Source organism: Nicotiana sylvestris, chromosome 8 (genome assembly GCF_000393655.2).
Source record: "Nicotiana sylvestris chromosome 8, ASM39365v2, whole genome shotgun sequence".
In the NCBI taxonomy this organism is placed as follows: Eukaryota; Viridiplantae; Streptophyta; class Magnoliopsida; order Solanales; family Solanaceae; genus Nicotiana; species Nicotiana sylvestris.
In genome coordinates, this window is record NC_091064.1 from 224363446 (window position 1) to 224435534 (window position 72089).

Below are 72089 nucleotides of genomic sequence, written 5' to 3' on the forward strand. Positions count from 1 at the left end.
ACGGTTCCTTTTGATGCTAAACGTGGAGTCAGACAAGGAGACCCTTTGTCCCCGTATCTCTTTGTCTGGCTATGGAATATTTGACAAGGTTACTGAAGGATTTGAAAATTAAACCAGACTTCAATTTTCACCCTAGATGTGAGTAGCTAAACATAGTACAAGTGAGTTTTGCCGATGATCTGCTTTTATTTTGTAGGGGTGACATAGTGTCTACACAGATGTTATATGAGTGTTTTCAACAATTTTCTAACTCAGCTGGGCTGACTGCAAATCAAGAGAAAAGCTGTATATATTTTGGAGGGGTGCCAATGGACATATAACATCAAATTTCGCATAGGTTGGGCTCTCAATGGGGTCTCTCCCTTTCAAATACCTTGGAGTACCACTGGGTACAAAAAGATTATCAGTGGCTCAATGTTAACCCCAGCTAGATAAGATATTGGCAAAGGTTCAGCATTGGACATCAAAATTTATGTCTTATGCAGGAAGATTACAATTGATCAAGAGTGTTATGATTGCTATCCAATCCTTTTGGTCGCAGATCTTTCCACTGCCAAAAAGGATCCTGCTGAAGATTGAAACTATTTGCAAGAGATTCCTATGGAAAGGGGAAGTTGGAAGTAGTAGGAAGGCACTGGTGGCTTGGAAGCAACTTTGTTGGCTTAAGATTGCAGGTGGATTGAATATCACTGATATTATTACATGGAATAGAGCAGCAATCCTTAAACACCTCTGGAACTTGTGCAAAAAGAAGGATCGATTATGGATACAATGGATGCACACGTGCTATATAAAGCAAGGAGAAGCATGGACTGTCAAAGCTAAGCAAGTATCATGGTTTACTCAAAAGATTTTAGGTGCTGCCAGGTACCTAACTGAAGCAAATATTAGAGTGGAAGAGGTGATGACTGCAGATTGTTACTCCATCAGAGACATATACAACAAACTTAGGGGAGAGTTTCCAAAGGTTGCATGGAGGAAACTGTTGTATAATTGTATTGGGAAAAATTGTATTTATATATATAGGTGACATGTTGATACATGTGGACTGGTCAAATAGTTAAAGATTTATAATTAGGTGCGAGCAGCAATAGAAACGAGTAAAGGCAAAGGAAGAGGCACAGGTGGACATTCAAAGGATTCAGTGCTCGTACCTATTTAAGTCATTTATCTCAAGGAATAGATCTGACCACATTAGAGAGCGCAGATACAGAATTTGACAGGCATTAAGTACTGGATACGTTAGAGAATTTGTATTGATTATAATGATTATGTAACGTAGCATTTAATGTCTTTAATTATTCATTATAGCCTCATTATGATTTAGGGAAAACGCATATCTTCAAGATACCTATAAAAGGAAGGAATCTGATCACTTATAGACACAGAAGACTATTGGAATACACTTTGCTTTACTGATTTTTATCCTGATTATATTTTGGCTATCTTAAATTACTTTCTTTTATATATTCTTTTGATTATCAGTAACCCGCATTCTTCTAAATTCTAGCTTTGACTAAAATTCTATTTTGTGGTTAAACAATAATAATGATAGCTGCCCTAAATGGATCTTTATTGTATGCATAGCCATACAAGGCAGGCTATACACCAGGGATAGGCTTATCAAATGGGGTATTTTAACCAATCCAGTTTGTACCCTGTGTGAAGGAGCTGACGAGGATCATGAGCACCTGTTTTTTGAATGTAACTACTCAGCGGCTATATGGAGGAAACTATTGCAATGGGCTGGAATAAATAGAGACGTCAAAGGATGGGCTGAAGAGATCAGTTGGGCTACACAGTTTGTATCAGGTTGGAGACCATCAGCAGCCATTACCGAATGCTACTAACGTGTGTTGTTTACCACATATGGAAAGAGAGGAATTGGAGAATTTTTCATAACCAAAAGAGGAGAAGTGAGGACATGCTCAGATTAATAATCCAAGAGGTCCATTGCTAGGGGAGTTTAAAATCCAACTTAGTGAAGATTCTGCATATTCTAAACTTTTATCCTTAGATAGTCCTTGTATTTCCTTAGATTTGGTGTTGGTTAGTTACTAGACCTTCTATAGTTGGGGCTGCATGTCCAACTGTAGAATGATAGTGAAGGGTTTTTGTTATACTTGTACATATTTTCCCTGGTAATAAAAATTTAAATTACCAAAAAATATTGATTTACTTGGATTTGTATCTAAACAAACCTATCCTCTAATTGAGTTCAAATTAAAATCATGCTGCTATACTCATTCTTTATAAATTCTTGTATTTTTGTTTGATACATACAGTGAGCGTCGATTATGTACATAAATATCATGAAAAGCAAAAAGACTCAAACAAATATAACGAACGAGCCAATGAATATAACAAAACCGGAATTCTTCACGCTCCTTTGTATCTGCTGTGTTTTTAAACTAACATTTTTATATGATAAATTATACTCCTATAATATTCTCCGCGCAATGAGCGAGTACGGATACTAATAACAATAATAAGATAGGAAACAGCATAACCAATTAAGCATGAATAACGTACTCCCAAACCACTTGGAATAGTACTCACATGCATGCCTTAAAAATCCTTTATAAATAGCGGAAGATGATCGATCATCCACCACACCAGCTTATCATCATTCACCACAAATCAACCAATCCTTTCATACATACTTGCTACAGTAGTGTTTAGTTTTGGAGTTGACAGTAATTTTTTTGCTAATAATGGTTCTTGGCACCCTCGAGTTACTACCGGTCAGAACCAATACCAAGTTAGGATAGTTGTACTCCAATGGCCTCCCACCTTTTCTACCATGAATACCTGCTACACCGGTACTACATCCATGGCCTTTGGGCAGCGACTGCTAAAGGAGTAAGCTTAACCTGTCAATGTCGTTTGCCTCCAATTTTCTAGTCTTTAAGGTCATGAGCTAGCCTAACTTTCTAGTTTTTTTTTGTCTTCAGTTGGAGGTGAACGACATTGACAGGTTAAGCTTACTCCTCTAACAGTCGCATGCCAAACGCCGTAGATGTGGAACAGTTCCTCAGTACGTTGTAGCAGGTGTTCACGGCACAAAAAGTGGGTGTTGAAAATGGCAAACTCCCATATCGGTGGGAGACTTAATTTGGGAAAAATTTCTCCCTATAAAAGAAGGCCTAATGTTTAGGATTTAAACACACCTCTCATTTGCCTTCTTATCTTCTTAAGGCATTTGTATCTTCTCTCTTTAGTATTATTTCACTTGTATTTTTTGAGTGGAATAAAATATTGGTTGTGTCCGAGGAAGTAGACAAAATTGGCCGAACCTCGTAAATTTTGGTGTTCTTTTTATTGTTACTTTATTGTCTTATTTATTATTTGGTGGCTCTCATAATTTTTGGTATAGTAGTTGTGACTCATTTACACTATATACATTTGGCTTCCGCAACAATTGGTATCAGAGTCAAGGTACTATCTAAGTATGCTCTGTGGTTGCAGCATAGTATGTTCCAGGTACCACGATGAATGAACATATCACCAGTTTCAATAAGTTGGTCACAGATTTGCAAAATATGGATGCAACTTTTGATGATGGTGACTTGGCCTTGATGTTGTTGGGGTCACTTCCTAATGTGTACGAGCACCTTGAAAAGAGTCTACTCCATGGAAATGATGAAATTTCTCTCAGAGAAGTTTGTTCGTCTTTGTACAACTATGAACAAAGAAAAGGAGAAAAACAGAAAGGCGGAGAAGGAGAAGCACTGGTTGTGAGGGCTCGTTCTCAAAATCAAACGAGGACAAAGAAAGGAGATCCAAGTCAAGAATTAGACCCAGCAAATATGAATGTTCCTTTTGTCGAGAAAAGGGGCACTGGAAGAAAGACTGTCCGAAGTTGAAGAATAAGGCCAAACATAATAATGGAAAAGTCATTATGGATTCAAATGTAGGTGATGGTGATGATTCAGACTTCTCATTAGTTACAATAGAGCCATCAACATTATCAGACATATGGTTGATGGACTCGGTTTGTAGCTATCATATGTGTCCCAACAGGGACTGGTTCGTGGATTTTCAAGAAGGAGAATATGGAGTCGTTCACACAGCGGATAACAGACTTCTTACCTCATATGGCATTTGTTCAATACGATTAAGGAACCATGATGGAATGATCAGAACATTAATAGATGTTCGATATGTACCGGGTTTGAAGAAAAATCTCATCTTTGTGGGAGCCCTAGAATCAAAAGGGTTCAAAATCATTGCAGAAAATGGAGTGATGAGAGTATGCTTTGGTGCACTAGTGGTAATGAAGGCCAATCGAAAGAACAATAACATGTACCGTTATCGCGGTAGTACAGTTATTGGGACAACGACAGTAACATCCAGTGACGAAAAAAAGGCAGAAGCAACCATGCTATGGCACATGCGCTTGGGACATGCTGGAGGAAAATCCTTGAAAACTTAATCAGATCAAGGATTGTTAAAAGGAGTAAAGGCTTGCAACTTGGAGTTTTGCGAGCATTGTATCAAAGGGAAACAGACAAGGGTTAAATTTGGTACAGCGATCCATAATGCTAAAGGCATTTTGGATTATGTACACTCTGATGTTTGGGGTCCTTCCAAAACACCTTCATTGGGTGGGAAGCACTATTTTGTAACCTTTGTTGATGATTTTTTCCGAAGAGTATGGGTGTATACAATGAAGAGCAAAGATGAAGTGTTGGGAATTTTTCTCAAATGGAAGACGATGGTGGAGAATCAAACAGGCAGGAGGATCAAATGTATTCGCACGGACAATGGAGGTGAATACAAAAATGATCATTTCAATAAGGTCTGTGAAAATGATGGCATCGTCCGACACTTCACTGTCAGACATATACCACAACATAATGGAGTGGTAGAACGTATGAACCGGACCTTGCTGGAGAAGGTATGGTGTATGTTGTCCAATGCTGGCTTGGGCAAACAATTTTGGGCTGAGGCAGTTACATATGCATACCACCTCATTAATCGTCTACCATCTGCTGCTATTGATGGCAAGACACCATTTGAAAAATGGTATGGAAAGCCTGCTGTAGATTATGACTCTTTGCACGTATTTGGCTCAACTGTATATTATCATGTGACAAAGTCAAAATTGGATCCAAGGGCAAAGAAGGCTATTTTTATGGGGATTACTTCTGGAGTCAAAGGATATCGTTTATGGTGTCCTATGACAAAGAAAGTAATATACAACTGGGATGTTACCTTTGATGAATCTGTTATGGTAAATAAGGTAACAGAAGATACCAAACAAAATGAGGGTGCTTCTAAGCAGGTGGAGTTTGAGGGAAAATTTATTTTTCCTACACAAGAATTAGAGGAGGAAACAAATGAAGATTATCCTCTGGAAGAAGAGCCAGTAGAGAGGGAGATTCCAACTCAGGAACCTCAACAACAACTTGAATCAATTGCAACTAGCAGGCCAAAAAGGACAATAACAAAACCTGTTCGTCTTATAGAGACGGTTGCTTGTGCCGCCTCAATTGTAGCTGATGATATTCCTACCACTTATAAAGACGCAGTCCAAAGTTCAGAAGAAGATAAGTGGAGGATTGACATGAATGATGAAATACAATCCCTTCATCAGAATCATACGTGGATATTGGCCAATCTCCCGATGGGAAAGAAAGCAATTGGGTGCAAATGAGTATTTGCAAAGAAAGAAGGATTTCCTAACCAAGAAGATGTTCGCTACAAAGCAAGATTGGTGGCCAAAGGATATGCTCAAAAGGAGGGAATTGATTACAATGAAGTGTTTTCTCCAATTGTAAAACATTCCTCAATTAGAATAATGTTGGCTTTGGTAGCACAGTTGGATTTGGAACTAGTTCAGATGGATGTAAAAACTGCGTTTTTACATGGAAACTTGGAGGAGAAAATCTACATGACTTAGCCAGAAGGATTCAAAGTTGCTGGAAAAGAAAATATGGTGTGCAAACTTGAAAAATTATTGTACGGATTGAAACAATCTTCTAGACAATGGTACAAGCGATTTGACGAGTTTATGTTGCGTCAAGGGTACAAGAGAAGCAAATACGATCATTGTGTGTATTTGCGCAAGCTTAAAGATGGTTCCTTTGTATATCTTCTCCTATATGTTGATGATATCTTGATAGCTTCCAAGAATTCGGAAGAAATTGATAAGTTGAAGATTCAACTGAAGAAGGAGTTCGAGATGAAGGATTTGGGTGAGGCAAAGGAAATTCTTGGCATGGAGATAATTAGAGATAGACGTTCAAAGAAACTCTGTTTATCTCAAAAGGAATATTTGAAGAGAGTACTTCAACGTTTTGGCATAGATGACAAGACTAAGCCAGTTAGTACTCCACTTGCATCCCATTTTAAGCTAAGTACTATTATGTCGCCAATGGATGAAGCTGAACGAGAGTATATGTCAAAGGTACCATATGCAAATGTTGTTGGTAGCTTGATGTATGCAATGGTTTGCACAAGGCCTGACATTTCACAAGCTGTTGGAGTTATTAGCAGATATATGCACAATCCAGGGAAGGAGCATTGGCAAGCTGTGAAGTGGATTCTACGGTATATTCATAATACTGTAGATGTCGGGTTAGTTTTTGAGCAGGAAGACAATCAGTCTGTAGTTGGATATTGTGACTCAGATTTTGCGGGTGATCTGGACAAACGAAGATCAACTACTGGTTATGTGTTTACTTTTGCAAAGGCACCAGTTAGTTGGAAGTCTACTTTGCAGTCAACAGTTGCTTTGTCTACAACAGAGGCAGAGTACATGGCTATTACAGAGGCTGTGAAAGAGGCAATTTGGCTTCAAGGATTGCTAAAGGAGCTTGGTGTTGAACAAAAAGGTATCACAATTTTTTGTGATAGTCAAAGTGCTATTCAATTAGCGAAGAACCAAGTTTATCATGCAAGGACGAAGCACATTGATGTTCGGTATCATTTCGTACGAGAAATCATAGAAGAAGGTGGAGTCACGGTGAAGAAAATTCATACTACAGAGAATCCTGCTGATATGCTGACAAAGGTGGTGACTGCGGTCAAGTTTCAACATTGTTTGGATTTGATCAACATTGTTGAACACTGAAGATTGAAGATGAAGACACAACCAAAATTTGTTATTGAGAGAGAATTGAAGATGTGAAAATTTGCCAAGGTGGAGATTTGTTGAAAATGGCAAACTCCCACATCGGTGGGAGACTTAATTTGGGAAGAATTTCTCCCTATAAAAGAAGGTCTAATGTTTAGGATTTAAACACGCCTCTCATTTGCCTTCTTATCTTCTTAAGGCATTTGTATCTTCTCTCTTTAGTATTATTTCACTTGTATTTTTGGAGTGGAATAAAATATTGGTTGTGTCCGAGGAAGTAGGCAAAATTGGCCGAACCTCGTAAATTCTGGTGTTCCTTTTATTGTTGCTTTATTGTCTTATTTATTATTTGGTGGCTGTCATAATTTTTGATATAGTAGTTGTGACTCATTCACACTATATACATTTGGCTTCACCAACAGTGGGAGGTCACTGGAGTATAACCATCATAACTTGATATTGAGTTTGATCAGTGTAACTCGGGGGTGCAAAGAATAGTCATTAGCAAGAGAATTACTATCAACTCCATAATAAACAGTACTACTATAGAAAATGTGTATGTAAGGAATGAGTTATTTGTGGTGAATGATCGCAACAAGACCTTCGTAAGGCATCTCTCTGTTTTTATAATTAGCTTTAGGAAGATTAATCTAATCAATTAATTAACTAATTATCAACCCCAAACTACTTAGCCATATATGAGCACAATTCATCTTCTCTTAGTTGTCTTTAGTCGACTTAATATTCAAAGAACCATTCCAATGAAGCTGAGGCTTTCTTGTTTTATTTGATATCGCACCGAAAATTCTGCTGCATTCATGTTAAAGAATTTGACAAGTTCATCAGCACACCACCTAAGCCAAAGGGAGGCACAATGCTGATCTTGTGTCATAATAAGGCCATGGAGAAGATAAGAGCCCGTTTGGACATATAAAAAAAATTTCCTTTTTTTCAAAAGAAATTACTTTTTTCCGAAATCAGCGTTTGTTCATAAAATTTTCAATTTTCACTTGAAGATGCATTGGAAATTTTCGAAAATTTGAAAAACTGCAAAAAGCTATTTTTTAAAATTTTCACTCACATCACTCACAAACAGAAGCGGACCCAGTAATTTAATGTGACGGGGGCACAATATTCTGTTCAATCAATGCCCCCCTAAAGGATTTTAGCGTTAAGGGTGTCAAGTGATTTAAATTAACCATTTTCAAGTTATACATATATATATATACAAGATTTCTGCCAAAATTTACGGGGTTTGATGACCCTCAACATAAGCCATAGGTCTGTCTCTGCTCACAAAACTTCAAAAACAACCCAAACTGAAATTTATGTCCAAGCACGACTCTAAATTTAAATATCATTTTCACTTGAAAAAAAAATTTCACCATTTTTTCGAATTTTACAATTCTTATGTCCAAACGCCTACTAAGTTTTAATTGGTGGGTGAAGTGACCTTATGCTTCTTGTCCAGCGGCCAAAGGGATTGCTAAACAGGGTGGGGCAATTGTTTATCAAGTTATGATGTGAAGAAGAACCAAATATTAGCATGTAGTAGTAATTCTTTATGCACATTTGTGTGAATGATGCAACTTTCTTTCATTTCAAAGATTTCTCTATTCAAGTTGCAAACTAAAATTCAGATAAAAAGAGCTCATCAGAATGGTTATATTCATTATTCAGTTGCTCAATTTTTTTCTCCTTTCTCCGTGAATCTACTAACAATTGTTTTCAGACACGACCGTCAAGAATTATATTAAGAAGTTATATGGAACTGTGGCTCAAAACATTTCTTGCCTCTCTATCCTGCTAGACACCAATAACAACAATAACATAGGAAACAAGTGATTTCAAACCAGAAGATAATAATTTTGATTACAATTGAAACAACGTGATACACTAATAACAATAATAAGATAGGAAATCAACATAACCCTGAGTAGTAGTACTCCTCATGGTTAAAAATCAAACTTAATCAAGGAGTCAAATACGTCAGTAAGCTTTAGTGGTTCGGCTCTGCATTCTCTCGTTTAATTGTTACTAAGCTCTCCTTATAAAAATGAACGGAACAGCCATCTGTGGTTTTCCAAATGGCTCTCCTCAGGCCTGGATAACGAAATCCGAGATTCCTATCATAGGAGAATAGGCGGGAACGTTTATTTATAAAAATGAGAGCGCTAGAATACCAAGACCTTATATTTGAAGTGCATTGAAAGGTAAATTGTTTGTTCCAAACATCTGGTTGGATCATTACCCATATATCATAAACATAACCTTCAAAAATGGTCATGAGGGCAATGAAGTTATCAAGTAATACCACTCTCACATTGAAATGATTGAAAGCGCGCCCAACTTGGCGCTCCGATCTCTACAAACACCTCATGACCAAAGTTAAATGAAAGACGCTACAATCATCAGAAGTACAACCCCAGAAGTACAACCCCTGCCGCATAACAGCCAATAATAAGTTCCATTTAAATAAGCAGTACCAAAGGCTTCAACACATAATTCATGTATGAGATTTGTAGGTTCAAGGATTCTCCATGAACACTAAAGGTTTATAATTTACAAGGGGTTCCTAAGTAACGCTTCTAGATAAGCAAAGTACGAATTACAATGAAGAACAATTACAAAGTTACAACTCAATTAAGGACATACAAGATACTTGCTATAGGAACTGGTTCGTAGTAGTGTTGTTCTTTGTTCTTGATGCACTTGAGAATTGAATACTTGACAAATGAATGGTTGGAGTGCATGAATGAATTCCCAAGTATTCAAGTGATGTTTTGTTGTAATAAACTTGTTAATACAATTTGGATGACATCACTTCAATGATGTAATCACTTGGTTGGTCAAAGGGGAGTGTCTGCAATAATGTGCTGCACTGCTTGCGTGTACAGTGCAGGCAGTCACTTTCCAGCTGTAGACAATTGACTTCGTACTGCTGTCAGCAAAACACAAGGAGAGCAGGTCCCTGTGTTGATTCTTTATCTTCTGAAGTCATAGTAACTCACAGTAGCTGGAGTTTGTTGATTTGAGTTGTGTACCAAGTGTGTCAGGTTCCTTATCTGGTTCTTTGACAGTAAGTTTGTTAGATCATCAAAACATAAAGCTAAGGTACTGTAACCCTCCAAGGTGGATTTTCAAGTACACCAGCATCTAAAACTGAAATAAAAGTGATAGGAGGGGAATCATCCAGGGCACTATGATCATAAATCAGGATTTAAGGGGATTTGCTCTTGCTGTTCCAATTCATGTGTTCTCTGATGAAGCTATGGCTCTTCATTATCTCGTACCAGTTCTTGTAGACGCACTTGAATCGCAACAAGGACTCCACTGGCAACCTGAGTAGAATATCCACTGCTAAATCCTCAGGGAAAGGCCGGCCACCATTACCGCTAGTACTTAAATTCCAATCTTTGTTTTTAGAGTTGGGTTGGGCCCGTGGGGGCTAACCACTACTTCTTCTATAGAACAGAAAGGCAAAACATTAGTTCCACAAACAGTAAAGGTCCAGAAGCTATTATTTAAAGCTGCAGTTTGAATAGGTAGAACCGTAGAAGTAGAATCATAAACTTTGAGCCATATATATAACAATATATTTGATTTCTATCATATAAGAGTGCAAGGGAAACACAAAATGATTTGCTACATTTATCTCCCGTTAGTTCCTTGGTAATATTTAGCGGATAGAAACATTGCTAGAAAATTTTTCAGGTACATTCATAGGTGCAATCGCGCTAAAATTTTAAAGTATGTCTTTGAGTTCATCAGTAAAATAAATGAAGCATCCCCTGCTAGTACACGTAGTTCAATATTTTTCCATCTCAATGGCTCTCTCTTTCTCTCTCTGTATTAGTAAAAAAAATAAACTCATTGTTGCGGAAGCCAAATGTATATAGTGTGAATAAGTCAAAACTACTATACCAAAAATTATAACAACCACCAAATAATAAATAAGACAATAAAGAAACAATAAAGGGAACACCAGAATTTACGAGGTTCGGCTAATTTTGCCTACTCCTCGGACACAACCAATATTTTATTCCACTCCAAAAATACAAGTGAAATAATACTAAAGAGAGAAGATACAAATGCCTTAAACAGATGAGAAGGCAAATGAGAGGTGTGTTTCAATCCTAAACATTAGGCCTTCTTTTATAGGGGAAAAATCCCCCCCAAACTTAACTCCCAACCAATGTGGGACTTTGGCATTTTGCCAAACTTCAACAAATCTCCACCTTGGCAAAATTCCACATTTTCAATTCTCTCTCAATAACAAATTTTGGTTGTGTCTTCATCTTCAATCTTCAGTGTTCAACAATGTTGATCAAATCCAAACAATGTTGAAACTTGACCGCAGTCACCACCTTTGTCAGCATATCAGCAGGATTCTCTGTAGTATGAATTTTCTTCACCGTGACTCCACCTTCTTCTATGATTTCTCGTACGAAATGATACCGAACATCAATGTGCTTCGTCCTTGCATGATAAACTTGGTTCTTCGCTAATTGAATAGCACTTTGACTATCACAAAAAATTGTGATACCTTTTTGTTCAACACCAAGCTCCTTTAGCAATCCTTGAAGCCAAATTGCCTCCTTCACAGCCTCTGTAATAGCCATGTACTCTGCCTCTGTTGTAGACAAAGCAACTGTTGACTGCAAAGTAGACTTCCAACTAACTGGTGCCTTTGCAAAAGTAAACACATAACCAGTAGTTGATCTTCGTTTGTCCAGATCACCCGCAAAATCTGAGTCACAATATCCAACTACAGACTGATTGTCTTCCTGCTCAAAAACTAACCCGACATCTACAGTATTATGAATATACCGTAGAATCCACTTCACAGCTTGCCAATGCTCCTTCCCTGGATTGTGCATATATCTGCTAATAACTCCAACAACTTGTGAAATGTCAGGCCTTGTGCAAACCATTGCATACATCAAGCTACCAACAGCATTTGCGTATGGTACCTTTGACATATACTCTCGTTCAGCTTCATCCTTTAACGACATAGTAGTACTCAACTTAAAATGGGGAGCAAGTGGAGTACTAACTGGCTTAGTCTTGTCATCTATGCCAAAACGTTGAAGTACTCTCTTCAAATATTCCTTTTGAGATAAACAGAGTTTCTTTGAACGTCTATCTCTAATTATCTCCATGCCAAGAATTTTCTTTGCCTCACCCAAATCCTTCATCTCGAACTCCTTCTTCAGTTGAATCTTCAACTTATCAATTTCTTCCGAATTCTTGGAAGCTATCAACATATCATCAACATATAGGAGAAGATATACAAAGGAACCATCTTTAAGCTTGTGCAAATACACACAATGATCGTATTTGCTTCTCTTGTACCCTTGCCGCAACATAAACTCGTCAAATCGCTTGTACCATTGTCTAGAAGATTGCTTCAATCCGTACAACGATTTTTCAAGTTTGCACACCATATTTTCTTTTCCAACAACTTTGAATCCTTCTGGCTGAGTCATGTAGATTTCCTCCTCCAAGTTTCCATGTAAAAACGCAGTTTTTACATCCATCTGAACTAGTTCCAAATCCAATTGTGCTACCAAAGCCAACATAATTCTAATGGAGGAATGTTTTACAACTGGAGAAAATACTTCATTGTAATCAATTCCCTCCTTTTGAGCATATCCTTTGGCCACCAATCTTGCTTTGTAGCGAACATCTACTTGGTTAGGAAATCCTTCCTTCTTTGCAAATACCCATTTGCACCCAATTGCTTTCTTTCCCTTCGGGAGATTGGCCAATCTCCATGTATGATTCTGATGAAGGGACTGTATTTCATCATTCATGGCAATCCTCCACTTATATTCTTCTGAACTTTGGACAGCGTCTTTATAAGTGGTAGGAACATCATCAGCTACAATTGAGGTTGCACAAGCAACCGTCTCTATGAGACGAACAGGTTTCGTTATTGTTCTTTTTGGCCTGCTGGTTGCTATTGATTCAAGTTGTTGTTGAGGTTCCTGAGTTGGAATCTCCTCTACTGGCTCTCCTTCCAGAGGGTAATCTTCATTTGTTTCCTCCTCTGCTTCTTGTGTAGGAAAAATAAATTTTCCCTCAAACTCCACCTGCTTAGAAGCACCTTTATTTTGTTTGGTATCTTCTGTTACCTTATTTACCATAGCAGATTCATCAAAGGTAACATCCCTGCTGAATATTACTTTCTTTGTCATAGGACACCATAAGCGATATCCTTTGACTCCAGAAGTAATTCCCATAAAAATAGCCTTCTTTGCCCTTGGATCCAATTTTGACTCTGTCACATGATAATATGCAGTTGAGCCAAACACGTGCAAAGAGTTATAATCTACAGCAGGTTTTCCGTACCATTTTTCAAATGGTGTCTTGTCATCAATATCAGCAGATGGTAAGCAATTAATGAGGTGGCATGCATATGTAACTGCCTCAGCCCAAAATTCTTTGCCCAAGCCAGCATTGGACAACATACACCGTACCTTCTCCAGCAAGGTCCGGTTCATACGTTCTGCCACTCCATTCTGTTGTGGTGTATGTCTAACAGTGAAGTGTCGGACGATGCCATCATTTTCACAGACCTTATTGAAATGATCATTTTTGTATTCACCTCCATTGTCTGTGCGAATACACTTGATCCTCTTGCCTGTTTGATTCTCCACCATCGTCTTCCATTTGAGAAAAATTCCCAACACTTCATCTTTGCTCTTCATTGTATACACCCATACTCTTCGGGAAAAATCATCAACAAAGGTTACAAAATAGTGCTTCCCACCCAATGAAGGTGTTTTGGAAGGACCCCAAACATCAGAGTGTACATAATCCAAAATGCCTTTAGTATTATGGATCGCTGTACCAAATTTAACCCTTGTCTGTTTCCCTTTAACACAATGCTCACAAAACTCCAAGTTGCAAGCCTTGACTCCTTTTAACAATCCTTGATCTGATAGAGTTTTCAAGGATTTTCCTCCAGCATGTCCCAAGCGCATGTGTCATAGCTTGGTTGCTTCTGCCTCTTTGTCGTCACTGGATGTCACTGTCGCTGTCCCAATAACTGTACTGCCACGATAGCGGTACATATTATTATTCTTCCGATTAGCCTTCATTACCACTAGTGCACCGGAGCATACTCTCATCACTCCATTTTCTGCAATGATTTTGAACCCTTTTGATTCAAGGGCTCCCACAGAGATGAGATTCTTCTTCAAATCTGGTACATATCGAACATCTGTTAATGTTCTGATCATTCCATCGTGGTTCCTTAATCGTATTGAACCAATCCCATATGAGGTAAGAGGGCTGTTATCCGCTGTGTGAATAATTCCATATTCTCCTTCTTGAAAATCCACGAACCAGTCCCTGTTGGGACACATATGATAGCTACAAGCCGAGTCCATCAACCATATGTCTGATGATGTTGATGACTCTGTTGTAACTAATGAGAAGTCTGAATCATCACAATCAGCTACATTTGAATCCATAATGGCCTTTCCATTATTATATTTGGCCTTATTCTTCAACTTCGGACAGTCTTTCTTCCAGTGCCCTTTTTCTCGACAAAAGGCACATTCATCTTTGCTGGGTCTGGATCTTGACTTGGATCTTCCCTTCTTTGTCCTCGTTTGATTTTGAGGACGACCCCTCACAAACAGTGCTTCTCCTTCTCCGCCCTTCTGTTTTTCTCGCTTTCTTTGTTCATAGCTGTACAAAGCCGAACAAACTTCTCTGAGAGAAACTTCGTCATTTCCATGGAGTAGAGTAGTTTCAAGGTGCTCGTACTCATCAGGAAGTGACGCCAACAACATCAAGGCCAAGTCACCATCATCATAAGTTGTATCCATATTTTGCAAATCTGTGACCAACTTATTGAAACTGGTGATATGTTCATTCATCGTGGTACCAGGAACATAGGTGAAGTGAAACAGTCTCTTCTTCATGTACAATTTATTTTGACTATTTTTCTTCAAAAATTTATCCTCCAGTGCTTTCCATAATTTACTTGCAGAAGTTTCCTTTGTGTATGGATATTTCTGCTCTCTAGCAAGGTAGGATCGAATGGTACCGCAAGCAACACGGTTGATAATTCTCCAATCTTCTTCTCCAATAACATCTGGTTTCTTTTCTTCAATGGCCAGATCTAGCCCTTGTTGAAAAAGGACATCTAGAACCTCGCCTTGCCACATCCCAAAATGTCCGGACCCGTCAAATATTTCTACCGCAAATTTCGCATTTGACACAATTCTTGTCATAAGCGAAGATGCCAATGATGACGTATTGTTGACACTTGATGTAGATTCTTCTTGTTTATTGTCTCCCATATTTGACACAAATATTATTTAATAGCTGACGACACAAATCAAGATTATTTCCTTTCTGATGTAGAAGATCAGACTAAGCTGCAACCACAGAGCATACTCAGACAGAACCTTGACTCAGTTACCAAGATAAATCTTTTCTGATGTGGAAGATCAGACTATGCTGCAACCACAGAGCATACTTAGACAGTACCTTGGCTCTGATACCAATTGTTGCGGAAGCCAAATGTATATAGTGTGAATAAGTCACAACTACTATACCAAAAATTATGACAGCCACCAAATAATAAATAAGACAATAAAGCAACAATAAAGGGAACACCAGAATTTACGAGGTTCGGCTAATTTTGCCTACTCCTCGGACACAACCAATATTTTATTCCACTCCAAAAATACAAGTGAAATAATACTAAAGAGAGAAGATACAAATGTCTTAAACATATGAGAAGGCAAATGAGAGGTGTGTTTACATCCTAAACATTAGGCCTTCTTTTATAGGGGGAAAATCCCCCCCAAACTCAACTCCCAACCGATGTGGGACTTTGGCATTTTGCCAAACTTCAACACTCATGAATTAAACTGCAACAGGTGTCAGCAAAGAAAGTGAATAAAAGTGTGTAAAATATATTCGAAGCTAAGCAAATTAGTACTGTAACCATTAGTTCCGGAACTGCCCATAAGAGAATAGCTCGGGTCTGGTACAGAGGATCGCTCATAGTTACAAATGAAAAAAGTATCAACTAATCCCGGATTAGACAGAATTCAAATCTATATTATATCAAAAGTAGGAAGCCCCTAACTTAAAAGTCAAATTACCAAAATATCTTTTTCATTAACCAAATATATCCTATTTTAAAAAAAGAAAAAAAGAAAAACTGCCTACTACTAACAAAAGCCAACACACGGCTGTTTTGAAGAGTTGCCATCGTTTCTGATAAGAATGGTGTTTCAGATATTTTATTGAAGGCATATTTACGTATAGTTGCTAGCACTTGGCTTCTTCTAGCAAGTACTAAACACAGTATGTATTACATATATCAGTAGACTGTGGTTTGCCCCCTTTTCTTGGTTGAGTGCTTGTTTCCACAAGATCCAACAGATCATATGTTTGATTGCTCCATATTAAGACTTAAATTTAGGTTTTTGGCTTTTGAAATACCTTTCTTATCATGTTTAATTTAAAAGTGCATTAATTGTATAATTCTCATGAATATATAGATAAACGTATGTGTATATGTGTGTAAATGTAAGTATGTAGTGAACTATATCACTTTAATTGATCATTGAGCCTTTAATGCAAAATAGACTTTTGAGTGGCAAACGACATGGATGTCAAACGTAAAATGCGCAGTATTTTTGAAAGAATTGTCCTTCTGTTGGACTGTATTACACATGACAAAATTCTTTTAATTTGTTTGATTTTCTTAGGTGCGACAAAGGGTTGAAAGAATGTTGAACGAGAGGTTATAATTTATAAAAAGTCCCTGATTTACCCCTGGTTAGTGTTCAATCAAGTACCTTTAATATCTAAATAATTTGAACAATGTCTTAACGTATTCGTCTGCTTATTTGTGTTGATTGACTTTTTGCTAAAAGCAGATATGTGCTAACAGGTTGAGGGGAGACAGAATTGTTATTTTTTGGTTAGTTGAATCAAAACATTAATTTCACACATAGAGTTTCCTTTATTAAATAAATTTTGTGCGACAGAGCTAATTACATTGTTCTAGAGATTTAGTTATGAGATCTCATTTAGTGATTGCTTGTTTCATGCTTTGCATTTGATGAGTTTAAATTTCTGAGTTATTTTGATGATCGTAGAATACACATGCTAGCCTAGAAGCTAACATATATAGGGTTCATTTTCCGCTCAACCTTTATTCGTTCCACTATTTTTCTGAGGATTTGGTATTTTCATTTTCTCTTAGTCAGCATCAAAATTTTTGTACTGCACCAAGTTAATATCTGTTTGAGTACTACTATGTCCTTATTAATATTTTTTTTTTACTTTGTTTTGTTTCAATACATGTCACTCGATTCTTTTGAAAAGATTGCCCCTAGCGAAATGGTCTGTTCATTAGAAAATTAAAAAAGAGTATGAGCTTGTTTGTGGTAAATGGTTCATACTTTTAAAATAGTTTAAAAGGCATAATCTAACTCTGATAAGAATGGACTTTTGGCCTAACTCAACCCCAAAAGCTAGCTTATGAGGTGTGGACTGCCCAAGACCATATAAAGAGACCAAGATACCTATAACAACCGATGTATGACATAACTCAACAAACTCTATTGATCCATGCTCCTTTCAAAATATGACTAAGTACTCCCTACACTTTGATAATTAGCTCCTTTCGATGTATGTGATGCTACTTAGTACTTCTGATTTGTCAGAAATTAGTTCTTGACTTATTTTTCATAAAATTAAAATATTCTCAACTTTGAAGTGTCCAATCTTGCTAATTTGGGTGAGTTTCATACGGGAAAGAATCATAAGATTTTTGTGAGAAATATTTTATCGCAATAAATCAAACTGCCACAGTGTTGATAAAGGTGACGGTCACAAACAAGGTTTAATTTTAAAATACTCACTGATAATAAATTTTAATATATTCTCTAAGCTTTCTTATTTTATGAAATTTTGCACTTTCATTCATAAAAACTTGTTTAATCTTTTATGTATAATTATTTACTCATAGATTTATTTTTATAATATTGATATTATCTTACATAACCGTATACTACATGACTGTGGAGAAACTAGTATATTATTAAATATATATTCATGTTAGTATTTAATATTTAATCATGATATTGGAACACATATAACACACATACAATGAAACTAATACTCATTCAGAAGGAAAAGGTAGAACAAATATAATTGAACAGTATGACCTCTCCTAAACCCAGAAGAATACTAAATGAGGAGTTTAATGATTAAAAAAAATCGAATAATAAGGCACTCCATCTGATGGTAGTAATTAAATCATATAATTAGTGATGTCTAAAAGAATGAAAAATATAGGTAACTCACTCCATCTAAACATCTGCCTATTAGCAGAAAACGAAAAAAAAAAACAGATCGATCTGACCTTCTTTCCCTCTTTCTCTGTCTCTCTCAGTACCCAAAGGCCGAAACTATTATGGCTACTAGCGGTAATGGTGGTCGGCCTTTCCCTGAGGATTTAACGGTGGATATTCTACTCAGGTTGCCAGTGGAGTCCTTGTTGCGATTCAAATGTGTCTGCAAGAACTGGTACGAGATAATGAAGAGCCATAGCTTCATCAGAGAACACATGCATTGGAACAGCAAGAGCAAATCCCCTCAAATCTTGATTTATGATCATAGTGCCCCACATGATTCCCCTCCGATCACTTTTGTTTCGGTTTCAGATGATGGTGTACTTGAAAATCCACCTGATTATCTCCAGGGCTTTAGAGGTATGACGTACCTTTTAGGTTCTGTGGATGGCTTATTTTTGTTGGAGCGAGAAATTGATGGCAGCATATTCGACATCTCCTTGTCATTGTGGAATCCTGCCACCAGGGAAGTGAGGCCCCTTCCTGCAGCCAACTTCGAGCTTCAACCATCTTTCAAACAAATGGACCGTCAGTTTGGGTTCGGATTAGACCCCATGACTAATGACTACAAGGTTGTTTGGTTTCGGTCTTTCTGGGATGACATCGGAAATCATACTATCCCTCGACAATATGCAGCAGTCTATTCTTGTTCTAAGGATTCGTGGAGAATCCTTGAACCTACAAATCTCATACATGAATTCTGTGTAGAAGCCTTTGGTACTGCTTATTTAAATGGAACTTATTATTGGCTGCTAGGCGGCGGGAGTTGTGCTTCTAATGATTGTAGCGTTCTTTCATTTGACTTTGGCAATGAGGTGTTTGCAGAGATCGGAGGTCCAGATGTTGGGCGCGCTTTCAATCATCGCAATGTGAGACTGGTATTGCTTGATGACTTCATTGCCCTCATGACCGTTGTTGAAGGATTTGTTTATGATATATGGGTAATGATCCAACCAGGTGTTTGGAACAAACAGTTTACCTTTCAATGCACTTCGTACATAAAGTCTTGGTATTCTAGCGCTCTCATTTTCGTAAATAAACGTTCCCACCTATTCTCCTATGATGTTAGGACTCAGACGACGAGGAATCTCGGATTTCGTCATCCAGGCCTGAGGAGAACCATCTGGAAAACCACAGATGGTTGTTCTGTTCATTTTTATAAGGAGAGCTTAGTAACAATTAAACGAGAGAATAGAGAGTCGAACCATTGAAGCATACTGACATATTTGACTCCTTGATTAAAGTTTAAACAAGAGTGGATAATATGTTACCACTCAGCCTCAAGTTTCCCTAGCTAAGTGTGTCTGGTGTCAATAAATTTTTCTGGTTTAAAGATCACAATCATGTTATTATTATTGTTGCTTTGTTTCAGATATAACTTTACAGTTACTAATTTCTTTCTTGGAGATCACAATCTTCACTTGCTATATATATATATATATATATATATATATATATATATATATATATATCAGGCTGTGTTAATAAATTTTGTATTATCTTACTCCGTAATGAGAACAAATCTTCACCAATTGTTTCCACATTGTTGTAGTCAGAAAGGTCGTTCCCTTAATTAAATTTATCTGGGGAATGCTCCGAAGGATTTGTATATATTTTATTCCGGGGTATGCCCCGAAGTATTTGTACTTGGAGATCGATAGTAGAACTCGTAGCACTTCTATTTTTATTTTTATTTTTATTTTTTCTTTTATTAGGTGGGGACGACCTCGAGCCTCATGTGTGTTTATTTTGCTTTTTTCGTGATTTTACCTCAACTTGAATATTTTAGAAGCCGATTAGATCAAGTATGCAACCGTACTAGTTACGGGACTTGGGGAGTGCCTAACACCTTCTCCCCGAGTCAAATGAACCTTCTTACCCAAATCTCTGGTGCGGACTTAGTTTTGGAGTCCAAAGTGTTTTAAAGGAAAAATCATTTTTAAAAAACGTTGATCTGCCACACCGAAACAAATGTCAGGTGGCGACTCTGAGTTAATCCTTTTGAATACATAATTTTGTCACTTTCAAAATTGAAAAACCCTTCTTATCTTCACAAAAACCTTTTTATTAATTTAAGAGGGTTAGTGGAGTTCGGTTAAAAAAAAGGGGTGTGACAATATGATATGAGATAATTAAATACAACATTATTACCTCTAAACACCAACTTAAAAACTAACTAAGGCATTAATATTTATTCCAAATGATCAGTAGCTAGCTGACCAATACTAAAAAGTTGGTAGGAACCACAACCACAACGGCAGTATTATCCGTTATGGCATGCAATGAGTAAAAGGTATGACCATCAGGGTTAATTCCAGCAGCAACAAAGTCGTCAATTAGATTTTTGGTATGACCATCAGGGTTTTTCTTGATAGCAATTGCATCTCGCAGAATGTTGGTGGCCATTGTAGTACGTATTCCATAAAGTCGTATTGACAACTAGTTCTTGGGATAAAAGCCGTCAAAATCAATACAATTAGTAGCAAGTAGCTCTCCATATTAACTTGTTAGCAATATTATTAATGTATGTACTCAATGTATGCAAGGATGAGTGATATATGAGAATTTGTCTCTTCTTATAGGGATCTGAACATAATACAAACAAGTGATTCACAATATAATGGAGAAAGCTTTGCAAAGGTTAATTAGTTAAGTTATTGTGGATACATAAATCTTGGATGAAGGAGATCAATTATCCATTATAATTTTTTCACACTATATTTATTTATTAATATCTAATCAACATTATGATTAAGTGTCCTAACTACTCCATATCTGTATTCATTGTGGCTTGGCTTAGCTAACTAGCAAACATGTTTTTAATGGGTTGTCCATTAATGAGTTTCATATACTAAATCCAACTATCCAAGCATTGATGAGTTATTCTCCACAAATCAAACGTAAAATCAATTTCACAAAATCAAATGCTAAATGTCCCCTAAGATTTATCATATTCTTTTTGTATAAATATTTAATCTTATATATTATTGTTCAAATTTATATATGGAGTTTTTTATGTTTATGTTCTGACACTCGAAAAATTAGAGTAAGAAAATAAAATAACAAAAGAATTATTTTTTTGTGTTCACTAACGTAAAGGTATACTGAAAATCGTATATTGTTGCGACAGAATTTATTTCTTGCTAATACTAAAAGGTAAGAGAAAAAGAAAAGAAAAACAATTCACTCGATAATAGCAGCTTAAAAAATAAATAGTCATGAATATTAATGGTTTGGTTTTGATGTATTAATTGATAAAATTTAAGGTGCTAATCAGATATAGAAATTGAAGGTAAAAACTTAAACTCGGATGCTTACAAAAAATCATATTAGTTTATCACAATTAAATCATAAATAAAAGGTGATATGAGTATATGTATTAATTAACTATGATTTATAAGAGTTTATGTGAAGGCAATATGTCAGGTACAATTTACTATAAGAATATGTAAATGATTAATTGTGCTTAGTAACAATGGTGCTTTATGCTGGAATACGAATTAAAAACATGATTAATTGTCAAGGATAAAGCAAAAATATGTTCTCATTGTGACCAGATCAGCTATTGTGGGGAATCCTTTGTAATTCAAGAGGAACTAATACGTGTTCTTTCTTTGATATTTATTTCGATAAAATATTAGCTAAAAGAAGATTATACTAATTAACCTTTTGCTTTTGTGTTAACCAACAAAATCTTACCAATGTATTATGCTAATATTTTTCAATTATTGATACTTAACCATTGTTAAATACCATATGGTTTGCACATCATCATAGTTAATAATTAAAAACTAGTCTTAAGGTGCGTGCGTACAAAGCGTGTACCTCGTCTCAAAGAGTACATTTTTTAATTAAAAATAAGTCACATATAAATATTTTAAAATTTGTGTTTGAGTTTATAATAAATGATAAGAAAAAGTGTAAAATCATGAAAATGATGATTGTTGATCCTAAAGCTAACTCAATAAAGAAAGAAGTTCTATCTCAGAAGTTCAAAATATTCTAATTATACTTATTTCTATTAAAATATATTATTAATTGTAATTATGATTTTATCCAACATAGCAATACTTATGAAGGGTAAAAGTTAGTCAACATCGCAGTTTACAATTTTTTAAATAATAGTATATGTATAGTAGATAAACTAGACTTGTATATCTAAAAAAGGTTTAGTACGGACATTGATCTTTAAATTATATCCCATAAAAATTACGGTGAATTCAAAATTTTAAATACTAAATAAAATCTTAAATGTTTATACAGTTTTTAACATAGATTTATTTGTTGAAGGAATAGTTTATTATATAAAGCTATAAAACTAAAACTAAATATGTCGATCAACATTAATTCTGTGGCAATTAACTTCATATAAAGTGTTTCATATTTTTGTGTTCTTAAGCAGAGGCGGAGCTAGGATTTCAAACTTATGAGTTCAAAATTTTAAACATTTTAAGTTAGTGGATTGTAAACATTAAATTATAAATAATCAATACATTATTCAAGGCAAATACAAAGTTTAACCAAAGTTATTGATTCGCCGAATCAGTAGTCGCCCCTGTTCTTAGGTACCTTAAATATTTTTATTTTCTTGTTAGGTTTACTTTTATAACATCAGTAGTTATTTTCAAATATTGAGTGTAATTTTCTCAAAATTCCATAATAAATATTGATAAAAAAATATATTTGAGTCATTCAATGAAAATTAAATTAAAAAATTTAAATTCTCAAATGATGTCAATTATAAACACCCATACTCAGAATGGACCATAGATAAATATGGGGAAAATGACAAAAAAGGAGAGAAAAAAATAAGAGGGTTTCTTGACCTATATATATATATATATATATATATATAGGTCAAACAACGTCCCTTCGTAGATATTCCATAAAATTAGAACGATACAGACAAGATTAGCATGGCCCTAGCAAGGATGCCATGCACAAATCAAGAAATGATCCAAATTTTTTTATGAAAAAAAAAATTGAAAAACAAAAAGAAAAAGGAAAGAAAAAAAAAAAGGCCAACAATTGTTTTCAAGACGATAAGGTAAAAAAGCTCTGCCACGCTATTTATCGACGGCCAATTCCGCCGGAGAGTGCATTATGAAGACCACCGTAGCCACCTCAATTTCCTCATTACTTCCACACCCAAAAATCCTCTTTAGAAAAAGAGTGTTTAATCCATTGAAATTCTCAGACACATCTTCATTTTCACGGGTAAAATTTCTAACTATAAATTGCAGCAATAGTAATAATATTAATAATAATAATAGCTCAGGAAATGGTGAAACGGGGAGTTTGAAGGATGCACTGGCTGGTATTGTGGACGAAAGAGTAGAGGAACTTTTGAACAGAGAAGAAAACCGGGTTTTGCTTGATGGGTTGGAGAAAGCAACTCAAAGAGTAGAAATGGCGAAGAAAGAACTTGCTGATATTGAAAGACAAGAATTGGAGGTTAAATTGTTGAAGGATTATATAACTCAGCTTGAAACTAGAACTTCTGAGGTCAGTTTTTTTTTTTTTTTCAATTTAACTTTTGTATTCTACGGTGAAACCTCTCTATAGCAGTCTCGTTCATTTCAGATATTTTTGGATGTTATAGGGAACTGCTGTTATAGAGAACGTATATTATAATAAAACATGGCATTTGGTTCCGAAAAAATTTGGCTTTTATAGCTAACTGTTGTTATATAAGTACGTAGTTATAGAGGGGTCTGACTGTACTATTACTATATAAGACACGAATTTTCTTAGACCTTATATTTGTATTAGGAAATCTGTTAATTATGTATATATATTTAATTGAAATTGGTAACTAAGACGAGCTATGGGTTCGGTGGCAAATTCAGAACCCATAAATTTCAATACGTTGGTGCTGCAAAAAATCTCTACATTGTCATGACATGTATCATAAGTTAAAATCCTTTTTCTCCCTTCTTTCTCACTCTTAAATTGTTTATGCTTTTGTACATCTTGCTATTATTGCATAATAATTCGATTGAATAACATGTGTCCGATACGACTAGCTAACTCTATGCACAAAGGAGCAAGTGAATCACTGCTTTTGGGCACAAGCAGCCCTCTGCTGTCCAATTGTATCTCACTGTCTCATATCATATCGTATCGTTTAGTCTAGATAGATTTATTGAGAGAAAGGTAGAGCTTTATTTTAGATATTCTTTATCTTTTGACAGGGATTACTATTTGTTCCTAGATTTTTGTCATTATGCATATAGATTGTTCGTACCTAACTACATTGTAGTCGTCTTGACCTGCAATTGCTAAACCACAGGAAAATAAAGAGCAATGATCTGAATTCATGCCTTTAAAGTTTAAATAAGTGTGGTTCTTTAGTTGGCACCAGTGTTGTCAAAGGCGAAAAGCGTTAAAAAGCGCTCCATGTCTATCGGGGCTTTAAACACAAAGCGGAATTGAAGTGTGGGCTTTAGTTTAAAAAGGCGCAATGAAGGAAAAAATAAAAATATATATATAATGCAAGAACAAATGAAGAATTTCATTCATAATGATTTCCTTAACAATTAATATATCTTCTTGTCAATTATATTTATTGTTTTGTACCACTCTATTTAAGATAGAACTTATGGGCAATGCGGCGCACACCTCAGTGCCTTGCCTACACAGAAGCGCAGCCTAAGTGAGGCGAAGCGCATGCATTGAGCTTTTTGAGCTTCAGGGTTTAAGCGCGCCTCAAATGAGCATTTGACAACATTGGTTGGCACTTCAACTCGGAAGCTTTAGAATAGAATGTAGATATAAATTCTACACTTTTCGAGATCATAATAGATTTAATTGATTATGTGCGCGAAATAACTAGTGCATCATCATAAGGGACTGCAAACAAACTGCTTACTAAGTTAAACTGGGTAAAGGGGACTCTCAAGCGACCTCAGTCCAATTTACGGAAATCTTGTTTTAGCACCTTGTATGCCCATATGGGATATAAGATTGAGAGCTAGAAAGGAATTGTATAGCTGACCACAACTACTTTGAAATTGAAACATAGTTGAATGATTGATTGACATTTTTTAGCACCTTAAGTAGGAGTGTGTTGCAAGTTTCCGAACGTCTTAAGAATAATGTTAGCATAATTCATAGTCTTGCAGATGCTCTAAGAAGTCATTAAAGCTTTTCGAGAACAATTGTTGCTACATGCTATAGTTAAGGTACTGATTGGTTGATGCAATTGAAGATTGCAGAATGCCAGAAAGATATTTCAGAAGCAAGAGCAATGATTGAAGAAGCTGAACGCTCCCTCAGCACTGGTGATGATGCCAGAAGGAGAGATGCTTCCAGGGGAATAGACGGGGATGTAATAAATAGAGATGAGGAGAGAGTAGAATCCATAAAAGCAGCTTCAATTTCTGCAATCGTTGGCACGCTTGCAGGGCTTCCCATTTCCTTAAGTCGAATCACCAGCTATTCAGAGCTAATACTCCCTCTTTCAATCACCTTTATTAGTTGTGCTTTGTTTGGTGTAACCTTTCGCTATGCTGTAAGAAGAGACTTGGACAATTTTCAGCTCAAGTCAGGGACATCCGCAGCATTTGGTTTTGTCAAAGGTATTATATCCTCATACTAAGTCACTGCACTGTGTCACTTTTCTCCTTGCATTTTCTTTGGTAATTCCCAACCTGTTTAGATTCGAGGGATGCTTGATTGATTGATTGATTACATTAAGAGTTCAATCAGCTGACAAAGGATGTTCTCAAGGTTATTGCTTAGCTGAATCGGATACTTGTTTCTTGGCTGCAACTAGTATGCTGATGCACACATATTCTAGTTCTAGCCCATTCAATTTTGCTGTATTATCCTGGTCTTGCCAAAGAAAGTTTCCGCAATAATTTTGGTATTTATAAACTAAACGATTCTATTTCCATTTAATGCAGGCCTTGCTACACTTGGAGGTGGACCACCATTAGAGTTGGATGCTGGCAGCTTCTGGTCTCATGCTCTTGATGGCGCGGTCTATGTTTCTGAGAATCTTTTGATCTTTCTTTTTGCTGGTGTTGGCCTGGATTTATGCTTTAAGTTGAGGATTTTGAGCCCCTTTCCCATTGATAGATCAATTTCAGAAGCAGATAAAATTTAACCACCTTGTTGCTTATTTATTATTTTTAAAGTTTTGTAAATGCAGTAAACTGAACTTGTATGTCTTAAATAGAATAATACTTGAGATTCTGTCCGGAAGCACCATTCACAGCATTTATCCATAAATCTAGAGAAATTGCGTTGACCGAAAGAAATTCACGTCAAGGACTGTGGCTTAGAAATGGAAACACCCCCTCCCCCCCCCCCCTCAAAATCCCCCAACATCCAAAAAAACAAAATGAAGAGTCATACACAGTGGACTTGTTTAGAAATCAGAAGGAATAAAGTGCAGTTGAGTTCTTTTCCATCATTCAAATTATCAGGAATAGCAATCATTTGGATCCTTCCAAAGACAATGAGGTTAAATGAGCTTGTACTAATGTAACTCCTCTATTTTTTCATGGTATTTACAACATTGAAGCAATGAAGTTAAATGACCTATCTATCTTCCAAATTCCTAAGCAGGTTAGAGCATTGAGATTCTCCGAATGGAAAAAGCCTATGGAATGATCTCATCAATAGATGCCCATAGCATCACTTGAACACCCTACTACCTCCTGCTGGAGCCAGCTTTAGTCCAAATCCTGCAAGTATGAAAGAAAATCTTGTCACTAAACGAAAACGTAAAAGTATATAAACCACAATAATCTGCCTCATTGCAGCATCTATCGTGCAACACTTTAACAAATGAACATTTTGATATAATCCAAAATCGGAAGTGAGACCTCATAATCATCCAACCGAAAGCTCACTACAGCAGGTTTCCTAGCAGTAATCTTGGTCTTCTTTGATTCAGTTAAAGCTGTCTCTAGATCAGACTGTGACAATGGCCTTGGTGCCTGCAATATACACAACAGATCAATCTTTGCTTAGATGGGGATTGTAATATATAGTGAAACTGTGAAATTGTAGACTTGCCAGAGGACTCTTAGTCACAACTAATCATCATTGAATTTGAAGCAACACCATATCTAAAGTGATTAACATGTAAGAATAGGCTCCATTTAATATCCACCACATTAAGATAAAACATGACTGGGCAATATGATTCCAGACATCTGCATTGCCTATTTGAGAAGAGTTTTCCACTTCGTCCTGGCAGTTCCAATGTCCAGAATGTAAAGTAAACTAAAAGATGAACTACAACTTTTCTGACCTCCTAATCATATCATATCTTCTGCCAAAATAACATTATTAAAAGTCAGTTTGACAGGCACGCTCAAGGAGGCCGTTGCCACAGTACATATGTACTTCCAGATCGGGGAGCAAATCCTTAAAATGCACAGTTACCATGCCTATTTAGAAGTCATAGTCAATTGCACAAATATTTGATCTATGATGCGCATGCATACCCCCACATTTGCTGTTGCGGGACAAACAGATAATAACAATCAATTACAATAACAACTTGCGGAAGTACCTGTGATTGCTTTCCTTTCTTCTCATCGTGCAAATACTCCCTAAGAGGAATAAAGGCAGCTAGCTTGCAGGCCTCGAGAATGTCTGAACCAGTGTATCCCTCACACAAGCCAGCAAGTCGATCAAAGTCAACGTTATCTTCAATTCTCTCACCCTTCAAAACTACCTTAAATATCTTTGTTCTATCACTAAGGGAAGGCTTCCCAATTTCAAATGACTGAGAGAAGCGCCTAAGTATTGCCTCATCAAGGTCAGTTGGGCGATTGGTTGCTGCCAGGACCATAACTCTAGCATTCTCTGCAGAGAAGGGAAATTCATTCCTTTATCACTTACATATAGCATAGCATTCATGAAACATGTTGTATAAGGCCACATTTTCTGCAAGAAATTCATACAAAAACCACCAAGTAACAATGGGAAGCATGTCAAAATAAGATATAATTCCCTAACAAACTAAAGTGATAAAGCTACCAAGGCAGGGGCGGAACAACATTGCAGTGATCAGTGTGGCAAGACTGCTTCGCCTAATAATTTACCATACATGTATCTGTATGATCCTATTTAATTGAAAAGATGAGTATAAATTTTTAAACTGATTCTCCAACTAATATTAGTTGATTGATTGATACACTTTTTAGATTGGCTAAATACCAACCCCGGCACACTGGTAGAGAAGGTTCAGAAATAAAACTCTGGTCGCGTGTTCCACCTCCTTCCTGTCTTCTTCTTTTAAACAACACAGCTGTTCTTCTTATGTATATATTTAAGGTGAAAAACTATTTATGTATACATTACTTATAGAACAAAAACAGAAACAACTAAACAGCAATCCAAAGCAAGTTCCTTTATTAATGGATATAAGTAAACATCAATTTAAGCTCACTTCCCAAACAAGTTGGGGTAGGGGACGAGGTAGACCTAAAATCTCATGGGAACTAAGTTGTCTCGTAAGGCCTAGTATTTCTTGGGATCAGCGCAGACTTTGCTAAAGATAGGACACAATGGAAGAAAAAAATTCATATATGTGATATCTACTAGCGGGAGTACAATTTAGTCTTGTTAGAGAACTTCTAATATAATAATAATTATTATTATTATAATTATTATTACTATTATTTTTATATATTTAAATAAGTTCTCGCTTATTTTTATTTGGTACGATGATGACATGATCTGAGCTTAAATGGAGAAGTGAGAATTCACATACCCGACCCTAACTTGTTTGTGATACAGGCAAAGTTATTTTTTTTCTTGAAATGGTAATAGTGGTATTCATAACAGCACAAAGGTAGTGCTGGAATTTTCTGTACAACTGAGGAAAAAGCAAAAGTGTAGCCCTCTTCTAATCTTAGAGGGATACAGGAATTAAAGTTTCTGCCTCATTTGCATATTCCTTTTTACACAAAAGTGAAATAACAAGATACAATCTAATTATTCCTGTGGACTGATTTTTGTTTGCCTTCAAAACATCTTGAGTTCCTTTCTCTCCAAATCACCCACCAGATACAAGCTGGAGTTGTATGCCACAGCTCTTTCTCACTTTGCCCAACCCTTGCCTATACCAACAACTTAAAAATCCTGTGAGTTCCCAGGCATTGACCACTTAATTCCATCAAAGTTGAGAAATAGCTGAATTGAGGCATAGTTATTGTTGTATAAGCAAACATCAATTTCAAGCTAGTTGAGGTCAGCTATGAATCCTCAAAATCCATTTCACTCCATATGGAGCTGTTTCACTCAATACTCAATAATTTGGAGTAAAAGATAATGCTAAGACCCTGGACACATAGTCGACCCAACCACACTATATAGATACCTCTAATAAGGAAAAAGGTAACAATGCTAAGAGCCATTAATCCACATTGACATTACCCTATCTAGCCCCCAACCTCAACCCCCTCCTTTCTAAAGCAAGTCAATTGTACTTGCTAGGATTCATTCCTTGGACATACTATGCCTAATGGTTATACAAACACTCCTTAAAATACAAGCTAATGTATCAATTCTTTAACATAACTAGTCAGCTAGCGCCTAATCTAACTTATAAGTATCTGTATCCTACAGCATTAAGATAGAAAGTAACTATTGTAAAATAGCATATCAATCCAAGAACAGTGTACTGAATTATATAGCATTCTTCCAAAACACCGTTAAGTAGATGCTACAGAAATATTTCAAACAAAGAAGACCCAAATGTGAAAGTACAAGAGTGGTATAAATTTCCATGACTAAAAGCTAGAATTATATGTGAATATGAATACGAAGTGAAGCCAAAAAAGAACCAGCTATTCGCAGATTGTTACTCACGATCAGTAGTAAAACCATCCCATAAGGCCATGAACTCAGTTTTCATGCTAGTCAGCATTTCAGTCTCACTTGCACGACGCTGGCCCAAAAAGCTGTCAACTTCATCAATAAATATTATAGCAGGCTGAAGCTTATAGGCCAAACCAAAAATAGCAGCAACTGCAACAAAAAACCAAACCAAAAACAGATAAGGGGAGGAAAAAAAGATTAAAGAGAAAAACAAAAGACCATGTGCTTATTATGAACATATAGCTAGTTAACGCTTATACAGCAGATGAATATGCAGTCTAGCCTTATCCAGTTTCGTCTTCGTTCCTTCCCACTTTCCAGTAACTGCATTTGTTAGCAATAGAAAGCCAATCCCTTGCTATAAAATTCACTCATGAAGGAAGATAGCGTGCTGCATCTGCATCCCATGACTCCACTTCCTAAAATCTAACCCCTCCAATAGCTCCTACACCTTTCCACTTTCTTCTTTTCAGCGACACCACGTTACTGTAAAGACAGATTGGAGTAGCTCCTTCATAAAAAATTCAAAACACTAGCAAACAAATTGTGCATTCTTTAAGTGATACATTCCCTCCTGACTCCTAAGCGTGAAAGGGAAGTAAAAACTTTTCATATATCAAAATCTTAGCATGCTAAATCAACCCCTCCAATTTCTTATCTATCCAACCAACAGATCATTGCACTTAATATGGAGTTATCAAAAGACAGAACAATAATTTAGTTAGACCTCTAATGTAAAACAAACTTAGCTACACAAAGGAAATTCAAAATACTCACCAAGCTTTTGCGCATCACCAAACCACTTGCTCATGAGAGTAGAAACCTTCACATTTATGAACACAGCACCAGACTCTTTTGCAATGGCTTTAGCAAGCATTGTCTTCCCTGTCCCAGGTGGTCCATACAACAGAACCCCTTTCATTGGACCAAGCAATTTCCCATGACAAAACAATTCAGGCCTTCGCAGAGGTAAAATGGCCAGCTGAAACAAAGTATCCTTAATCCCATCCAGCCCCCCAATCGAATCAAACTCCACATCTATGTGGTCTGGATTCACAACATCCCCAGCAATCATATCCTGCAAAGAGTTACTCAATAAATGGAGACCAAATTTTCCAAGAAGATCAAACCACAACAATCCCAGCAATCATATCCTGTAAAATTGTCACCAACAACAACAACTACGCCTCAACCGCAAGCTAGTTGGGGTCGGCATATGAATTCACACTGCCACTTCACTCTATTTGGACACATTTCATTCCGACAGTCAATAATTTGTGAGTTCCCTAACATTAGAGGTTCTCTAACTTTCCATAACACTAAGCGGGATGTAAGCAAGCATCATAACTAACCCTTAAACATTGTTTCCCATTTTACATCATTGTACGACATTATAAACTATTAACATTTGGCAGTCAAACATATTCTTACTATAGTTTTCTCAAAATTATTTTAAAAGAATTTTCTATCAATCACGATAACAGCCAAGGGCCAAGGGTATAGCTCAGTGGTCAATGAAGTGAGAAAAATCATGAGGTCTCAGGTTTAAATCCAGCAGAGACAAAAAATACTAGGTGATTTATCTGCCTAAGCGTTTGTGGCAGAGTTACTCGGTACTGTGCTTGTGTACCAAGTACCCGGTGAAAATAGTCAAGGACTGCTCAAGCTGACCCGCGCACCACCATCAAAAGTAAAATACACTAAAATTTCCATCAACCGTGATATGTAGTACTTTTATATACTACTAGTTTCTAAAAAAATCCAAAATATAGCGAAAATGGTGCGTGAATAGAGATAAAAAAGAAATTAGATATATTGACCATTTCTTATTTTCTGAGTTTACCTCATAAGGAGTGGTGTGGATAAGAGGACGACCTAAGCGTTTAGATAGCTGTTTGCGGGATTCGAGAGCTCTCTTAGAAGCTTCGCGATTGGGATCGAGATGACGAAGCCCAGCGAATATGAAAACCATCCCTAAAGCTGCCGTAGCAGCGGAGAGTACAAGCTCAACTATCAGCTTTGTCTTTGCATCAGTACCTGATTCCGCCATTGATTTAGAGAGACTAAGCTCAGCTTTTTAGGGCTTCTGGAATGAGAAAGGAATATTAGAATGGATTTTAACTAAAATAACTAACAAAGCTTCTAATAAGCGCAAATGTCAGGCGCGCGCTGAACGTGAAGCAACACCCACTATAATTCCACAAGCAACAACAACAATGACCTAGTATAATCCCACAAGTGGGGTGTGGGAAGGTTAATATGTATGCAGACCTTATACCTACCCGACTTACCCCGAAGGATAGAGGAAGGGTAGAGAGCCTGTTTCAGGAGACACGCTCGGCTCAAAAAAATAAAAATAAGTAGACGATTTTTTAAATATAAATATTATTATAAAAATGCATAATAAATAAGTAAAAGCAAAGGTCATATAGACAGGTGATTTGTTGTCGATGTAAAGTTCACTTCGTATTGACACAAAAACCTTACAATTAGCAAAATGTAGTGTTTAATTTATTTTTTTCCAACACTACAAATTATTTTGCTTGGGGATTAAGATATAATTTGTTGTTGATATCATTCGAATTTACAACTTGTTTGGATTGTAGTTACATGTCATTTCATAATGTATTGTATTGTGTAAAGAATACAATATTTGGATAGATTATATCGTTTGTCGTCGTTTTATGATGTCACCCACCAATAATATAAAAAATAACCTCGCAATACAGAATAAAATTATTGTATATAAAAATAGGCTAAAGGATAAAATATGATTATTTAATTAAAAAAGAAGGCTTCATCAAAAAAAAATCTTTGTCAAATAATAAGGAAGGGCAAGGTGAGAGAAAAAAGTAGGGTAATGACGTCACCACACCAAATTTATAGTTCCATAAAGTGGCACTTTTCGTTGTTTGGTAACGACGAATTTAACAATACAATACAATAAAATTTAATTAACAATCAAAACAAACGTTGTTTTAAAGTAACAATACGATACAATACAACAGGTAACAACCATCCAAACAAGTTGTTAGGGTCTATGACCACTATTTTCTATTTGCTGAATAGGCAAGGTTTCTATGCAATAATTTTATGCACTGCAAATATTGGAATTTAAGAATTGCGGATCAGAAACACCCAGATGCAAGATTCTAAAATTCTTCCTGATGAAATTACACAATTTCTGAGCTGAGACCTGCCAACGTAGCAAGAAACTCAAGGATGTTCAGCGTCAAAAAAACTAAAATTACAAGCTTTCATCGACTCCCAACACTATCACTATCACCATCAGGGGTGATCCAAATAGAGCTCAGATAGAGAACCAGCACAAGGGGAAAACCCCACTAAAATACAATCAAAAACAGATAAGTCAGTCATACTACAGCTGTGAAAAAATAGTCTGCGCTGAATCTGGTGCAGAGTTGAATCATAGCACATTAAGGTCAATCTACTTTTGCAGACACAGAAGTGCTTAATTTTTGCCGTCGCTGAGCTGCCTACATAGTTATAATCCAGCATATTATTGTGCTCCATCAAAGGATTGGCTTTGAGCTCCTCAAAACTTAGCTTAAGCAGGCAAATTTAGTGTTTCCTTCCACTAAGATCTTCATCTTCATTCAAGTGCTCAGGATCTCCGGAAGGCCTTCTAGAAATTTTCCACCTCCTTATCTCATCTCTTGATTCTTCTTGTGCTGAAGGCAAGTTCTTATGATCGTTTGTTTCCTCCTTCAATCCAATTTGAAAAAAAATATTAGATACGAATATTAAACTTCGAAATCATTTAGTTTTGGTAATAAGTATTTCAAGTGATTGATACCTCTTCGGAGATTCTATCATCTTTCTTCCTAGAAACTGATGATAGTTCCTCTCCAGTCCCAGTAAGTTTATTCAATGCCTGAAAATCTCCATTTTTGATACTTACTTCTAGCTGGAACCAGAGAATATTTCCAATTAGAACCTCAGTATAATTGATTTATTGAGTTTGAGTTAGACTGTAGATGTATTACTTGGATGTGGAAGATGCATAAGAGGATGCTAGCAATTGGTAGCCAGCTGTCTTCAGGAGAAAGAGACAGATTGGTTCTGCATGCATAGAAGAACATCAGTATGAGAATGAAATGCCTGGTTACCAATATAAAGGCAAAACGACTCAATTAAACATTTAAAAAACTGAAGTAGTTGCTTTGGCTAAAGCCACTGCAGCAGAGAATACCACTTCCCTTAGAATCAGATGTTATCCACAATGAAACAAAAGAGCAAGTGAGAGCTTTCACTATTTGAAGGAAAATTTTGGGAAAAGCTATTGACCATCTTTTCAATAGTATAACAGCGTTTAGAGGTTTGACATAAACATCATCTACTTTTGTCATTCAGAGGGTGTTAAAAGTTTTATTCAACAATATACAGGAAGGGCGACCACTAGATTAATCTTTTGCATTAAGAGTGGCATTAAAATCAGGCTTATGCTTTACTGCCTTCAGCATAAAGTAGCTTAGCATGTCTGCAGAATAATCAGAAGCAGACTTGTCTTGATTCAAGGGGCTTCAACTGAACCTCCTTCGTCAGAGAGATTCACTGTTTTATAGGTAAAATAATGTGTATATCTATGTGTGTGCGCTCACGCTACTGGACCCCCCTTGACGTAAGGAATATATTAGAGCAATGATTAGGAAGATTCAAGATTTATATAAGGAAGATGCAAGTTTATACTGTGCGACAGATGCTACACTTGTAAAAATAACCGTGAAGATATAGACCATCTTTTTTTACATTGTGTAGTGGCCAAAGGTATATGGGACATGTTCAGTACGCTTTTTGGTATTAGTTGGTTATGCCAAGATCTTTGAAAGAAGTTTTTGTAAGCTGGAACAACATGAGAGTTGGGAAACCCATCAGAAGTATATGGAAGATGATCCCTCATTGCATTATCTGGAGTATTTGGAAAGAGAGGAACCAAAGATGTTTCGAAGGAACTTCAACTCCTACATATATTTTAAAATCTAGATGTCTTCTTAATCTTTTTGCTTGGTGTAATCATTATGACGCTAATAGCTCGAATTTACTTTTAGATTTTATTAGCTCCATGAACAATTAGGTGGACTGTTAGATTATGCTTGCTGGAGCTTTCTCTTTTGTAAGATGCTGCATCCTCTGGATGCTTTGATTAATGAAACAATTTCTTACCTGATCAAAAATAAAAATAAAAAGATTTATATAAGGTCCCATGTTCGAGCTTCAGTGCCACCACTTTGTTTCCTTTTTTTGAAGCTTCTTGGTGAAAATCTTAGGGCCACCCTCTGAGACTAACGATAAACTTCAAATTTTCACAAGTGTTTATAGTCCAACGGTTAGGATAAATTGTCTTCCAAGCAATAAACTTTAAATCTTACAATTGCATTACCACTGGTAGCTTATCATGGAAATCGAGAAGGATAAGCAGCCACTCCTGGAACAGAGAGTACAATGGAAATCGAGAAGGATAAGCAAGCTGATAGAAAGAGAGCAGAAAGGAGTCCTATCTTGTTGTCTATGTTACATGGATCCTTCATTTTCCATTACCTGTGTATGACAATTGTGATAAGGTGCGGCTATTTCATGCTGATTTTTCAAAATACACCTAAAATTAGTGAAAAGCTTGACATACCCTTCCCGGATACTTTCGGACACCCTGCACTAGATACGTATCCACAAACAAATCCATGTAACATAGCTTGTTATAGTCAAGAGAACTTTACCACTTCACTTTGATTTATAATTCAGTCTGAAAATGTATAAACATTTGGAGATCTTCAGGTTCATGCATGCCTTGTACTCAAGTAGCAGTTTCTTAGCATGTTTGTTACATCAACTGTCCGACGGGAAGGCCTTTTTAATATGTAGTTGGAGAGGAAGGCATTAGGAAAACACAGTCAATTGTTTAGTGATTCGTCTGTTGATGGATTATATAATATACTTTCTTCATATCTTGTGTTCAAGCTCCATAAGAACGAGGTTTAACTATAAGTCTAACCTAAATCTTCAAGCAACTGGAGAACTTCAAGATATTTTTTTTTTTTTTTTTTTTGAAGAGCTAGAGAACTTCAAGATATTTTACAAATCATATATCTAACAAGGAGAAAGAGAAAGTTCACAAGATAATTAGAAATTTAGAATTACACTTATTTGAACAACAGAAACATCCCAGATATACAAGCAACTATTTCAAAATAGCAAATTTGAAACCAGAGGACAAAAGGTGTTTTAGAATAAGCAAATTTTTAAACTAGTTCAAATAAGTAGTCTAGCTATTTAGATTATTAGTTGAGGAAAATGCTTATCACCTTAATTGATATCCTCTATAACACACTCATCGCAGCTCATAGAGATAACTGCAGATAGGTCCTTAGCATCCTAGATAGGAAGCCAAATCATTATGTACTCATTGAGGCTGGTGCAGAGACATACCGAATACTAAAACATCAGCTAGAAAACTAAAGTTTTGAGAGCTCCATACCTTAGATATGGAGCCAAATACACAAGAGCATAAACAGCGTAACGCTGCTTCCCTGTATCCAACCACGCGAAAACCCAACTCTACAAAGTAAAACATGAAATCAATCGATTAACCTCACCTCAATCTCAAATTAGTTAGGATCAGTAATATGCATCCTCTAAATAGATTAATTACTTTTACACAGAGGCGGATCCAAGATTTAAATTTTATGTATTTCTGAATTCTAGGATAGCGACCTCAAGTGGTAGTAACTAAATTACGAATTTAATTTTTGCACATAATTAGTAGATTTCTTAACATATATACAAGCTCTGCCCCTGCTATTACGTTATTGTCAAACCAGCTAAAACCTCAACTCTAAACCCTAAACGTGAATCGAGAACAAATGAATGAATACGCGACGAGAAATCTCACCATCCAATTAAAATACGGAATGAAGCTGATAATTCCCATAACAGCAAACCTCGCATCAGCAGAATCAATCACGGAGTCGCCGTCGTCATCCTCCGTGTAAGTAGTCGGGAAAACCAACGAGCTGAAAATGCAAGCACCGATAGCGACGGCGATTGGCGCGTCGTTTGCAAACTCTGCCCTACAAGTTCCATTTCTCAACCTTCTCTACAAAAAATCAAATAACACAATAAAATGACATCGTCATTAAGTTAACATAAACAAGCTAGTATTTAAGTTAAGCTGAGATTAGAGAAATGGAAATAGTACTTAAGTTAAATTACCAGATTAAGTTTTTTGTGGAGGCGAGCTCGATATAGAGGTAGAAGAGTTGGTAAAAGAGAAGATCGTAAGGATTTTGGTGAAGTTGGAAGAAGTACTGCTGACGTGGAAGTAAGAGGAATCATCGTCGGAGATGGTGGACGGCGACGGTATCATCTAACGTGTGCCGGCGAGGGGTTAGGTGATCGGCGCAGGTTAAGGTTATGGAGTTAGGAAAAGGTTCATGAATCCTGCGCGTTTTGAGAACGGTGCCCAAAGTGTTAAGGAAGTCGCTGGAAGTATAGCACATTCGAGTAAGCGTATTATAAGTCGCAATTAACTAATGCTATTTATAAGTCGCAATTGACTAATGCGATTTATAAGTCGCAACTTTAAGGCCCCTTATAAGTCGCAATGGACTAATGCGATTTATAAGTCGCAACTATAAAGCACTTTATAAGTCGCTATTTATAAGTTGCAATTACTGAATGCAACTTATAAGGCCCATACATCTATTCCGAGTTATGAGTCGCATTTTCTACTGCTGTCTAAGCGGCGTATGTCAAATGTGATTATGGTTACTAATCAGTTTTATTAGTTATATATAGATTTTATTTTCAAAATTTTAATTCTTCTAGATAAAAGATCGATAATTTATCTATTTATACTATATTAAAAGTACGAAGGCCCTTAACGAAATGTAGTTCGTCTTTTTAACCTTTTAAAATATAGTTCACATTGGACAAAATAGTCATTAGATCATTCTCCTAATATTTAGAAATAATTATTTAATTATTTTTTTAATATATAGGAGCATTTACTTAATTAGGAGTATTCATTTAATTATTTTCCTTATATTTAGAATTTACTTTTTTTAATTCTAGAATTCATGTACTTTTCGATCCAAACTAGGAAAGTTTCATCCACTTTGTAAGGTTTTGTTTTATTAATAAAGTTTTTAAAATTTCAACTCCACTCAGATTAGGAGTACTATATTAAAGAGAAAAAAATATTTTAAAAAAGGGATTTAAAGGAAACAGGTGAAAGATCTCATGCATGTCAACAACGATGGGATTTTGTTCTTATTTCTGGCTTTTGTTTCATTCACTTAACTATTATAGTGTTTGTACAATTCGTATAGCTTAATTATTGTAGTGTCTGTACAATTCGTATAGCATTAGAAAACATCCAATTAAGAATTTAAATAATATTTTAATTTATTGACTTCAAAATATTAGACATCAATAATAATAAAACAAGGATTGAAATAACTCTTAAAATAGTATTTGTATATATGACACAAGAATAAATGTTATTTTTACTAAAAGTAATAATAGTAATAATGTATTAATAAATACATATAGATTATATAAATAATGTATTTGGTATTCTGTATTATTTTTAGAATGTATAATGTATAATTAGGTAAATGACGGATAAAACAAATGAATTGCAAATATTATAATTCTGTGATTCCACAAAGGTGTTTGTTGAACAAGTTTTATTCCAAAAACATCTAATACTGTACTATAAATTAAAATAATTATTTAATTTTTAATATTTAAAACTTTAAAACTTTAAAATTATCTAAAATTTTATTAAAATTTTCTATTTGAATTAAGTAGGACTCCTAATATTAGAAATTTAAAATTGAATAAGATTTTGCTTGCGTTGTAATATCTATCTATTTATCTATACTATATTAAAACATAAAGGCTTTCATTTAATTTTATTTTATAACTCAAGGCAGATAAATTTAATATTTATATAATTTTTAAGAATTTTATGTTCATTGATATGGATACACGCGCAACGCGCGTACCCTATGACTAGTACTATATTAAAAGCACGAAGGACCTTAGAGAAATGTCGTTCGCCTTTTTTACCCTTTAAAAATAAATTTAGCATTGGACATAGTAGTAATTTAACTATTTTTATAATATTTAGGAATTTGAATTCAAGTAGAATCTTACATATTAAAACCTTCCTTATTTAACATACAATATATGGAATATAATATTTAGGATTTTAAAATTAATTAATTCTACCTAATAAAAACTTTTTCAAATTAAAACTATTACAAGAAACCTTAAATCATTAACGTGGTGGTAAACAAAAACACTTTTTTATGAGGTGTATTTTGAATCCAAGTTTATGTGACATTCAAATATTCAATCAGATAATAAATATAGTTGATTTTATTCGGTTGAATATTTCAATAATTCGTAGGCAAAACAATAGCATTTTGGTCCGGACTAGAATATGTTGAGCATTGTGGTAAGTTTACTCATTCGTATAATGTTTATTTATTTTACAAATTAAAATTAGAATCTATAGCTCATTATTCACATTTTAGTATTCTTGTGAAGGATAAAAGGAAATCAAGGTTCAATATATGTGGTTTTTGCTTTAACTTTTTCATTCATATTTTCGTTCAATTGTTTATGTTTATTTTATTAATTAGTTGACGTGTATACATATGTTTGAGTATTATATATATCTCACTACAATTATGATGTTCGTCTAATTCTTTTATGGTATAGGTGTTGTAGGATCAAATTAATAATGAAGAAAAGGATTGGATGATGAGAAGAAAGACAACCAAAAAAAAGAAGAAGAATAAGTATAGTTAGAATCAAGCAACCAAGAGTAATAATAATAACAATAAGGAATTAAAAGCACGAAGGTCTTTAGCGAAATATCGTTCACCTTTTTTTATCTTTTAAGAATATATTTATATTGGACAAAATAGTAACTTTACTTATTTTCTTTATATGCAGGAATAATCATTAATTATTTTTCTAATATTAGGGACAAACATTTAATTAATAGCCTAATATTTAGGACTTTGATATGAAAAATTATATAATTATCTTTTTGTTGTGAAATTTTTTGTATAAGAGTCCTTGATGTGCTCTATTTATTTTTTTTAAGTTTTAGGTTTAGTGTTGTTTATTTTCTTTTTCTTTTCAATTTTCTTCGTATAAGTTATGTAATTTGATTATACAATGAGCTAGAATAATTTACTCATTTTCTAATCTGTTTAAAATAATTCATATAGTATTTATTATAAATTAAAAGATTAAATCAGTTGCATTTTATTTTTGTAAAAAAAAATTATTATTTTCTATCAATTTGTTAATCCTGTTTGAGTCTTCTAAAATGAACTAAGGAATAACTTTTCAAAATAATTCTTAAGTTTTCAAGGATTATATGTGATTGCTGAAATTGAAAAAGAAGCATGATAACTTATGAATTTAAAATGATTGAATTAAAAAATTAAAATAAATTTTTAGTTAAATATATTGACTAATGATTGAGAACTTGTACGAAGATTCATCATTTTAGGAAAAATTAACTTTTATTTTATCACTCAAACATAATATTTTAATGTATTATTTATATAGTATTTTATAGTTCTTTCTTATTGAGATAGTGTACACGCGCAAAGCGCGTATCGTAAGACTAGTTGTGACTTAAATTCCTCTGATAGTAACCCATGTATAATTAATAATTGTCAATTTCTTTGATACTTCCAAATTCTCTTTTTTAACTTCAACTTCAAAATCTCCTTCTTTTTTTTGGTTGATGCATGTGTACTAAATAGTGATTTTGAATCATTTTAGACCTTCAATAAATATGTGTCATGCTATATTGAAAAATAATTCGTTGCACTGTGTAGGAATATTTTTCTGTGGGATAAATCATTCTCTATCAAAAAATATAAATGAAGAGTAAATTTTGAAAAGAAAAATCTAGATGAAACTAATTAGGAAGTCCAAATAGGAATTAAAAGGGAAAATTTTGAGGAATGTTTGTATTAGCGACATAAATCGCACTCGACATTTCATAATCTCATTCAACAAACGCGAGTAATAAGCCGCAACCAACGATTGCGACTTATAAATGGCTGGCAACTTATCACCTGTATTTTTGAGGGCTTCGTCTTTATCCTTATCTTGTACCCTACAAATGCCTTTTGCATATTAGCACACCATTGAAACTGACAGAGCCAAAAATGCATGTTTTGCGGGAAAATTCCAAATAGTGCAACTTTTGAACAAACATACGATGGTTAAAGTAGCAACAAGGAAAGGACGTAAACCTAAAATGATGTCCAAAAGCATAATTATTCACTGTAGATGTTTGTTTTACCAACCAAAGAAAAAGTAGATTTTGAATCTAATCAACAAACTATCAGTTTTCCAAATTATTTCTAAACTTTGTTTAATAGCATTTAGGTTTGTGCAGCTTAACGTAACATCACCATTCAAGGAAATAAATACCAACTAGTTTGATTTTTAAAAAATACAGCTAGCGGGTATACACTACACTTCCCTAAATATAAGACCATAAGATAGAAAAAACTAAGGAACACCTTCAGAAGTTTAACTGGTTTGATGCCACGAAAAAGTAAACTTTTAAAACGATAATAGATACAAAATTATGTCACAAGTGAACTAATAAGAAAGGAGAGAAATGAAATTATGTCAGGCATCGACCAGCTTGAGGGATGCTCGAGAAGCTATAAGCATTATTGAATACATTCATGGTCACATTGATTGATATATGTTACAAAATTACAACTTAATTTTGCAATTCAGATTACAACATAAACTAAGCATCTACAATTAAAATGGATGGAAGTGAATCCCCAACCCCCACCCTCACCCTCTGCCTTCCTCTCCCGGCCGAGCCTTCTCCGCGATCTTCTATATCTAAATAAATAATCCCTTTCATTGGAAGATGTGAATCTGCACAAGAAGCTTGTTTTCAGCTCGTACTCATCAAACAAATGAAGAAACTATCTATCCACTGGTTATTTTGCTTATTGTCACTTGGAGATGGCTTCTTCCATATGAGCTATTCAACTAGGACAAGCGCATGATTCAGCGACATAAGAATAGTACAGTCTGCCTCTTCCTATACCTTTACCTGCAAAAGCGAACGACATTGATAAAATCCATCAAGGCATTTACCTGCGAGAGAAGATTTCAAAACTGTCGGCTATAGCAACATCAAATAGACACCTGAATATACACAGTGTTTACACTTGAAAAGTATCATTTGGCATCACGATTCCAATTCTCTTCTGTCCCCATCCTCTCCGCAATTTGACATGGCATTTAACCGCTGTTGCAACTGGTAGCAGATGAGAAATCATTGTTAATAAATGAGCAAACACTGAGATACTGTTAATAAACCTCTTCCGTTCGTCCGTCCCTCCCTACTTTCTTTCAATTGTTGTTACTTTAGGCCTAGCTTTTGAACCTGAACTTCATCAAGTAAAAGAGATATCTCCACGCCATTGGTGTTCTTTTAGTTATTATTATTATTTATGAAAACATTCCCCATAATTGCTTTTTCTCATGTTTGGGAGGAAAAGAAATGTTTTAAGAATTTTGGAGACAATAAGCCCAGTGAAATCCCACAAGTGGGGTCTGGCGAGGGTGAAGTGTACGCAGACCTTACCCCAACCTAATGAAGGTAGAGAGGCTGTTTCCGTAAGACCCCCGGCTAAAAAGAAGTGAAGTCATATTTTTGCAACAATCCTTCTTTGGGAAAGGTCAGGAAACTGAAAGAAAATGATTATAAAGAATTGTTTTGCCCTCCTCTTCTCCTTCAACTCACCCAATTGGTACTCGCAACCTTAGAAAGCTGTGCATTTTCTTTTCTCCTTCCCTCTTTTACTTTTTTCTGGTCCTATTGTCCAGAAAGTAGTAAATGTATGTATAACCACAATAGACCTCTTGTTATCCATTCCTCCTTTCTTCAATCCAATTAAAATTAGAGAGACCTTTGCATTGAAGAAACTGAGGGTGCACTTACCTGCCAGTATTTTAATTTTTCTGCAGTTAATTCATCTGTCAAATTAATCATCCTGCAAAGTAGAGAGAAGATCAGTTCTTCAATTAAATATTGTACATGGAACTGAGAGAAGCATGACCACAGTTGATTTGTGTGTGCAGCGGGCTAACCTAGCCTGAAGCTCAGATATTTTGACTAGCAATAGCTTCTCCCTCTCAGAAACAGCTGCTTCAACCTGCAAAACAAAACAGTCTTGATCAAAACAAATGGTTACCATGTGATAAAAGACAAAATACGCCAATAACATTTGGGTTGTGTACCAAGTAGTACTGGGGGCATCCCAATGATGTCAGATGCACAAGATGAATACTTTAACAGTGTTAAACACTAGAATTCCCATGAAATTATCAGCAGCAACCAATAATATATTTTATTTACTTTCTAGTCTCTATGGAGTAAGGCTAGAGAAAACGAGGCAAAAGATAATAGAAACACCTTGTGATGAGATCATAGATGACAGGAACAAATGGAGTATTGGTTACCGATACGGCAATTAAACGGGTTAAAAAGAAACACATATGTTAGATATGTACATAATAGAGTCTTGTCCCACATTGGAATAGGAGTAGTATGTCCTTGTATAGTATAGCTATAAATAAGGACCTCTTGTATTGTATTGAACACACAATATCAACATATCATATTTTCTCCCGTGCCTTCTCACATGGTATCAGAGCTATCGTGAGAGATTTATCGCTGTGCATAAATTCCAGCGATTCCGGGAAGTGAAATCAGTCACCGGAACCCTTTTTTCCGGCGATCTTTCAAAGTTGTTTTGTGTCTGCTTTGTCTCGGTCAATGTTGTGCAAAATCCAACACTACCACAAGAGTTGTCACTGTCCGGCGACCAAACCCCAGTGAAAATCTCCGGCGGTACTGTAGCTGTCGGAAGAAACTTTTCCGGCGAAGTTCCGACGTCACGTGGGCCACCTTGCGGCCATTTTTTGGCGACAACTCTTCAGGAAAGATTGTTCCCCTTGCAATTCCGAGCCTACCCATCCAGATTACACCAAATTTCGACTACTTTTATATTTTTCCGACGTGAACAGTGATTTTAGAAGTGGACGGCCGACCATTTCTTAAAAAAGTTTCTTCAGAACAGTTGGGTCATCTGGTAATTCCAATCCTACCCCTACTGTTTTTATTTCATTCCGACTACTTTGAATTTTTTTCCGGCTGCTACAGTATTTCTAGCGTGAATAGTGTTTTCCACGCAACAGTGTTAAGTTGCCGGCGCAGAAACAGTGTTTTCTTAGCGATTTCTTCAGTTTTCCCAAAGGAATTACTAATTTCCACTATTTCAAGTTAACCCTACTACTATTAATTGTAGCGACATGGGAACCGATACTTCGAATAGTCGGATGGTTTCTTTAGCGGATTATTTTGAGTTTCTTCATTACAAAGCAGGTAAGCAGACATCTTCTAAGATAGCTTCCGTTGTTCAAACAGGTAATAGCGTGACTTGTGTCTCTCAATCTTCATCCTCTAAGTCTTGGGTGATTGATTCAGGTGCATCGGATCATATTTCTGGTAACAAATCTCTTTTCACTACTATTTCGTATTCTCAATCTCTTCCAAGAGTCACAATGGCCAATGGGTCTCAAACCATGGCAATTGCAATAGGTCAAGCAAGCCCAATTCCTTCCTTACCTTTAGATTCAGTTCTTTATGTCCCTAATAGTACTTTTAATCTCATAGTTGTTAGTCGCCTAGCCAAATCACTTAAATGTGCCGTTTTATTTCTTGATGATCATGTTTTTATACAGGAACGCAGTACAGGGAGGATCATTGGTACCGGACGTGAATCAAATGGACTTTATTACCTTATCCTTGCTAAATCACATGGACTCACATCTTGTCTTCCATCACCAACTTGTCTTGCTACTAATTCATCAGCTTTATTACATAAACGGTTGGGACATACCAGTTTATCAAAACTTCAGAAAATGGTACCTGGTTTATCTCACTTGTCAGTTCTAAAGTGTGAGTCATGTCAGCTCGGTAAGCATACTCGCTCTCATTTCCCTCGACGTATTGATAATCGAGCAGAGTCACCTTTTACTTTAGTCCATTCAGATGTTTGGGGTCTACATTAGGATTCCGCTACTTTGTCAGTTTCATTGATGACTATTCTAGGTGCACCTGGATATTTTTAAGAAAAAATCGATTTGAGTTGTTTTCTATTTTCCAGACCTTTCACGCTGAAATTCAAAATCAATTTGGGATTTCTATTCGCACATTTCGTAGTGATAATGCCCAAGAGTATGTCTTTCCCATTTCAGCAGTTTATGAAATCTCATGGGATTATTCATCAAACATCGTGTCCGTACACATCTCAACAAAATGGGGCAGCTGAAAGAAAGAATATTGAAACTACTCGTACCCTACTCATACAATCTCATGCTCCGTTGCGTTTTTGGGGGATGCATTTCTTACATCTTGCTATCTTATTAATCGTATGCCATCTTCAGCTATCCAGAACCAAGTTCCATTCTCTGTCATGTTTCCCCACTTACCTTTGTTCTCTCTTCCACCCTGTGTCTTTGGAAGCACTTGTTTTGTCCATAACCTTACTCCAGGAACAGATAAGTTAGCTCCCCGTGCTCTTAAGTGCGTATTTCTTGGTTTCTTGAGAACGCAAAAGGGGTATCGATGCTATTCTCCTGACCTCTAGCGATATCTTATGTCCGCCGATGTTACCTTTTTTGAAACCCAATCATACTTCACAGGTCTAGGTAATTACTTAGATATTTCTGAGGTACTACCGGTCTCTTCTTTTGGAGATTTAGTCACTATCTCCCATCCATCTTCCTCTACATCTCCAGCTCCACCATCTATAGCTCTAGTTCCATCCCCTGTAGGTCCAGTTCCTCCACATAATCCAGTTCAACCTTTTGCAGCTCCTCCCACTCTTGACTTATCATCGTCGTCCACATCCAACATCAGGCCCAGGTGATTCACGTCCTACATCAGGTTCTGCACCTACTGCGGACTTGTCTCCTCTTAGTCAACCAATTGGACTCCGCAAAAGTGTACGGTCCACACTTAATCCTAATCCCCACTATGTTGGTCTAAGTTATCATCGTCTGTCATCACCTCATTATGCTTTTATATCTTCTTTGTCCACTGTTTCTATTCCTAAGTCTACAGGTGAGGCACTATCTCATCCTGGATGGCGACAGACTATGATTGACGAGATGTCTGCTTTACATGCGAGTGGTACTTGGGAGCTTGTTCCTCTTTCTGCAGGTAAGTCTACTGTTGGTTGTCGTTGGGTTTATGCAATCAAAGTCGGTCCGGATGGCCAGGTTGATTGGCTTAAGGCTCGTCTTGTTGCAAAAGGATATACTCAGATTTTTGGGCTTGATTATAGTGATACTTTATCTCCCGTGGCTAAAGTAGCATCTGTTCGTCTTTTTTTGTCCATGGTTGTTGTACGTCATTGGCCTCTTTATCAGTTAGATATTAAGAATGTTTTTCTCCACGGTGATCTTGACGAGGAAGTTTATATGGAGCAACCACCTGGTTTTGTTGCTCGGGGGGAGTTTAGTGGTTGTGTATGCAGATTGCGCATGTCACTATATGGTTTGAAACAGTCCCCTCGAGCCTGGTTTGATAAGTTCAGCACAATTATTCAGGAGTTCGGCATGACTCGTTAGGGAGGCTGATCACTCTGTGTTTTATCGGCTATCTGCTCCGAATTTGTGTATTATCTGGTGGTTTATGTTGATGATACTGTTATTACTGGCAACGATCAGGATGGTATTACTAATCTGAAGAAACATCTCTTTGAGCACTTCCAAACTAAGGATCTGGGCAGTCTGAAGTATTTTCTAGGTATTGAGGTTGTTCAGTCTAGCTCAGGTATTGTTATTTCACAGTGGAACTATGCCTTAGACATTCTTGAGGAGACTGGAATGATGGGTTGCAGACCTACTGACTCTCCTATGGATCCGAATGCTAAGCTTCTGCCTGGACAGGGGGAACCTCTTAGAGACCCTACGAGATATAGGAGGTTGGTTGGAAAATTGAATTACCTCACAGTGACTAGACCTGACATTTCTTTTCCGGTGAGTGTTGTAAGTCAGTTTATGGATTTTCCCTGTGATAGTCACTGGGATGCAGTTGTTCGTATTCTTCAGTATATAAAGTCAGCTCCAGGCAAAGGATTACTATTCGAAGATCGAGGCCACGAGCAGATTGTTGGGTACACAAATGCTAACTGGGCAAGATCACCTTTTGAAAGACGATCTACATCTGGATATTGTGTTCTAGTAGGAGGTAATTTGGTCTCGTGGAAGAGCAAGAAACAGAATGTAGTTGCTTGATCTAGCGCCGAAGCCGAATATCGGGCCATGGCTATGGCAACGTGTGAGTTAGTTTGGGTCAAGTAGTTGCTCAAGGAGTTAAAGTTCGGAGAAATCAGCAGGATGGAACTAGTGTGTGATAACCAAGTTGCTCTTCACATTGCGTCAAATCTGGTGTTCCATGAGAGGATTAAACACATTGAGATCGACTGTCACTTTGTCAAAGAAAAAATACTTTCAGGAGATATTGTTACAAAGTTTGTCAAGTCGAATGATCAACTAGCAGATATTTTCACTAAGTCTCTTACTAGTTCTCATATTAGTTACATGTGTAACAAGCTCGGTACATATGATGTGTATGCACTGGCTTGAGGGGAAGTGTTAGATATGTACATAATGTAGTCTTGTCCCACATTGGAATAGGAGTAGTATGTCCTTATATAGTATAGCTATAAATAAGGACCTTTTGTATTGTATTGAACACACAATATCAATATATCATATTTTCTCTCGTGCCTTCTCACAACATAAATATATATTTTATTTATTAGCCGAGACACACATATAACAATTCTAGGTTATGAAAAACATCTGCTCAAGTAGGACAAGTCCACCATCCAAATAATACATCAGACTGTATACATGTGCGCAGACATACAGTAAAATCTCCTCTTATTAACTCTTTTTTTTCTAAAACAAGATATCCCCGGGAGCTAGTGGGGCGCTGTTCAGAACTCGACGGATAATGGACTGGTCGCTCAACCCTTCTCCACTTAAATACCAAGCTTCTATTTGCGACAGGCTTCAAACTGATGTGCGCCTAACCTACACATCATGTGTTGCGCTCTTACCATTAGGTAATCTCCTCTTTATTATCAATACTCAGTTTATTTACTTCTTGTCTATCTCACTTCTAATATAAACAGTTGAATGTACAAAATTCTTTATCCAGAAAATTCCGTCAAGCACATATTCCAATTTCTCAAGAGTTAAGCAATAATAGTTGGTGAACTCCTGAAGTTTGATTTCTGTGTGTAGTTTACTTGAAACAAACTAACAAGAAACATGAAGAAAACCAGATGGCCGAGGCATCCTATTGTCAATCAAGATATGATAAATAGATTATAAATCAAAATTTCAGCATCCTTATGAACCGACTATATAGGTACAGTGTCTCAGATGGAAGAATGATTCAGCACAACGATCATTAAAGAAAGATTTTGATAGGGAGAAAGGTAAGAAACAAATGGGTAACTGAAGCAGAATGAGGACAAAGATTGAGCAAGTTGCAAATGATTTCTCCAAGTCCACTAAGGTTTCAAGGACCTATTGCATGGTAATTGGCAGGAAGCACAGCAGGCACAAGGAAATTCTACCAAACAATTTAGGAGCTTAGTATTATCAGTATGGTGTATATCAAATAAAGGACAGTCTTAAAATAGGAGTAGTTTCATATATTCTACACAATAATTTTCATAGCATGAACACAACCTCATAGGTTTGCTGTCCTGTAAGATGCATTGGAAAAACTTGAAATGCGTACAATACACTTAATGGAGCTCCACATAAACATCTACAGCTTCTAAATTCTTAAAGCTAACATATATTCAAAGCAAAGACATGTACTTACAGTTCCGTTGTTCTCTGGGCGCTGTACGGGAGGTAACTTTCCATTTTGAGAAGCTGAGATAGAATAAGAGATTTCAATTAAGTAAACCTGAATCCATGTTACTATTGGTATACATGTTTCTTTACATAAGGACGCTAGACATTTCTTTCTTGTTTACTTACAATCTCCTGCCTCAGATAGTTGCAAGCTACTCAATAGATTTACAATGAGATCCTGATAACAAAAGCAGTAGAAATAAAAAGTTAGAAGAAGCAGAGAAATAGAATTGAATTAGTGACACTTGTCCCCATTTCCTTTCTTGTTTTTGTTTTGTATGGAGGGAGGGGGAGTAATCTTGCATCCCTACCATACACCGATGTCTTACCTGCTGGATTGACGTCTGTTGAAAAAGATTTTGTAGGTGAGGCATGAGAATTGAAGCAGGAACATTATTAAGGCCAAGATCCTTCGGTGGTTGACAGGATGGCTGAAAATTGATCAAAAATATAGTATTATTAGGTCAATTTGTTCTTCGTATTTCACTGCTCTTTTCACTTGGTTAAGACAAAATAGCCCATTAAGGTGGGGCTCAAATGTTGTAACATATTCCATCATTTAACTACAGTAGTAAAGAAAGGGAGAATACACACACCGTCTGTTTAGATTCGACCAGCCATTCTCCAACACTAGCAGACTTCCTAAGTGGCGATCCCTGGGAATCACAGAAATCTTGTGTCAAAGATACTATAAGAATGAACCATTGTGTTCTTTTGAATCAAAAGGCAACACTACACCACTTACTTGGGAAGATCGTCGAGGAACTGTACATAACGGAATATCCTAACATACATATTTAAGTTAGCCAGTAGTCACCTAGAAGAAAGAGCATGTAAAAATATGATTTACCTTTACAAGATCTACATTTTCCGATGTTACAGAAAAACGGCCTTTTATTTGAACCAAGTTCGGCTTTGACTTGTCATCCAAAGAATCTTTGAATCCTGAACAGATAAAAATTATAATTACTGCAAAGCCCTTAGTTAGGATGTCACCTAGATTTTCCCTATAAACCAATAGTCACACACAATAGCAAAATGAACTTGTCTTGAGAGCATTAATACCCCCAGATGATTTAATTGGAGCTGATAAACTATTTCCTGAAGCTCGGTTAGGAAGCATTAAGGGGCCACTAAAGCTGGGTGCTCTTCGCACTTGATGAGCTTTATCTCCTGGTTGCTGGTTTTCAATTTCAGTTCTGCAAGAGAAACATTAGTTACCTCACTGAAAGTTCCCATTTTGACAGCAATTGTCCAGACAAACGAATAATCTCATACTTCGATGTGCAAATGCTCCAAGAAAACACAATGAATTACAATGTAGAATGATTTCGGTGTATTTGGATTATTTCATACACCGAAATTAGCCTATATAAAATGTATTCAACACACTAATTTTAGAGAAAATGCCAGTGAGAATTCCTTCTCTCATGGAAATCTTTTCATTCCAACGAAGTAACAATCTAAGAAAAGAAATCTGGCACCTGCCAGATAGATGGTAGAGAGACCAAGTCTGAGCTTTCGATTCTTACCAATTCCTTTTCACCCCGCAGCTGAATATGGACTGAAGGGAAAGGCTATTTGATTCCTGAATATTAATGAAGCTTCATATTTCAAGTTGTTTTGGTGCAATGTTTTTTTTTAATATGGTAAAGTAATTTATTGATATTGTACCAAGATGGTACACAATGATGTTTTGATGCAACGTTTTTCTTCTGATAAGTTGTCTGGGTGCAATGTAAGATACAGCGGAATAAGAAAGCAATGAGTCGTAGCAAACCTTTCAGAGTTCCGAGCTCTTTCTGATGCCGAGTGACTTAGTACAACACCAGCCATAAGTGGTCCACTCTGACTTTGACGAGCTTTTGGTGTTTGAGTTCTATTCTTGACCGGCAAAGCATCCTTCTCTGAGGTTAGGGGAGGCAACTCTGTTTTTGATGCGTTCTTCTTTAGTCCATTTTTCTCCCAATGATCAGAATCCAGTTGACTACTTTCCAGATCTTTTCCATTCTTGATCTCATATTCAGCTAATGGCACTTCACCAACACTTTCTTGCTCACTGGAAAAAATGTATCAACGAGAATTCAATTGAGATTATAATACTCCAAGGCCTACTTTGACCAAAAACAAAATTTTAATTAGTGGCTCACATAATCATAGCCCATGCATTATTATTACCTACGTTATCATATTTTAGTGATGATGACAAAACCATTATTAATATTCTCTCCAGGGGAGATCAGTTTAAAAACATATGCTGATGTTTTTGATCTTCTGATCATAGCCCATGCATAATCATTACCTGCATTACCATATTTTGGTGATGATGACAAACCCTTATTAACATTCTCTCCAGGGGAGAGCAGTTAATTTTCATTACATACGCTGATGTTTTTGTTCCTCCGAAGAAGACAAATTATTACGTTGAGAACATCTGGTTGGTACTTGGTTCCACAGGAAAAAATATTCTCTCCAGAAGAGAGGACATCATGGATAAACTTCAAAAACATCAATATGGAATCTCAGAACAAATTTAACAAGAAAAAACACATACATCCTGCACCTCTATTTTTATGACATGCTTAGTTATTTGGGGCATTCCAAAATATTTGACAACATTCAGAAAGATAAATATTTTACAGCATTTATAATACAGATTTAGTTAATTATGCAAATTTTGAACTTTAACATGATGCTTCCTGAATCATGCTAATTTTCAGGCATTACTTTAATATTTTATTACATCAATACAACATGCTTTAAGTTATATCAACAACTTAAACACACATCCAGAAAATACGGCTATTTAAAATGAGGAGGAGTACAACATTTGGTCTCAAGATGGTTTAACCCGTTCTAACCCTAAAAGTACAAGGAATTCAACTCTTTAAAACTTTGGAATTCAGAACAAGGAGTCAGATCCCCCCTTGCAAAATAACAGCTACTAATTTGATATCTTTCTACGACAATTTTTTTGTGCCTGGACAAAAAGAGTGACACGTATACCTGGCAATCGAATCTTTTCTTGGGATCTGTTTTCCAGCATATGGGGATGCAATAGGTTTTTCCTGCAAATAGAAGAAGAATTCATGTACGGGATGATAATGGCTAAAGAAAAAAAAAGGATAAATATAGATCTAGGCCCATATTAATAGCTTGAAAATAGACTAGAAAACTATATCAAAAGACTGCCAAAGACCTTGTAGTTCATATAAGCTTTCATGGCTTCATCTTCTTCCTTAATTTCTTGTATATCGTCATCGTCATGTACCTGCCACAGCAAATGTCAAACCAATTCAAATTTGGGATGGCAAAAATCATGGAGCAGAAGTGAACGAGTATCTTTATCAGACACAAAGAGACCTCTCTCACATACATACCAGTGAAGCTTGAAGCTTCAAATCCTCCAGATCAAAGTTCCAGGCGCTAACTCCCCGTTGGTATTCACTCTGTGAAGAACAAAAAGTTAAAACAGAAGGAAAAAATTTAAAGAAGGCAACTCCTGATTATGTTCACTCTCAGATGCTACAGATAAAGAAAATTGAAAAGAATAAGATTGGCCTACAGGCACAAAGTAGACATGCAAAAGAGAAAAAAGATGAAGGAAAATACTTTACTTGCTTTTATAAAAAAAAATAGCCATAGACACAATGCATGCAAGTAGCAACAATTTCAGCTAGGAATGTAAATACATAATTTGAGTACATCATCACCATCCTTTTTGTTTTTTCTTTAGAAACGTGAAGTACATCATCAACATAATATCCCTCTCCAAAGTCCAAAGATCGAAATTGTAGAAGAAGAGAAAGTATAGAATTTTCTAAAAGAATAAAAGAACCAACAGAATGAAGTTGACAGATACAATTAGCCAACTGTATTCTCTAAGCAAGTGTATATTTGTATCTGAGATTTTCATGGAATGCATAAAGTTCAAAGGAGCAAAATGGAGATCCAAAGTTCTGGAATTCATAATTGAGTGGCTGACTAAATTTTCTTATCAAAGATGGAAAACCAATTCTGGACCATATAGATACATCACTCTTTGGACATTTTCGCTCACTGAAGAATAGCATTGTAGCTACTGCAACAAATAAATGCACGAAAATATAGATGGTATAACCATTGCGCACTAATGAACAATGTCATTGACAGGACAATTGCATCAAACCTGTGACAATGCTTCCTGCTCGGAAGAAGGCATTTTCTTCAAAGCTAGCTGTGCAGCATCTTTAAGCTGCAATGATTTCATCAAGCAACATTAAACAATGCTAATAGGAAAAATAATGAACCCTTAGAACAATCCTCTTATGAAATACCTGGAGGGCTTTAACTCGATGCCAAAGTGGTGGCAAGTCAGCAAAAAGTTTCTTTACAGAAAGCTCTGGAGGCTTGGCATTTTTGAAAAAAGAATGCTTCAACAACTTCTCAGCTGTTGGCCTTTTATTTTGATCTTTCACCAAGCACATTGCAACCATTTCCTTGAATGACTGTTACGACAAGTAAAAACTCTTTTTCATTTCCATACATGACCACAAGATAAAGACTGAAGCTCATAGCAAAGCAACATATTCAAATATCTTCAATGTACATATGTAAATGAAACTGGCAATAAGCAATACCAGTACCTTAGAGAATTTTTTGTCTCGGTCATAATCAAGTCCAGGAGGGGCATTCTGTATTGTCATCAGTAGAACCTGTGGCAAGAGAGCAGAGGGTAACTTAAAATAATGCATACTCAAGCACAAAGCTAAAATATTATTGTTGAACCCTCTCGGAAATGAGTATATACCTTCATTGGAGGGTACTTTGAAAATGGTGCATGACCATGAGCCAACTCCAGGGCAGTTATTCCAAGTGACCAAATGTCAGCCCTGTAGAAGGAAGAAAATTAATGTCTCTTGCAACAATTATAATAATATTCCCAGTAACACTGTATAAGTAAACCAACACATCACCCAGACAAGAACAAAATGTAGACAATTCAGAATTCTCATCTTAGGGCCTGTTGATAACTTTTTTTTCTTCTAAGCACTTAACCAGACCAATTTTAAGTGATAACAATTTAGACTTCTTTATACCATAAACAAAAAATCACTTAAAACTTTAAATGCCACCTAAAATATTTTACGAATTTCAAGTGAAACAAAGTCTAGTTATCACTGAAGTCTGAAAGACCACATATCCAAAAGCAAGTTTCATGAATAAAAATGCTTACATCATTTCTTCAGGCATGATGGATGCTTCATCATTACAACATAAATAAGTCTACATAAACTCTAGCTAGCATTATCTAGTGACAAAATTAATATACTTCCAGTTATAGTTTCAACAAATATTCAAGAGGATATTTGAGATTTGAATTCAGAGACAGGATTAAAATACATAAACTTAATACCCTTCAGCATGAAAATTTACAACAACAACAACCCAATATAATCCCACAAGTGGGGTCTGGGGAGGGTAGGATGTACGCAGCCTTACCCCTACCCTAGAAGGGCAGAGAGACTATTTCCGATAGACCCTCGGCTAAAGTCAGCATGAAAATTTCAATAACTAAAATCAACCAATGATACAATTTCAGTCAGAATTCAGACTTCAGCTTTGTCAAATAGCTCTCAATCAACCACTAAATGAATATTTACATCATATCATATGAAACCATCAAGACCTTACTCACGATAAAGAAAACTCACTTGAAATCATATCCAGTTCCAGGCTGCAGAACTTCTGGTGCCATCCTACAAAATAAAAGTAGTTGATAGACATGTAAAACACGAAACGATTCCATAGAAACAAATACTGATGAGTGGAAATTGACCAAAAGGATGCTTATATGCTCACCAGCACGGAGTTCCTACAAAGGTATTCCTAGACCGCTGTCTATCACCACTGTCAAACATGCATGCTGAAACACCAAAGTCCCCCAGCTTTACTATCCCATTAGTATCCAGCAAGATATTCCCAGCCTGCAATGAGAAAAAAGTGGTACAGAAACCACAAATATTGCAAATTTGAGGATCAGCGACAAGGGAACATCAGTTTTAACAAACCTTAACATCTCGATGGATGTGCCCATGTCGATGGAGATATTCCAAAGCCTTGAGAGTTTCCTTCAACATAGAACAAATAGCGGATTCTTCGAATCCATCTGGATATGCTATCTTCATGAGATGCAGACAAGAACCCTCAGCCATGAAGGGCATCACCACCCAAAGGTAGCTATCAACAACAAACGAACAGAATGACTTTATTACATTAGGATGGTCTATTAAACTCATCGTTTGAGCTTCCCTGCGAATGTCATCCTGTGAAGAAGTAAATTCTTTCAACTGACTATTGCTAAAATAGCAGCATGATAGATCCAAATAGAAGTGCAATTACAAGAACAGTCTTTATAATGTGACACCTCAACTTGTACCTATAAGAAGCCTTCCTTGAGACTTCTACTCCTCAAAAAGGAACAGAAATCACGTCGAGAGAACTTTTCTCAAAAGACTTACAATCTCTCAAAATGCATGCAACCTTAGCTAAAAACAGAACCTTTAAGCAAAAGATCCAAACAATGCGATTAAGGTTTAGTTGTTACTGTCACACTTATATTTTTAGTTTGGATAGATTTGTACGAGTGAGAGACTTAGAAAACATCTAGTTTTAGAGAATGGAGAACCTCTGATTTGTCCTACAAAAGAAATTGTTGAATGGTGGAATAAAATGAGCCTGAATAGAGTAGAACGAATAAAGAGGATTCATATAGTTAATTGATTCCAACTAGTTCCGGGATTTATTGGTTGATATTCGAATATGTTACTCTTTAATTCATAATGCTGTTAATGGAAGAGAATTAGGCCACCTGAAACATATAATGAACCAAATAAGTAAAAATATAGTTTCCCCACTTAAAGAAAATATGAGGTGTTATCCTTCTTTGGGGTTTTTTTTTGTGTGGGGGGGGGGGGGGGAAGGGGGGGAGGGGAATACGCCAACTAAATATATTGTTCCCTAATAACATGGAAAAGAAATTATCTAGCGACATCAGATGCCAACCAGTGACTCCTAGTCAAAAAATTTAATTTAAAATTGGTGGAAGTAGCAATTTGACGGGCTAGTCCTTAACATTCAAATAAGTTGAGTAGTGAATAATGTGTTTTAGCCAAATGAGTCCGTCTTTGTACTCTTCAATCAAAATAAGAGTTTCCTAATTAATTCTCCAATACGGGTTGTTAGCCATGAAAAAGGTGGACACCAATGCCAGGAGGATCCCGTTATAGCGGGCTCGGGAGAAGGCGAGTGTAGTCACCCTTCCCTCCTCAATGGCGAGTGCAGCCAACAACTTCACCAATTTACCAGTAATCCCAAACATGCTCCCACATTCCTACCGAAAATTACAAAAAAGAACAGAAATGTTTAGCCTAACTATTATATTGTTAAATGCTCGTATGAGGCGCGTATAAATTCTAAGACTTAATGGAACAAGAAATAGATAACAAATTGATATATTTTATAAACTTATATTTTTTTTATAAGTAAAGAAAATTATTAGCAATATGATATGTTTTACTTTCCAAAAAAAAAATCCTTTTCAAAGCAATATGATATGTTTTTCTTTTTATAATTTTGGTGTTCGGGCAAGCTTGCGCACAATTCGATTACTCCACCGAGTGCTGCTATCTCCAACCAGTATAGGTACAAAGTCTGCCACTGCCATAGAAAGAATCACCAACTGCTCTTTGTCTTTGTTGGGATTGAATTGTAATCTCCAAAGTGTGCACTTAGTTCATCGACCACTAGGATATGTTAGCAACTTATGGATGAAAATATGTGAGAAACTATGATATGAAATCAGAATTTTAGTACAAAAAGAATATGTCAATACTCTGAATTAGAAACTTGCTTCTAAATCATACATTTACAACTAGATTGAACTTGTTTATATGGCTTTTACTCCGAATATGCTAAGTTATTGTAGTTTCCAATTCTATAGCCCATAAAACTAGTTTTTACATTTATTGTAACTTTATCTTGTAATATAATTTTTCTCACCTGGCCTTACTACGCTAAAAATCATGCTTTACTTGCGCTTTGCGCGGATAAAGTCGAAACCCCACCAAATACTTGGTACCTTTCTTTGTTTTTCGCCTTTGATAACATTGACCAAATAAATTTTGGTGGGTGAACACACGCACACATCAATACAACCCACAACCAGCTAAAATTTAGAACTAAACTGTTGTCCCGAGTATAACAAAGGCATGTACCATCGCTCTCAGTTATTTAAAAAAAAAACAAGGTTATACTCTTTTTTGCAGTGATGTTAGAAGCAACAATTTGAGGTGGTCATGGGGAGGAGTTCCAACTGAAAATGATCGACTACTGAGAAGAGTCAAAATGTACGAAGGGAAAGAACCTATACTTCAAAACACTAGCAATATGCCATAAACAAGAGCAGTCCTTCATGCTATAATCTTGTGAAACTGAAGATGCAAAATGCATGTAGCAGCTTTCCATATGAGCAGGTGTAGGTAGTTCATATGTTATTACCAGGTACTAGTATATAAGTTCAAGAAAACCCTATCTGCCAAAATGAACTAATGTCACAAGTGAAAGAGAAATGCTGGGTGGCACGAAAATTGACCTAGCAGAGAGGGACATGGTTACTTTCGGGGATACTTCCTCTTAAATATTTTCCTCAGGCTGGTTACAGTAAGGGGACTATTAATCGCTTGTACCAGTTCTGTATTTACCTTATTAAGAAGGAAAAGATATTGAAGAATCAATTCATTTCAGAATAATAATTTCAAAAAGATGAAAATTGTGGTGTTCTAATAGTGAGAAAATAGAACAAGAGCTTTATGAGAGAAATCAGCTAACCAAAAAAGAAAACTTTTTTGAATTTTGATAGCTAGCATCCCTTGATAAAATAGAATTAGCGGAGATAGGGATGATGTGGTATCTTGTTGGGAGCTGGGATTTGATAGTATTAGTCGCACGGATCCCATGGGCTTCTCAGATAAAGGTTGATCATAGATGATGTAATTCAAATGAACATTTAAGAAGAGAACTGTTGCAAAGTTTCTTTGTCCATTTCATTGTTGATCAATCTATCACTCGATGCAAGTCGCTGTTATTCTTACTACAAGTGAAGTAAAAACAGCTGTCGCATTGGAAATAAGCCTAGTTAATTGATTATATTTTGTAATCTGATTACACACAAATAAAATCTCGCTCCATATTTCAGTTAGTGCGTTAGTACTGATTTTGTTTCCAGCATTATAAAATTATTGCAGGGACCAATACACGTATAAAATCAGTAAGTTCGTTAAATCAACATCACTTGGAGCTACCAAATAATGAGTCTTGTTACATTAACCGTTGACAAATTACAAGGAATACAAACATTTGACCTATTCAAGTCAAAGAAAACAAGGAAATCACAATTGAAGCCTCGTCCGTTCAACTCTATGATCTCCATAGCCAAATTTGCAATTCTAACCACTCAGATATACTAAAAGTGCATCTAATCCGCAAGTCAAATCAAGTCAAAATCAAATTTTCAATCAGTAAAATTCAAAGCAGAAGAAATAGAGTGGGAAAGGAGAACAAACCAGATTGCTATTACAGCGATCGAGATCCAAGCACTTGACTGCGATGACTTCATTGAAAGGAAGATAGATCGCTCTATAAACAGTTGCACTAGCTCCGTAACCGACTTCTTCTAGAAGCTTGTAATCGTTTGGATTCGCCGAATAATTTCTCGGACCGCCGCCGGCCATCGCCGCTCCGCCCGAAGAAGCAGAAATCGTTTAAGTGTTAGAAAACTGAATTGTATAAAGTCGCCGATTATGGAAAATGGCCGTTAAAGTTGACGGAGAGAATCGGAGATGTATTGGCAGTTGAATGTAGCAGCTTACAGAAGAGCTATTCTATGACAAAATTCCGAATTATTTTTTAGGCTATTATCGGTATTTTCAGATTTTGAGTTTGTTTTACTATTTTGTTTTTCGAATAATATATTTTTTGTCCCTTTTTTTTTCCCTCTAAATTCTAGGCGATAATTTACTGGACGTGCCTGTTGACTACCATGAGAAATGAGATAGAAAAAAGAGAGAAATATATGAAAGGAAGGAGGTGACTGGATATGGGTAACTCGGGTCTGGGTCCGGATCAAAAGTTGGGTGGTGTAGAGACGCTGACGTGGAGACCTGCATCTCTTTGATGACACGTGGATCCTTGCCACGTGCTATGATTAGTGCTAGTGCAGGTTAATCAGCCAAAAGATTAGGGGTTTTAGTGAAATGATAAGCCAAAAGATTAGGGGAGAAATTCAAAAATAGCCAGATTTACAAGTGGTCATTGAAAAATAGTCACGGTTTCAAAAGTAATCGAAATTTAGGCATTTTTCATATAAAGATAAATCTGAACGAAAATATTATTCAAAATTCGAAAAATATTCTACCATAATATACTCTAGTATATTATGCTAGAACTAACTCCAGTATAATATATCGGTCCAGCATAATATGCTGGAAGTTCATACACGGGTGCTCCAATCTCCAATATATTATACTGGAACTTTCTGCGCGTGGGAGTTCTAGCATAATATGCTGGAAATTCATACACATGTGCATCAATCTCTAGTATATTATGCTGGAACTTTCCGTATTGCAGCAAAATAGTGGCTATTATTCAATGACTTTGCAAACGCAGGCTATTTTTTGGTTACCAGTTCGAAAACTGACTAGTCCGTGCTATTTTTACCAAGATTACTCTTTTTTCAAAAATATTTCTATTTGAAAAGCAAAAGGATAGAAGATTTTCATCGATACCGTAATGTCACGATCTGAATTTTTCACCCTCGGGAGTCGTGACGGCGCCTACCAGTGAAAGTTAGGCAAGCCAATTAGTCCAATTATTTAACCATTTTCATTTTTTATCCCTTAGCAATTCCAAAACAACATAACAAAAAAAAACAGCGGAGATAATAATAAGAAAAATAGTGTTGAAGATGAAATTTGATAATTTAGATTAATACAAACTGTGGAAGTCTAAGTACAACTCTACCCAGAATTTGGTGTCACAATGTCACAGACTGTCTAAGAGTATTACAAATAAGGGTCCGAAAGATAAATACAATATTGCCTCAGAAATATACAAAAGAAACAGAATGGAAGGATGGAAGGAGACGTCAAGGAATGCGGACATCTGCAGGACTACCTCGGGTCGCCTGAATGGACTGAAGGCAGCAATCTCACTACGGTCCAAAAGATGCAGCACCGGGATCTGCACACAGTGCAAGGTGTAGTATCAGCACAACCGACCCCATGTGCTGGTAAGTACCTAGCCTAACCTCGGCGAAGTAGTGATGAGGCTAGGTCAGACTACCAAATAAACCTGTGTAGTTAAACATATACAGCAGAAAGTAAAAGCAGATATTCACAGTTAAAGATGGGATGGGGAAAGCATGCTGCGGGGAGTATCAGATAACAACAGAATACCAAAGAGGAATATAAAGAAACCAAAATTTAATTATCGATAAGAATAAGGAAAACCAACACAGTATTCACTTTCATTTCCTTCTCGTTGCAGGCGTGCAACCCGCTCCCATTTCATATATCTTGTTGCAGGCGTGCAAACCGATCCCATTTCATATATCTTGTTGCGGGCGTGCAACCCACTCCTATTTCATAAATCTTGTTACATGCGTGCAACCCGCTTCCATTTCATAAATCGTGTTACAGGCGTGCAACCCTCTCCCATTTCATATATCACTATGGTGGCGTGCCACCCGATCCCATTTACAAATCAACATCAATTATAAAAGAATCCCGGGAAGGGAACAAGAGTATAATAATAATATCCCGACAAGGGAGGCAATATCGTAAACCATAACATCCCGGCAAGGAGGCAATATCATAAACTCTAACATCCTGATAAGGGAACTAACAATAATAATTATCATATTAAGCATGAATAAATCCCAATGGAGTCACAACAATTACAATACTAGACTCACGGGCATGCTTGACATCGACGTATAGATACTCGTCACCATGTCTATACGTCGTACTCCACAATTAACACATAACAAATAAGACTCAACTCCTAATCCCTCAAGCTAAGGTTAGACCAAACACTTACCTCGATGACAATAGCACAGTTAAGCCTCAACTACCGCTTTACCTCTTGATTCCACCACTAACTCGCTTGTATCTAGCCACAATTACTTAATGATATCAATAAATGCTAAATGAATCGATTTTAATGCATGAAAATAGGTTTTATGAAGATTTCCCCAAAAAATCGATCCCGGGCCCACATGGTTAGAACCCGAGATTTGAACCAAAATCCGATTATCCATTCACCCACGAACCCAAATATATATTTTATTTTTAAATCGGACCTCAAATCGAGGTCCAAATCCCTAAAATTTAAAAAACCTAAGTTTTACCCAAAACACTCAATTTCTCCAATGAAAACCCTTGATTTTGAGTTGAAATCATGTGAAAAGATGTTAAAGATTGAAGAAAATGAGTTATAAATTACTTACAATCGATTTGGAGAAGAATTTTTCTTTGGAAAAATCGCCCAAAAGAGTTTATGTTTTGAAAGAGTTTGAAAATGGGAAATTTTCGGCTAAGTTAGGATTTAGCAGGTCGCAGATGTCGCAATTGCGACCAGGGTTCACAATTGTGAATCCCTTCAAAACCTACTGACTTCGCAAATGCGAAGACTATGTCGTATTTGCAACCCTGAAGGAATCCGGTCCCCTTTGAATTTGTGAGGGACCCTTCGCATTTGCGACCAAGGCCTACCTAGGCGTGGTTCACATTTGTGATGACTAGGTCGCAATTACCAAGCCTGAGTACTTCGCAATTGCGAAGCCTAATCTCGCAATTGCGAGATCAGAGGCCCGGGCAAAAATACCACATACCAGCACTTTATCCTAAGTCCAATTTCACTCTGTGGCCTATCCAAAACTCACCCAAGCCCTCGGGGCTCCAAATCAAACATTCTCACTAACCTAAAAACATCATATGGACTTGCTCGTGCAATCAAAATAACATCAACAACTATGAATTAAACCCCAAATTCAAGAAATCATTCAAGACCAACAAAATTTCCAATTTCTCAACTTTAAGTCCGTTTTATACCAAACCAATTCCGATCTTTACCAAATTTTACAGATTCAACCTAATTATTATTTCAAACTTGTACCGGGCTCCATAACCAAAATACGGGCCCGATACCATCAATTTCAAACATCTTTCGTTCCCAAAAACTCTTATATATATTCCAGAAAATAATTTTCTTTAAAAATTCACTTCTCGGTCTTGGGACCTTGGAATTCGATTCTGGGCATACGCCCAAGTCCCATTTTTTCCTACGGACCTCCGGAACCATCAAATCACGGGTCCAGGTACATTTACCCAAAATGTTGACCAAAGTCAACTTAAACTTATTTTAAAAGCAAAATTTATCATTTTTCATAAATTTTCACATAATGTCTTTCCGGATAGGCGCCCGGATTGCGCACGCAAATCGAGGTGAGACAAAAAGGAGGTTTTAGGGCCTCGGTAAATAGAATTTATTTTCAAAAAAAAGTGATGACCTTTTGGGTCATCACATTCTCCACCTCTAAAACAACCATTCGTCCTCAAACGGACACAAGAAGGAAGTACCTGAGTTGGAGAAAAGATGGGGATATCGGCTCTGCATATCAGACTCGGACTCCTAGGTCGATGCCTCAATAGACCGACCTTTCCACTGAACACGAACAGAAGAAAAACTCTTCGATCTCAACTGACGAACCTACCGGTCTAGAATAGCTACCGGCTCCTCCTCATAGAACAAGTCCTTGTCCAACTGGACAGTGCTGAAGTCTAACACGTGAGATGGATCGCCGTGATAATTCCGAAGCATGAACATATCACGACTGATAAACTCGGCGGCAACTCAAGTCTGTAAGCCACCTATCCCACTCGATCAAGAATCTCAAAAGGACCAATGAATTTAGGGCTAAGATTGCCCCTCTTCCCAAATCTCATCACGCCCTTCATAGGCGACACCCAAAGCAATACCCGCTTACCGACCATGAATGCCACATTACGAACCTTACGGTGGGCATAACTCTTTTTCCTGGACTGAGCTATACGAAGCCTATCCTGATTGATCTTAACCTTGTCCAAGGCATACTGTACTAGATCCGTACCTAACAACTGAGCCTCTCCCGGCTCAAACCATCCAACCAGCAACCGACACCGCCTACCATATAAAGCCTCATAAGGATCTATTTGGATGCTCGACTGGTAGCTGTTGTTGTAGGAAAACTCCGCTAAAGGCAAGAACTAATCCCACAAGCCTCCAAAGTCAATAACACAAACTCAGAACATATCCTCCAAAATCTGAATAGTACACTCGGACTGCCCGTCCGTCTGAGGATGAAATGTTGTGCTCAACTCGACCCGTATGTCCAACTCTCACTAAACTAACCTCCAAAAACGTGAGGTAAATTGCGTACCTAGGTCAGAAATGATAGACACAGGCACACCATGAAGACGCACAATCTCCCGGATATAGATCTCTGCCAACTGCTCAGAAGAATAGGAAACTGCCACAAGAATGAAATATGTTGACTTGGTCAGCCTATCAACATTAACCCACACTGTGTCGAACTTCTTCCGAGTCTGTGGGAGTCCAACAACGAAATCCATGGTGATACGCTCCCACTTTCACTCAGAATCTCAATCTTCTGGAACAGACTACCAGGTCTCTAATGCTCGTACTTTACCTGCTGATAATTCAAACATCGAGCCACATATGCAGCAATATCTTTCTTCATCCTTCTCCACCAATAATGCTGCCGCAAATCCTGATACATCTTAGCGGTGCCCGGATGAATAGAGTACTGAGAACTATGGGCCTCCTCTAAAATCAACTCTCAAAGTCCATCCATATTAGGCACACAAACTAGACCCTACAGCCTCAAAACTCCATCATCCCCAACTTTGACCTTCTTGGAACCTCCGTACTGCACTGTGTCCCTAAGAACACACAAATGACGATCATCATACTGTCGATCTTGGATATGCTCAAATAACGAAGAACGAGCGACTGTGCAAGCTAACACGCGATTGGCTCAGAAACATCCAACTTCACGAACTGATTGGCCAAATCCTGAACATCCAAAGCAAGCGGTCTCTCACCAACCGGAATATACACAAGATTGCACATATTGGCTGACTTCCTACTCAAAGCATCGACCACCACATTGGCCTTCCCCGGATGATATAAGATGGTGATATCATAGTCTTTCAATATCTCCAACTATCACACCTCCTTTTCACTACCTCCAGAAGGGATATAAGGGAGTATTTTCCAACTTAAGTGACAATCGAAACGAGATTATTTTATTTAGAAATCAGAGTCCGTGATTCTAGCACGGTCGCTCAACTATTATTATTGGCCTATTATCTGATTTTAATACATTTTAAACCTATGTGCATTTTTAACTTGTTAATCGCTTTTAATCATTTTAAAAAGACTTAACGCTATTTAAAATGCGCCTTGGACCACGCCACATGAAATGCACCCGAGGTCCGCAACACATTTTATCTAACGTTATTGAGATTTGGATTTGGGTCACATGAAATGCACACCCGAGTTTAAAAAAGTTAATTTAAAATTATGCGCCTAAAGTAACTACGCACTTTCAAGTTTGCGAGGGTCATGAAAATTCGCTAATGGCGCATCGCGATTTCAAAAGGATGCAAGTTAATTATCCAAAAGACATGGGTTATCTAGTTTTGTTTATGGCATACTTCGAATCTAAATAATGAAAAAGGCTAATTCATTAACTGGAAGACTAAGGAAATTTGCATCTTTTATTTCAAGCTAATGTTCACTAAACTCAATACTTAATGGGCTGATATTAAATTGGAACCGATTATTTGGTTATTTGGGGAGGTTAAGGCCATCAACAGGCCGCATAGCCTCAAGCAGGCCAGACCCAATTGTACAAGCACTATGTGAAGAGGCTCAGAAACATGCCCAAGGAGACGGCGTTAAAGCGGGCCCAAAGGCCCACTTCAACAGGCTGCATGCTGGACGCCCACATTACACCAAAAATTGGGGCAAACATAAGATGAGTGGCATCAAAATAAATACCCAAGCCTAATCATAAATTTAATCAATTGTTGCAATTAAACAAAACACGAAAACTGAATTTAAAACTCTTTATCAACAGCACTAAAACTTCATACAAACAGAACACTATGGGAATACATAACTAGAACAAACAAAATTATGCAGATTCAACAATCAATCTCAAACTTGTTTTAAGAGAGCAATTTCGCATATGGAAAGAAATAACACTACCAACTACATATTTAACCATTTGCACAATTTTTAAAAGACGGAATGATTCAGACCACTAATATATTTAATAGTGGTTAAACCTATTAACATGCTCAATACACATCCAATAATCTCTTGAAAAAGCAAACCCCAATAGTCACAATAAAGATCAGCTAATTATTACCACCTGAACAAGCTAGTACGAATCACATGCTTAAACTTGAACTTCTATTACAGGAATCTCATGATACATATATGTCCAAATAACCATTTCAATACTTTGTAACCTATGTGATCAGAACTTTAGCTCATTTGAGTCCAAACCTCGTGCTCATACCCTTCCAGAATCAGACCAACGAGCGAACATGGATTCACTTTACACGACTTCAGCAACATGAGAAAGGGCTAGACTAGCATGCATAATATAAGATTTACATACATAATAATACAGAATGGAAGAAATAGAAGAAATAAACTTGAAATACAACATGTATCCAAAGTGTTTCACATTCAAAGTGCAGATTCACATTTCACATGTTGTCTATGGTTCCAAAAGATACCTGGAAAGCAAAGAAAGTAGGAAAAATGAGGGATCACCAGCAGCAGAATAGTACCAGTAGCAATATAACAATGTTAACACAACTAAAACCAACCCAGACTTCCAAAAACCAACTCCTAGCAACTCAAATCGAACTTCTAAACCCCAACTCGAGCCACTTTCCTACCCAGATGCATAATTTTGGAATTTTTTTCAGAAGTTCTAAATTAATAAAATATTCAGAGAACCAAAAACCAAAAAAAAAACCAGTTCAAGCAATTTTTAGCATTTCTCGGAATTTTCAGAAAGAAATTAGTTGCCTCTGAAATGCAATATTTTTTTTCTTATCTTTTCAGTCTCTTTTGGAGTAAAAAAAAAAACTCTCTGTTGAGTGAAGGAAAGGCCTCATTTATAAGGCTGGGGTTTGTTATGTGCCTTCCAAGGCAAGGTAATGTGATTTCCCCAAAATACCCTCGTAAAGCATCTTTGAAAACTTACTTTTGTACAACTGTCCTTTTCTTTCATATATTTTCATTTTTCAGCCTGTTTTTCCTAATAATTTTGGGCAGCTGTCCATTTAGGAAGCTTCCTAATCAGCTATTGAAAGATTCTCCAGGTTAAACAATCCCCAAATTACCCTTCCAAAGTTTGTTCATTACGTCCCCTACCTAAATTTTCCTTGTGCACTTAGGTCCCTAAGGTTCCTAGTTATGGACAAATTAAGACTAACATCCTAAGTCCAGAATCACAATACACATAAAAATCAAAGAGAAGGCCAGTTGAGCCGATAAATAAGAACTGAACTTAATTCGCGTGAACAAAATCTTCAGTATGAAACCAAAAAAGTGCAATTCATTAAACCTACGCTTAAACAAATTAACAATGGAATCAATTGCAAAGCCAATCTTCTGCTTGAACCAATCATGATTTAACTGTTCTAAGAACCCAAGATTAGTTTAATTAATACGACTGACTGAAGTCTCAACAAACCAGTAATTAACACTAACAAAATTGAAACCTAAAGACAAAAACAACGAAAGAAGAGAAGATCTGAAATGACCTAAACTATAAAAAGCCAGGTTCTGAAGAACGAAGGTAACCCTAAACATGTGGGGAGAACCTAAAGACGGGAAGAGGAATAAACTCTCAAAATAGCAAGGGAGCAAAGATTTACCTGGAAACAAAACAAAGAGTTCAACTCCCATTGGATTGATGCAAAAAGTCGGAGCTATCTCGAAATGACCCAAAATTAAGGCTAATTAGTTGTTCTTGCCAAGAACAACTCATCAGCCTGTATTTTCGGCTATTTTGAAACTTGAAACCAAACAAACTGAGGATTTTCGACTTGTTGTAGATTTAGGACTTGGGGTTTTGGCGGGTTTTTTTTTGGGAAATCGACGATGAAATCCCTATGAGGGAGGGTCAAGGACGAGGGGATCTGATTTTGAGCGATTTAGGGAAGTTAGTCTTTTGATTGGGTTTTACGATCTAAAATTCGAGCCAAACTACAAGGATTCGAGGGTAGCTGGTCGGGGATTTGGGAAGAGGAGGGTGAGAGGGTTATGGGTGTCATTTTTGGTGGGTTAAGGCAGTGTAAGGCATCGCCGCCACCGGAGATGGGGGTGAGCATCTGACGGCGGTGGTCTCTCTAGGGTTCAAGCTTAGAGACGAAGAGGAGGGAGAGGGTCTGAGGGGGTGGGGGCTTTTCGGGCAGTTATATACCTATGGAGCTTCAGTTCCTGGTCGTCTGATCACATGGGACAACGGCTCAGATCCCAAGCCTGGGAAATGGGGTCATTTAGCTAGGCATGGAGACTTGACCGGGTTTTGGGGTGGGTCGGGGGATGGCTTGAACGGGTATGGGGGGAATTCATTTGGGCCCAAATTACAGCTCTTTCTTTATTTGACTTTTCTCATTGCTTTTAATCAAAAAAAATTTCTTTTTTCCTTATCAAATTAAATTAAATTCCAAATTACTCTTAAACTAAATATTTTACCAAATCAAGCTAACTACTCAAATAATATGTACCACAACTAATTAATTCCCAAATTAAAAGAAAACCACAAAATTCAAAGCTAAATAAAAATGCAAAAATGAGTCATTTTTTTATTTTTGTCAAACAAATTAATTTACTAATTAATCTAAAATGTATTAAGTCCTATATGCAAATGCAATGTATTTTTTTTGTATTTTCATCAATTAAACAAAATTAAATATGAGCATACAAATACAAGCAATTAACAAAAATGCTACAAAAATCCACGAAATTGCAAACAATGGAAAAAAATTATTTTCTTGAATTTATAGGAGTAATTCATATAGGGCAAAAATCACGTGCTCACAGCTGCCCCTCTTTGCTTGGAAACATGAAGAGTTTTCGTGCAAAAATAAAGTGAGCGGATACGAGTGATTTTTGCCCATTTGAATACTTCGTGGGAAGCATTTTGAAAGACTTGACTGCACCCTGCTTCCGAGATTGCCTACATATCCTTGGCTATAAAGGAATCAGGTCAGTGTAGTTCGGGAAGTTTCGGTAGGTGGAACTACCATGAAGTTGTGATTTCACTATTGTTGTTGCTACTGCTTGCTAAACCCCTTATTACACCGAGACAAAATAAAAGAAGCTAGACTAAACTATGCTCTATGCATTACAAGAATCCTATCTATATCCTCAAACTTGATCTTGTAGTTCCTGTTGCTCTGTTGGCTCATACTCTCCGGGTGAAATTCCTTTATTGCGGACTTGAATTGTAATCTGAGATGCTTTCTCTTTTCTCCAGGTGGGCGCCTGATTGCTGGACTTGAATCGTCTTTCTTTAAACATTGCTGCTTTCCCTTTGTTCTTCCAGGCGGGCTTCTGATTACTAACACTTGAATTGCTTCCCTTCGTTCTTTAGGTGGGCTTTTGATTACCAACACTTGAATTGCTTCCCTCCGTTCTTCAGGTAGGCTCCTGATTACCAATACTTAAATTGTTTCTTCCCTTCGTTCTTCAAGTAGGCTCCTGATTACCAACACTTAAACTTCTTCCCTTCATTCTTCAGGTGGGCTCCTAATTACCAATACTTGGATTGCTACTTCCCTTTGTTCTTCAGGTGGGGCTCCTGATTTCCAACTCGAACTAACTCCTCTGAAACTGCTTCCTTCGTTCTTCAGGTGGGCTCCTGATTACCAACACTTAAACTACTTCCCTCCGTTCTTCAGGTGGGCTCCTGATTATCAACACTTGAATTGCTACTTCGTTCTTCAGGTGGGCTCCTGATTATCAACACTTAAACTATTTCTTCCCTTCGTTCTTCAGGTGGGCTCCTGATTACCGACACTTAAATTGCTGCTTCCCTTCGTTTTCAGGTGGACTCATGATTACCAACACTTAAACTGCTTCCCTTTATTCTTCAGGCGGGCTCCTGATTACCGACACTTAAACTGCTTCCCTTCATTCTTCAGGTGGGCTCCTGATTACCAACACTTAAATTGCTTCTCTTCACGACTGTTTTTCCTTTGAATTATCTTTCCTTGTTTCCCCAAATGGGTGCCTGATTACTTGACCCTGAACTGCTTTCTATCCTTCAAACTCATGTTGTTCTCCCCTTCTCTCCAGGTGGGTGCCTAATTTCAACAAAATAGACAAAATAAGAGAATTTCCACCCCAGTTTGGTAGCTGGGCGAATCTGTGAGTGTTAATTGAATCATGTTACCAAATATCTCTAAGAATTAACATGCTAGATCCCAATGACAGTTTTAAAGCTAAATTATATCTTCTAAAGGTATGACTTCTGCTAAATCGTGTTATCTAAGAAAGTCTTAAAACTACATCCCATTATCCAAGAGGGTCCTGAAAATCAAAATCGAGTCTTATCTTTAAGAGTAACAACTGTTAAGGCTGAATTATACTTCCCTACAGCAGAACTTACGCTAAATTAAGGATGAAAACTTCAAAGCCAACTTATATTCCTTTTTGGGGTATACTGATGCTAGATCTTGTTACTCAAGAATGTTTTAAATTGTAAACTAGGTCCCATTATCCAGGAGGGTGATTTACGACCAAACCTGTCTGGTACTTGCTTTCCCTTACGGAGGGTTTCTCCAAAACAGACGAAATTTGCTGCCCCTATTTCAAATCAAAGAAAAATCTTGTCAGTTTAAAAATGTGGTGGTTAGTTTGTGGCGTTCTTGCTGAAGATGGCCTCTCCGCTGCCGTGCTTTTCTTTGACTGGTTGCCCCGAACTGGCCCAATTTTGACGTTCTGACTGATCCTCAACCGCAGGACCCTGGATGACCCGAGTGCTCTATATCCAAACCATTGTTTTACATTTCTGACCCTTCTATCTAATCTTCTGCATCTCCCATGAAATTACTAAACCATTCCACTGATGGACCTTCCACTGACACTTTATATCCCACTTTACATCATACTATCTCTGGCATGCTTTGGCCGTGCTGTGCTTTGTGCAATTTCGGAAGCTGGTAGTGAGCTTTGAAATCCTTTCTTATTTGCTTAAACAAGGCTGGCATTGGAAAAGCCTTAGATAAAATTAAAACCAACATAAATGAAATGCAATGACCTTGAGAGTTAGGAATAAAGAAGAAAAATAAAAAACTAGATAACTGTGTGAATGAGAAAAAGAAGAAAGACTTATCTGAGTGGAGCAGCTGGTACCAATGATCATGACATGCATTTCGGATTAATCAGCTCAGTCTGTCCAACTAATCAATTTTCAGTTGTCATACTTGTGCCCCAAGATCTTCATGACCCAATTTCTTTGCCCAGTCACTGACCCTGTTCGGGATGCGGTGCCTTGAAGGGTTTTCACCGACAAACCTCTCTCATTTGTTCTTCTCTCAACTTACTGTCGCCTTACGGTGCTCGTAAAGGTTTTCACTAATAAGACACTCTCATTTTAATTTCTCTCAGCTTCCATCATCTTATGGTGCTCGCGAGAGTTTTCACCGATAAGGCTCTCTCATTTTCATTTTTCTTGCTTAGACTGGAGTGTTGCCCTTGATATTAATCGCCTCTATTTGCTTGACTTGGCATTTCTCGAAGACTGATCGGAAAGTCTTTCTTTGGACCGTAATGTAGGCTTTTGGATAGGGTTAAAAAATAAAGGATATCACGAAAGCTCAAAACAACTTGAATGGGTTCAAACTTACAACTTTTAGAATCGGATCTTTTACATAACCACAACTTCTGCCCCAATTTCTTTGCTTGGGGGCTTTTGAATTTTTATTTTAATGGGATCGAACCATGAGGCTGCCTACGTATCCTTTAAAGGAATCAGGTCGAACGTAGTTCATATCGTAGAAATTACTTTGTTGTTATGATTTTTCTCTTTCTTTTCTTTCACTCTTTTTCCTTTCTTTTTCTTTTCTTTTTTTTTCTTTTCCTTTCTTTTTTTTCTTTTCTTCTTTTATTTCTCTTTTTTCCTTTTCTTCTTTACTTACTTTTTGTGCTCGTGTTTCTGAAATTTGTGACTGATTCCAAAAGAGGAGTATGAAAGGAAATAAATAAGGCTAAAAGGGGTAACAAAGGATGAAGTGTTTAGATAGCAGAACAAAATGCCTTCGTCATTCCAATCTTCAGAACATGCCAAGTACAAACACACACAATTTACCAAAGAAACCATACATAATATCTTTTGACTGCATCAGAATTGATAGCCAATCTAAACATTTGCCTTCTATATCTGTTAAATACAAAGCACCATTGGACAACACTCTCGTTATGATGAACGACCCTTGCTAATTTGGGGCGAACTTACCTTTTGCTTCAGCCTGATGTGGAAGGATGTGTTTTAATACTTGATGACCCACTTCAAACTTCTGGGGACGCAC

General features: G+C 36.5%; 5 protein-coding genes and 1 non-coding gene across 7 annotated transcripts; 3 read left to right on the forward strand and 3 right to left on the reverse strand.

Annotated features, from left to right (window-relative positions):
* The first annotated feature begins 18539 nt into the window (after window positions 1-18539).
* On the forward strand, window positions 18540-19688 carry LOC104235648 (F-box/kelch-repeat protein At3g23880-like). Its single transcript, XM_009789462.2, has one exon. It carries the CDS (start codon window positions 18540-18542, stop codon window positions 19686-19688), a length of 1149 nt encoding a protein of 382 aa, XP_009787764.2.
* Window positions 19689-23343: 3655 nt separating this feature from the next.
* On the forward strand, window positions 23344-23444 carry LOC138876587 (U6 spliceosomal RNA). The gene has a single exon (XR_011401933.1). It is a non-coding gene; the product is annotated as a U6 spliceosomal RNA (small nuclear RNA).
* Window positions 23444-26676, forward strand: LOC104235640 (uncharacterized). Its single transcript, XM_009789453.2, has 3 exons — window positions 23444-23982; window positions 25688-26057; window positions 26385-26676. Exons 1-3 carry the CDS (start codon window positions 23581-23583, stop codon window positions 26585-26587), a joined length of 975 nt encoding a protein of 324 aa, XP_009787755.1. The 5' UTR covers window positions 23444-23580; the 3' UTR covers window positions 26588-26676.
* Window positions 26677-26850: 174 nt separating this feature from the next.
* On the reverse strand, window positions 26851-32510 carry LOC104235631 (uncharacterized). The gene is made up of 6 exons (XM_009789441.2): window positions 32165-32510; window positions 31099-31399; window positions 30313-30471; window positions 28007-28302; window positions 27312-27425; window positions 26851-27170 (listed from the first exon to the last, which is right to left on the reverse strand). Exons 1-6 carry the CDS (start codon window positions 32369-32371, stop codon window positions 27159-27161), a joined length of 1089 nt encoding a protein of 362 aa, XP_009787743.1. The 5' UTR covers window positions 32372-32510; the 3' UTR covers window positions 26851-27158.
* A 954-nt stretch (window positions 32511-33464) lies between these two features.
* LOC104235623 (uncharacterized) lies at window positions 33465-37815 on the reverse strand. The gene is made up of 6 exons (XM_009789432.2): window positions 37549-37815; window positions 37229-37432; window positions 36815-36894; window positions 34329-34404; window positions 34139-34249; window positions 33465-34047 (listed from the first exon to the last, which is right to left on the reverse strand). Exons 1-6 carry the CDS (start codon window positions 37669-37671, stop codon window positions 33904-33906), a joined length of 738 nt encoding a protein of 245 aa, XP_009787734.1. The 5' UTR covers window positions 37672-37815; the 3' UTR covers window positions 33465-33903.
* A 4089-nt stretch (window positions 37816-41904) lies between these two features.
* On the reverse strand, window positions 41905-59429 carry LOC104235613 (uncharacterized). Of its 2 annotated transcripts, XM_009789417.2 has the most exons (23): window positions 58968-59429; window positions 55416-55670; window positions 55207-55331; window positions 55059-55103; window positions 54155-54236; window positions 53991-54059; window positions 53682-53852; window positions 53534-53599; window positions 52746-52814; window positions 52565-52636; window positions 52372-52433; window positions 51146-51424; window positions 50431-50564; window positions 50216-50310; window positions 50111-50149; window positions 49962-50021; window positions 49695-49796; window positions 49492-49543; window positions 49331-49383; window positions 43504-43568; window positions 43355-43406; window positions 42556-42667; window positions 41905-42460 (listed from the first exon to the last, which is right to left on the reverse strand). In XM_009789417.2, the coding sequence occupies exons 1-22, from the start codon at window positions 59133-59135 to the stop codon at window positions 42599-42601; spliced, it is 2184 nt and encodes a 727-aa protein (XP_009787719.1). In that variant the 5' UTR covers window positions 59136-59429; the 3' UTR covers window positions 41905-42460; window positions 42556-42598. The 2 variants fall into 2 exon arrangements, with proteins under 2 accessions (XP_009787719.1, XP_009787724.1); XM_009789422.2 differs by lacking the exon at window positions 50111-50149.
* Window positions 59430-72089: the final 12660 nt, after the last annotated feature.

What these genes read in the sequence shown, in the direction of transcription:
- LOC104235623 (XM_009789432.2), bottom strand. Translation starts at nt 37,671, where the DNA reads ATGATTCCTCTTACTTCCACGTCAGCAGTACTTCTTCCAACTTCACCA. An exon ending in TTCCGTATTTTAATTGGATG is followed by an intron (nt 36,895 to 37,228) that starts GTGAGATTTCTC and finishes TTTACTTTGTAG; the next exon opens with AGTTGGGTTTTCGCGTGGTT. An exon ending in TATGCATCTTCCACATCCAA is followed by an intron (nt 34,250 to 34,328) that starts GTAATACATCTA and finishes CTCTGGTTCCAG; the next exon opens with CTAGAAGTAAGTATCAAAAA.
- LOC104235648 (XM_009789462.2), top strand. Translation starts at nt 18,540, where the DNA reads ATGGCTACTAGCGGTAATGGTGGTCGGCCTTTCCCTGAGGATTTAACG.
- LOC104235613 (XM_009789417.2), bottom strand. Translation starts at nt 59,135, where the DNA reads ATGGCCGGCGGCGGTCCGAGAAATTATTCGGCGAATCCAAACGATTAC. An exon ending in ATCGCTGTAATAGCAATCTG is followed by an intron (nt 55,671 to 58,967) that starts GTTTGTTCTCCT and finishes ACTTCTTCACAG; the next exon opens with GATGACATTCGCAGGGAAGC. An exon ending in GAGACAAAAAATTCTCTAAG is followed by an intron (nt 53,853 to 53,990) that starts GTACTGGTATTG and finishes TTGTCGTAACAG; the next exon opens with TCATTCAAGGAAATGGTTGC.
- LOC104235631 (XM_009789441.2), bottom strand. Translation starts at nt 32,371, where the DNA reads ATGGCGGAATCAGGTACTGATGCAAAGACAAAGCTGATAGTTGAGCTT. An exon ending in TCCACACCACTCCTTATGAG is followed by an intron (nt 31,400 to 32,164) that starts GTAAACTCAGAA and finishes AACTCTTTGCAG; the next exon opens with GATATGATTGCTGGGGATGT. An exon ending in GGATGGTTTTACTACTGATC is followed by an intron (nt 28,303 to 30,312) that starts GTGAGTAACAAT and finishes CCTTCTCTGCAG; the next exon opens with AGAATGCTAGAGTTATGGTC.
- LOC104235640 (XM_009789453.2), top strand. Translation starts at nt 23,581, where the DNA reads ATGAAGACCACCGTAGCCACCTCAATTTCCTCATTACTTCCACACCCA. An exon ending in TTGAAACTAGAACTTCTGAG is followed by an intron (nt 23,983 to 25,687) that starts GTCAGTTTTTTT and finishes ATGCAATTGAAG; the next exon opens with ATTGCAGAATGCCAGAAAGA. An exon ending in AGCATTTGGTTTTGTCAAAG is followed by an intron (nt 26,058 to 26,384) that starts GTATTATATCCT and finishes CATTTAATGCAG; the next exon opens with GCCTTGCTACACTTGGAGGT.